The sequence below is a fragment of the Ranitomeya variabilis genome, chromosome 2 (assembly GCF_051348905.1).
Source record: "Ranitomeya variabilis isolate aRanVar5 chromosome 2, aRanVar5.hap1, whole genome shotgun sequence".
NCBI lineage: Eukaryota > Metazoa > Chordata > Amphibia > Anura > Dendrobatidae > Ranitomeya > Ranitomeya variabilis.
Window position 1 is genome coordinate 468,616,980 of NC_135233.1, and position 71,512 is coordinate 468,688,491.

General features: G+C 48.0%; 4 protein-coding genes across 4 annotated transcripts; 2 read left to right on the plus strand and 2 right to left on the minus strand.

Annotated features, from left to right (window-relative positions):
- The first annotated feature begins 13,635 nt into the window (after positions 1-13,635).
- On the plus strand, positions 13,636-36,463 carry TM7SF2 (transmembrane 7 superfamily member 2). The gene is made up of 11 exons (XM_077287676.1): positions 13,636-13,764; positions 15,689-15,778; positions 15,858-16,054; positions 16,299-16,353; positions 22,949-23,143; positions 23,519-23,622; positions 24,796-24,915; positions 25,009-25,177; positions 32,994-33,074; positions 33,897-34,019; positions 34,525-36,463. The coding sequence occupies exons 2-11, from the start codon at positions 15,721-15,723 to the stop codon at positions 34,683-34,685; spliced, it is 1,263 nt and encodes a 420-aa protein (XP_077143791.1). The 5' UTR covers positions 13,636-13,764; positions 15,689-15,720; the 3' UTR covers positions 34,686-36,463.
- Positions 36,464-40,075: 3,612 nt separating this feature from the next.
- ZNHIT2 (zinc finger HIT-type containing 2) lies at positions 40,076-42,385 on the minus strand. Its single transcript, XM_077287677.1, has one exon. It carries the CDS (start codon positions 42,323-42,325, stop codon positions 40,904-40,906), a length of 1,422 nt encoding a protein of 473 aa, XP_077143792.1. The 5' UTR covers positions 42,326-42,385; the 3' UTR covers positions 40,076-40,903.
- A 5,455-nt stretch (positions 42,386-47,840) lies between these two features.
- Positions 47,841-55,360, minus strand: FAU (FAU ubiquitin like and ribosomal protein S30 fusion). The gene is made up of 5 exons (XM_077287679.1): positions 55,237-55,360; positions 52,759-52,841; positions 50,331-50,475; positions 49,690-49,745; positions 47,841-48,002 (listed from the first exon to the last, which is right to left on the minus strand). The coding sequence occupies exons 1-5, from the start codon at positions 55,358-55,360 to the stop codon at positions 47,877-47,879; spliced, it is 534 nt and encodes a 177-aa protein (XP_077143794.1). The 3' UTR covers positions 47,841-47,876.
- MRPL49 (mitochondrial ribosomal protein L49) lies at positions 55,337-59,568 on the plus strand. The gene is made up of 4 exons (XM_077287678.1): positions 55,337-55,513; positions 57,166-57,328; positions 58,260-58,384; positions 59,257-59,568. The coding sequence occupies exons 1-4, from the start codon at positions 55,337-55,339 to the stop codon at positions 59,401-59,403; spliced, it is 612 nt and encodes a 203-aa protein (XP_077143793.1). The 3' UTR covers positions 59,404-59,568.
- The last annotated feature ends 11,944 nt before the right edge of the window (positions 59,569-71,512 follow it).

Below are 71,512 nucleotides of genomic sequence, written 5' to 3' on the forward strand. Positions count from 1 at the left end.
CCAGTGCTGCTTGGCTGCAGGGATTGCGTGACACAATAACGTCACATGATCCCCGGGAGAGACAGTGCCATCACTGCACCGGAAGTGAGCATAAGGCTGTGGTAACACGAGCGTATACAAATCGGTCCCATTCTCATCCAGAAAAGTGGGACATTTTTTTTTCTCTCGTGTCATCCATGTGCTTTCTTTATACAATCTGTTTTTTTACTCATCAGACATTAATCTTTTACAGGACCATTTCCAGTTTCCTGTGCTACAGAACTGTAGCGCATTTGTTAAAATCAGATGCCATACTAAAGGTCCTTATGGCATCCGATTTTTTTTGCACAGTCGCATTACGGAGTGAACTCGTAGCGTGCTGTGATTTTTTCCTTACACCGAATACAGCTGAGAAAAAACCTGCAGGTCTGCGCGGCCTCATAGAATAACATTGGTCCAAGTGCAGCATCCTCCATATACGTCTTGGCCAGTAATGCCACTGTAACATCACACACAAGCATTGCCATTCACTGACTGCAAGCAGAGATCTTTTCTTCTTTTTTTTTTAATTAATAAAACCAGAAACCACATCCAAAACTTGGAATACAGCGTACAAGAACAGCTGAAGAATCGTGCACTACAACATTTCAACAGCAAATTTCTCTCTATATATTTTTGTCCTTAAAGGGATTGTCAACGTTTGGGGCTAAATTTTTTTTTTATTACTGAAATTAACGAATGCATTGTGTTTCAATTTAAAATATTTTACTCCCTTTGACTTCCATAGTCTCTGTTTTGTATTTTGTCTTGCTGGCTGCGGAATGAGTTTACTGAGAATCCATCAGTGAGCTGATTCTGATAATATGATGTGAATTTTTTTTTTTTTTCTTTTTCTGAGCCTTTCTCAGCTGATTTATGATCACAGACACGTAAAAGAAGAATGTGCAGGAGAAAGAAGAGCCTGTGAAAACCAAATGGTGCAAAATTTTGAATGAAACCCAATTACAAAAATGATTTATGGTCCAAAATACATGCATATAAGTAAAAAAAGAAGATAAAAAAATAAATAAATCTATATATATTTTATTTAATTTTATATATATATATATATATATATATATATATATATATATATATATATATATATACTAGATGGTGTCCCGATTCTAACGCATCGAGTATTCTAGAATATGCACGTCCACATAGTATATTGCACAGCTCACGTAGTATATTGCCCAGCCACGTAGTATATTGCCCAGCCACGTAGTATATTGCCCAGCCACGTAGTATATTGCCCAGTTACGTAGCATATTGCCCAGTGACGTAGTATATTGCCCAGCCACGTAGTATATTGCCCAGTTATGTAGTATATTGCCCAGTGACGTAGTATACAGCAAAGAGCCATGTAGTATATTGCCCAGCCACGTAGTATACAGCACAGAGCCACGTAGTATATTGCCCAGTGACGTAGTATACAGCACAGAGCCACGTAGTATATTGGCCAGCCACGTAGTATATTGGCCAGTCATGTAGTATATTGCCCAGCTACGTAGTATATTGCCCAGTCACATATGTCACAGGTTAAAAAATAAACATATACTCACCTTCCGAGGGCCCCTTGTAGTTCTGTCGCCTGTGTGTGGTGCAGGCGGCAGCTTCCGGTCCCAGGGTGTGATGACGTCGCGGTCACATGACCATGAGGTCATGGCAGGTCCTTCTCGCATACCATCCTTGCTACCGGAACCTGTCGCTTGCATGGAGCGGTCACCGGAGCGTCGCGAGGAGCGGGAAAGGCGGCGGAAGGTGAGTATATAATGATTTTTTATTTTTTTTATTATTTTAAACATTAGATGTTTTTACTATTGACGCTGCATAGGCAGCATCAATAGTAAAAACTTGGTCACACAGGGTTAATAGCGGCGGTAATGGAGTGAGTTACCCGCGGCATAGCGCGGTCCGTTACCGCTGGCATTAACCCTGTGTGAGCGCTGACTGCGGGGAGTATGGTGCGGGCGCCGGGCACTGACTGCAGGGGAGTGGGGAGGGACTAATCGGACTGTGGCCGTCGCTGATTGGTCGTGGTAGCCATGACAGGCAGCTAGCGAGACCAATCAGCGACTTGGATTCCATGACAGACAGAGGCCGCGACCAATGAATATCCGTGACAGACAGAAAGAAAGACAGACAGAAGGACAGACAGAAAGACGGAAGTACCCCTTAGACAATTATATAGTAGACTAGACTGTGGCCCGATTCTAACGCATCGGGTATTCTAGAATATGCATGTCCCCGTAGTATATGGACAATGATGATTCCAGAATTCGCGGCAGACTGTGCCCGTCGCTGATTGGTCGAGGCAACCTTTATGACATCATCGTCGCCATGGCAACCATTATGACATCTACGTCGATACTGTGCCCATCGCTGATTGGTCGAGGCGAATTCGCGGCAGACTGTGCCCGTCGCTGATTGGTCGAGGCAACCTTTATGACATCATCGTCGCCATGCTGTGCCCGTCGCTAGATTGTGCATGTCCCCGTAGTATATGGACAATGATGATTCCGACTGTGCCTGTCGCTGATTGGTCGAGGCAACCTTTTTGACATCATCGTCGCCATGGCAACCATTATGACATCTACGTCGATACTGTGCCCGTCGCTGATTGGTCGAGGCCTAGCGGCCTCGACCAATCAGAGACGCGGGATTTCCATTATGACATCATCGTCGCCATACTATGCCTGTTGCTGATTGGTCGAGGCCCAGGCGGCCTCGACCAATCAGAGAATGAATAAACGGGACAGACAGACAGACGGAAAAATCCTTAGACAATTATATATATAGATATATATATATATATATGTACACACCGTATATACATTTAAAGGGCTTGTCACGGGGCTCTTGAGATCTGTGTAATGCATTCACAGATATACACAGTACCATATGTCATACAGAATGCCATAATATTAGAGTTCAGTACTTACCAGTCACCGGAGCGCTGTGTTACGGGAACGAGTGCTTTTCAGATGACTGCAGTCTCCTCCTGTCATTCTCTGCTGCTTCCGTATTTAAGTCCCTGACACGTGAAACTTCTCGATGAGGAAACACTCAGACGACGTCAGACAATGTTTGGTAACAATGAGAAGGGAGTTTTCATGGAGATTCCCGTATTATTCTACATCAAAGAGGACATCCTGACTATACCCTCTATACTACCCCAAATCAGGATGCACACGGTCCATACGCCTTCCTGGTACAAAGCACTGGGGAATGCGTATGTCTTATTATACCAGCTACAAAAGGGCTTTTACCCCCAAACAGAGGCGTAGCTAGGGGTTTTGCTCAGGGGGAGAGAAACATCTGAGTGGGCACCTAACCAGGTAACTCTGATTACAGCTATAGTGGTGCACCCTAATTGTGGGCATAGGGAAACCTCTGCTGATGACCATGGTATTACTGAAAATAAATCTCTGTAAAAAAACACTGCTATTATGGTGCTAGTTACCAGTCCTGTAGAACATATAGGAGATCACAGTACAGTTATAGTGACTTACCGCTGACGTTCTTTCTGATGGAATCGTAACTTTTCCCGTCTTTTCCATCTGTCCCAGACCGACATGTCATCTTCTTCCAGCCAGGAGTCGTCTGCAGAGAATACAACAAAGACACATTTCTCTTCTCACATTTCCTACACCGTCCCCATCTATCCCCAACCTGCACAAACCCTTCATCCTACTGATACCCCAATACTGAGCCGCTGCTGCCGTATGTGTCCTTATTACTGCACCTGCTGCACATAAACAGGGCTCCTCTTACTGCCCCAGATCGCAGGGTGGGTCCATAGATCTCCTATGCACAGTATGAGTGGACCACAGCTGCCCTATACACAGTATGATGGGCCCACTGCTCCCTCAAACACAATATAATGCCCCCCACAGTAACAGACACACTAAGTAATGGCCTCCATACTGTGTAATGGCTCCCACAGTAGCCCCAATACTATAGTATTGGCCCTCACACTTTATATTAGCCTCTATAGTAGTCTTCACGCTGTATGATGGCCCCTAAACTGTAGAATGGCCCTCGTATTAGCTCTCACACTGTATAATGGCCCCACACTGCAAGAGGGCTTCTCACAGTAGTCCCCATATTAGGCCGGCGTCACACTAGAGAGTTTTACGGACATATGATAGGCGCAAAAACAACGCATTGCACACGGACCAATGATTCTCTATGGGTCAGCTCCTATCTGCCGTATATTTCTCAGCCGTATTTTACGGGCTGAGAAAATCGCAGCATGCTGCGTTTGTCAGCGTGTTGCGCAAAAATTCCGCCAATGAAAGTCTATGGGAGCGAGAAAAATACGGATTATACACTGACCATCAGTGTGACTTGCGAGAAATACGCAGCGGTGTTCTATAGAAAAGCCGGTAATTCAGTGCGGTGTACAGTAAAATCACACTGACAGGTTAGAATAGAATAGCTAAGAGGGCTCTAGCTGTTAAAATAAAGGGTTAATTCACGGAAAAAAACTGGCATGGGCTCCCGCGCAATTCTCTCCGCCAGAGTGGGAAAGCCAGTGACTGAGGGCAGATATTAATAGCCTAGTGAGGGACCATGGTTATTGGACCCCCCCTGGCTAAAAACATCTGCCCCCAGCCACCCCAGAAAAGGTGCATCTGTAAGATGCGCCTATTCTGGCACTTAGCCCCTCTCTTCCCACTGCCCTGTAGCGGTGGGATATGGGGTAATAGAGGGTTAATGTCACCTGGCTATTGTAAGGTGACATTAAGCCTGGTTAATAATGGAGAGATGTCAATAAGACACCTATCCATTATTAATCCAATAGTAGTAAATGGTTAATAAAACACACACACACAAATTTATTTTATTGAAATAAAGACACAGGGTGTTGTAATAGTTTATTATACTCTTAATCCAAATGACGACCCTCGTTCTGTAAAAGAAAAAAAACAAAGCAACAATATCCCATACCTTTCCGGCGCTCAGTCACGTCCCACGCTGTAAATCCATCTGAAAGGGTTAAAAAAAATTTACAGCCAGGAGCCTGCTAATGCAGCTGTGCTCCTGACTGTAAAATCTGGGGAATTAATGGAATGCAGGGGAATGTAGCATCGTAGACTTGCGGTGCTGCGCCCCCTGGTGGTATAAACTCATATGAACTCGAGCATGGGAAACTATTCAGAAAAATTCCCACACTAGAGTTCATATGAACGGACCGTATTTCCCTACGCTCAGTGTGACACTGGCCTTAGCCTCCAAGATTTATAATTAGCTGACAAACTGTATAATGGCCCCAACAGTAGTTCTCACGCTGTATAATGGCCCTACAGTATATAGAGGCCCCCTGAAATTTTATTCATATTGAAATAATTTGATTGTGAACTTAATGTAATTCTTGTTGCATACCTCTCTTGAGTGGTGAGTTCTACTTATATTAACATTTAATAATGTCCCCCGAATCCCCCCCATGTACAGTAATAATGTCCCCCGAGTCCTCCATGTACAGTAATGTCCCCCGAGTTCCCCCATGTACAGTAGTAATGGCCCCAGTATCGGTGATGTGAGCATGCGGTCATGTGACTGCAGGTATACAATTTGCAGCCATGTGTCATCTACACTCTTTTGGCTTCTCTCATTTATTTTTTATTGAAAGATGCCAAACGTATCTAGTCGACACATGCAAATAGCAAACATGCGCCTGCATGACCGCCTGATCGCATCTGATCGGACTCATGGCAGCAGGCGCACTGCCCCTTGTCATGATATCGCAGTCTGCAGTCACATATCTTGACTGCAGGCTTCTATCCCAAGCCTGGACTACCCCTTTAAAGGGAGCCTGACAGATGATACAGGCTGCTCAAACCATGTGCAGAGTGTATCAGCACCGGCTGTAGTATCTCACCAGGTGTGTTTGTTTCTCTAAGGGCTCATTTCCACTGGCGAGAGACAAATCGGTCCGTAATCTGGACTGAAAAAAGGGATGTAGCGTATGCGATTGTCATGCGAGTGTAATGCCAGTGCAATGCGATTTTTAATCGCACCATCCGTTTTACATCTGTATGACATCCGTATGCAATCTGTTTTATTTCTCTGCAACTATTTTTCTACAGTCATTTACAGGACCATGGACAGTGTTCTAGGCCACAGAATGGTGATGTATCCGTAAAAAATGGACGGAATACGGATGGTCCGTATTCCTTCCGTTTTTTTTCTCGCACCCATTGACTTGCATTGGCGAGTCTCGTCCGAGACTCGCAGCAAATCGCAGCATGCTGCGATTTTTTTCTCAGTCCGATTTCGGCTGAGAAAAAAATCACAAATGAAAAGACACCTATTGAATAACATTGGTCCGAGTGCAATCCGATTTTTTATCGGATTGCAATCGTCCGTTTTCCACGCCAGTGGAAATGAGCCCTTAAGCTGAGGTGTTTCAGAGAAAAACATACTAATAGCTACTGGGGAGCAAGTGGAGCTGTGCACTAGTCCTACAGACAGGTCCCTGGCGGCTTCTTTCCACCCGTTGACTGTGCGGCGCTGTGCACTACTCCTACAGACAGGTCCTTTTCGGCTTCTTCTCACCCGCTGACAGTGCGGCGCTGTGCACTACTCCTACAGACAGGTCCTTTTCGGCTTCTTTCCGCCCGTTGACTGTGCGGCTCGGTGCACTACTCCTACAGACAGGTCCCTTCCGGCTTCTTCCCACCCGCTGACAGTGCGGCACTGTGCACTACTCCTACAGACAGGTCCCTTCCGGCTTCTTCCCACACGCTGACAGTGCGGCGCGGTGCACTACTCCTACAGACAGGTCCCTTCCGGCTTCTTCCCACCCGCTGACAGTGCGGCACTGTGCACTACTCCTACAGACAGGTCCCTTCCGGCTTCTTTCCACCCGCTGACAGTGCGGCGCTGTGCACTAGACATCCAGACAGGTCCCTGGCGGCGTCTTCCCGCCAGCTGACAGTGACTGACAACTCTGCTGTACACGCAAATAGAAAGACACTTGTCAGTCACTGTCAGCCGGCGGGGAGAAGCCACTGGGGACTTGTCTGTAGGACTAGTGCACAGCGCCGCTCGCTCCCCAGCAGCTATTAGAATGTTTTTCTCTGAAACGCCGCAACTTTAGGGTATGTGCACACTTTCAGTAATCGGCAGTGCTTTGGAAGCAACACATGTTCGCTGTGTCCAAAGCGCTGCCGGCTATTGAACGCAGGTGAAACCGCATGTGTTCACTGAATCGTGCGGAGTCACAGCGTCCAATACCTTGAACTAGCGTCTCCGCAAGATAAATAGACATGCTGCTGGAACGCCCGTCAAGGCCGTGGGGTACTTGCCGGGTCCGGTACTTAAAGAGATGTGTCACGGCGGGGGCGACTCCGTCCGTGGCCCTGGGCGCCCATGCAAAAGGGGATTTGAAATGGGAAATAAAGTTTGTGTTTGTGACGCCACCTGTGGTATTCGGTCAGAGGGGACCGACACTGCTTAACGGGGTCCACTGGGGTGATGTTATGGCAGCAGGAATAGTATGGCTTACCACAGGTGAAGCTGGGGTCCCCAGGGCTCCCGGTGTGGTAGGGACAGATGGTAGATGGTAAAGCAAGAAACAGAGGACACAGGGTTGCAGTCTCTTTAAATTTTTTACTGTAGAATTCAGGCAGCCACAGTCCAGGGTAGCGCATCACGGGTGCAGATGTGGTCCAGCTGGCTTGGAAGCATTTTGGGAATCCCCCTTACCAGGTGGGGTTGGAAGCCTTCCTTCTAGCTGCCTTAGGCCTCACACAAGGTCCTCACGTTTTCTCACTGTCCCCCTTTAGGTAGGACACTATCCCACATGACAGGTAACTCAAGCCTTTTTACAGGATCTCTATCACAACCCGGGCTCTATGCGTTTTTGTGTCTTCAGGTGTTTATAGTGGACAGGTAACTTGCAATCTGCTGTGCTGCCGCTTTCTGGTGTGCGACTTGGAGTACAACACAACCCCAGTCTTCCGGCTACCGGTATCTGCGCTCAGTAGGGAGGTAGCTCAGTCGCAGCTAACTCCCCAGTTCTTCTCCAGCTTTTTGTTCTATCTCTTTCCTTTTTCGGAGCTGCAGCACCCTCGTGGCTGCACGGCCCCTCTCTCAGACTCTCTGCCTCAGACTGTTCCAGTCTGCTGTCTGGCACTCACTGACTCCTCTCACTGACTGACTAACTTTTCCTCCAGGGTAGTCCAGCTGTCCTGCCGGTTTCTGCTGTGCCTCCTAGAGTCTGACACAACCTCTGTCTTCCGGCTACCGGAATCTGCTCTCTGTAGGGAGGTAGCCCAGTTGCAGCTATTCTCCCCAGTTGTCACTCTCCTGTGCTTCACTCTCCTGCACGCTCACTACAAATCTGTTCTTCCTTTTGTATTCTCTCAATCCTGGAGCTGGAGCACCTCTGGCTTCACGGCCTCTCACACGTCTCTCTCCCTCAGACTGCTCCAATCTGCTGTCTGGCACTAACTATCTCACTTCTTACCCTCCAGACCAGAATATATATATAGGGGAGCCACCCACTAGCTGGATCAGAGCTCCCCCTTCTGGCCTGGAGTGTGAACATGTTGCATGCTTGCAGGGCCGGACTGGGACTAAAATTCAGCCCTGGCATTTGAAGTTACACAGGCCCACTTGTCACATGGTGACTGTATAATATCTTTGTACACTTGTAGGCAGGGCCGGTTTTAGGCAAAGTGGGGCCCTAGGCAAAGTTTAAAATGGGGCCCCAAATGCTAACATATTCCACATCACACAGAAGCCTTTCTGTTGTATTTACGTGCGCTGAGTTCAGGCCGCTGAGGCTACGTTCACATTAGCGTTAAGCTAATGTGCGTCGGGTTTGCGTCGGCGACGCAGCAGCGACGCATGCGTCATGCGCCCCTATACTTAACATGGGGGACGCATGCGTTTTTTTTGTTGCGTTGTGCGACACATGCGTCTTTTTTGCCGCAAGCGTCGGACCAAGAAAACGCAACAAGTTGCATTTTTCTTGCGTCCGATTTTCGGCAAAAACCGACGCATGCGTCGCAAAACGCAGCGTTTTTGCGTGCGTTTTGACGCGTTTTTGCGTGCGTTGTGCGTTGCGTCGCCGACGCAACGGCGCACAACGCTAGTGTGAACGTAGCCTGAATGAGTTTGATCGACAATACGGAAGTTGTTCAACGCTTGTTTCCCGGCCTCTTTCCACCAGCTGAGGAATAATGATGGGACAGAACGATCACTAATAGATCACTAACAGATCACCATACAGTATCATGTTTTCAGCAGCACATCTACAGTTTACACTGGCAATGTGCTGCTGACAACAAGGCTTTTTGTTCCAGCAAAAACAATCTGAATATGCAGCATTTTACTTGTTTAGTAAAATACACCCCATAGTCCTCCATATATTATAATGTGCTCCATAGTCCTCCATATAGTATAATACACTCCCTATAGTCCTCCATATATTAAAATACACTGCTCAGTCCTCAACATAGTATAATACACTCCTCATAGTCCTCCATATAGCATAATACACTCCTCATAGTGCTCCATATAGTATAATGCACCGCCACAGTCATCCATGTAGTACAATTCACTTCCCATAGTATAATGCACCCCATAGTTCTTCATATAGTATAACGTATTCCCCATAGTCCTCGATACAGTATCATGCAGCCCACATATAGTATAATGCAGCCACCCCAGAGTATAATACACCAACCACAGAGTATAATGCAGCCACCCCAGAGTATGTAACCCCCATAGAATATAATACAGCCCACCTCCCCATAATATATAATGTAGCCCCCCATAGAATATAATGCAGCCCCCCATAGTATAGAATATAATATACTCCCCATAGTATATAGCAAAGCCCGCATATTATATAGCACAAACCGCATAGTATACAGCACAGCCTGCATACTATAGCACAGCCCGTGTAGTAGATAACACAGCCCACAGAGCAGTATTCAGCACAGACCACACAGTAGTATACAGCACAGACCACACAGTAGTATACAGCACAGCCCACGTAGAAGTATACAGCACAGTCCACACAGTAGTATACAGCACAGCCCACAGAGTAATATATACAGCACAGCCCACAAAGTAATATATACAGCACAGCCCACAAAGTAATATATACAGCACAGCCCACAGAGTAATATATACAGCACAGCCCACAGAGTACTATATACAGCACAGCCCACAGAGTACTATATACAGCACAGCCCCCAGAGTACTATATACAGCACAGCCCACAGAGTACTATATACAGCACAGCCCACAGAGTACTATATATAGCACAGCCCACAGAGCAATATATACAGCACAGCCCACAGAGCAATATATACAGCACAGCCCACAGAGTACTATATACAGCACAGCCCACAGAGTACTATATACAGCACAGCCCACAGAGTACTATATATAGCACAGCCCACAGAGTACTACATACAGCACAGCCCACAGTGTACTATATATAGCACATAGCACACAGTAGTATACAGCACAGAACACAGCCCACAGAGAACTATATACAGCCCACAGTAGTATACAGCACAGAGCACAGCCCACAGAGAACTATATACAGCCCACAGTGGTATACAGCACAGAGCACAGCCCAGAGAACTATATACAGCCCACAGTAGTATACAGCACAGAGCACAGCCCACAGAGAACTATATACAGCCCACAGTGGTATACAGCACAGAGCACAGCCCACAGAGAACTATATACAGCCCACAGTAGTATACAGCACAGAGCACAGCCCACAGAGAACTATATACAGCCCACAGTAGTATACAGCACAGAGCACAGCCCACAGAGAACTATATACAGCCCACAGTAGTATACAGCACAGAGCACAGCCCACAGAGAACTATATACAGCCCACAGTAGTATACAGCACAGCCCACAGAGAACTATATACAGCCCACAGTAGTATACAGCACAGAGCACAGCCCACAGAGAACTATATACAGCCCACAGTAGTATACAGCACAGAGCACAGCCTACAGAGAACTATATACAGCCCACAGTAGTATACAGCACAGCCCACAGAGAACTATATACAGCCCACAGTAGTATACAGCACAGAGCACAGCCCACAGAGAACTATATACAGCCCACAGTAGTATACAGCACAGAGCACAGCCCACAGAGAACTATATACAGCCCACAGTAGTATACAGCACAGAGCACAGCCACAGAGTACTATATATAGCACAGTAGTATACAGCACAGAGCAGAGCCCACAGAGAACTATATACAGCCCACAGCAGTATACAGCACAGAGCACAGCCCACATCTCTTCTCTTCCTCCACCCCCTCCCCTCACCTCCTCCGAGAATGGCCCCACAGTCCAGAAAAAAAAAAACTCTCCTCACCTCTCCTCTTGCCAGCGTTGCTTCCGCCTTCCTGCTCCTGTCTCTGTCTCAGGAGCTGCAGTCTGCCCGGGACACAGCAGGTGCGCGATGATATGACGTCATCGTGCACCCGCAGTGTCAGAGGCAGAGCGGGGAATGATGGGAGAGGAGCGTCTGTAGACGCTCTCTCCTCCATCATTGAATTCAACTGTACCGGCGTCTATACGCCGGTATAGTTGAATGCGATGGCGGGGGGAGACGGATCGAGCGGCCCACTACTGGCACCGGCCCTTCTGGCATTTGCCAGAAGTGCCCGATGGCCAGTCCGGCCCTGCATGCTTGTTTTTACCTGATAAAGAAGATCCTTCCTTGCTTCCAAGCGTGACATCACTCTCCCTGTGAGGAAAGCAATGCCACTGTGACAACCATGAACCTGGGGTGTCACACTGCGGTCTGGAGAGACGTGATGCATATCCGAATCTACAGGTAATCCGTGGGCATCTCTGGACGCTTAGTGGACTTGGGATTTCTTGAAATCTCGTCCATTATGTTGTAACATCTGCACGCTGCACAAGTACGCAGCGTCCAACCCGCAGTGTTTAGTGACCGTGTGCACCTCCTATCCTCACAGAGACAAACATGCCCGGCTGAACACTATAGCTGGTGCTGATACATGCTGTACAAACCATGAGCGGCCTGTATCACCTGTCAGGAGAGCTTTAATAACTTTATAACCAGATGAGGTCAGACAGGCCCAGGCAGTGTCTGAGGTAAATCAGCGGTGAGCACTAGGACCCAGGGGAGGTCCAGCGTGCATGAACCAGAGCACACAGAAGAGGAGCTGACTTCAGCACTGACAGAGGAGCCTGTCAGAAACTTATCAGCTCAGCTCTCCTCCCAGGTTAGACTGCACTGAGGACTCTGTCACTGTGCTAGCCGGCAGCGTCTCAGGAAGAGAGGGGAGGAGGCAATTTGCTGTACTCTCCCTCAGTGCTGCCTGATGACTGAAATGGCCATGGATCCAGGTGGGCCCCTTCATGGGACGGGGCCCGGAACGACGGCCCCCCTCTGTGCCCCCAAAGTACCTATGCTAAAATATGTTTATGAAGCTGTTGAATTTGAGTGGGCAGACACACGATCGGTCTGTACATCACGGTCCGTGTTTCACAGACATCTGAATTCAGCCTAAAATTAAAGGGAGCCTCCTATCTGATTATTGGTGCCCAAACAATGGCTCGAATTGCAATCTGATTGCACAATTGGTCAGATATATTTTCTCTGAAACAGTCTGGCATGTCAGATTAGAAGATCCGGCCGGGGACCATAAGTGAGGACTTACTAGTCCGGCATCGCCTTAGCCGGAGCTTCCCAGCGCTGCTGCAGGAGATTGAAAGATCCCTCTATATGTACACACACACACACAGGAGAGGCCTTAAGCCTCACAGTAGCAGAGTGGAACTAGCTGTGCCGCTAGGCTGAGAGCAGAATGTGTTTACTACCTGTATACTCAGGCGGTGTGCAGCTGCCTGAGCCATTCTTAAAAGGCCTAGGATCTTGACATCAGAGGTGTGTGTTGGGTTACCATGGTCATCCAACACACAATAGCGAAGAGATAAAATAAAATTCATTGTCAGCAGCACATTATCCGGTGTAACCAGATGTGCTGCCGACAACACCACGCAGTGTATGGGGACCGTACTGACCTGGTCCCATCGTCCTGTGTACACAGGCCAGTAAGAGAGCGCCAATTGTGTATAGACTATTGGGGATAAGAGGCCAGATTCAGCCCGAACCAAGCGTAAATGTGAGGGGTCCGGTCAGGAAAGACGGTAATGGACGGTGTGTGGAAGCCCTTTGGTCTCTGTTCACATCTGCTCAAGTCTCCATTGGCTTTTCTGCACTTTTGACAACACATCACACATTTATTGGGGAACAATTTGGCATCACATCTCCAAGGTGCTTTCACTAGGAATCATAAGTTGTGATCAACAAATATGGAAGTCCTGATTCTGACCAACCCTCACCGATCATAGAGATCAGGACTAATCATGAGAAAGAAGCCAGTTTTAGGTTTACTGTGCCTTTAAGAACAGAACCTGCACGCGGACACTGTACTAGAACGTTTACAAATTGTTATCTTTTGGTAACACAGTCCCCGCCCATAGGAGGAGCGGCTAGTTGACATGGCAACTGCTGCAGCCAATCCCTTTCAGAGCTCAAGCGTGGCTCCAGTGTTAGCTGCATCCGATTGGTTGAGGAGAGGCGAGTGCTTGTCAATCCTGCTTTCCTATTGGTCTGTGCTCCTAGTGACACTATAGGAAGAGGAGCATGGGGAGACCATGGGAATTAAAGGGACAGTGACCTGACATTAGGAGTCACAGGGCTAAAGCTGCAGGTACGTGCTTGTGTGGATGTCTGCAAGTGAGCTGTGTGCAGGGGGGTGTACTGCAGGCCTCCTGCGGACAAATGTGAGCTACAACTTTAGGTGGAGACTACCGAGTGTACAGCAGTGAAGATTCCTCATGTTAACCCTTCCTGTTCAATCCTGCGCTGTAGAGAACAGTAGGGAATGTCACGTTCACCATGCAGGATAGACAGGATTTTAAGATCCAAAAATCAGCGGCGGAATCCCGGATCAAAGAACAATCTGCTGCAGAATGTGTCCACAGGGAATCAGTCCTTAGGGATCTGCCGCCTGCCCATCCCCCGACTGTGGGAGCAGTAAGGTTTATTGTGGATTCTCCCCACTGACTGACACAAATAAAGGGCCCCTGTGCAAGAATAGAATGTGGGCCCTCTGCAGCCCAAGAGCTCATCCTAATGCAGAAGTCCACCTGTTTTGGGGTCTGAAAAGGGCCCCTGACCTCCCAGACCCCTGTGTGCGGCTGCACAGGTAGCACCAATGATATGTCCACCCGTGATTCTTCCCATTAACGTAAAACCCAAAATGCCGCTATGTGCCCAGCTGCCAGCAACGCATCACAAGCTGCAGGAATCACGTGTCATCACTGGAGGCCGAGGCTGGCACTACCACTAGAGCGGCACAGGGGAGGGCCCACTATGTACCATAAATCTGTATTTTTTTTTTTTTTACCTGCTGTTCTCCTGGATCCAGTGTTACTCTTCGTTTGTTCCTGAGATGCGGCCCCTTATTCCCTGTATATAAATGTAGTCTTTTTTTTTCCAAGGGGGTGTGGTGCTAATGAAAACACAGAGAAGAGTTGCAGAAAACGCCCACTTAGCTAACAAGTCTAAATATATATATATATATATATATATATATATATATATATATATATATATATATATATATATATCAAAGAGAGCATCATGGCTCAGGAACGAAGCAGAAAAACATAGTCGGATTCAGGAGGACAGCGGCATTTACCGGTCATGCTTATGGCAAACGATAAGGACATTATAATTATTAATTTTTTTTTTCAAGATCACCCATTTAAATCCACACCAAAGTTAGAACCACATTCTGTGGATTTTCTGGCAGACTTCCCTGCGGATTATAGGTCAGATTAGCTGTGGAATTATCTGCAGCAAATCTGATCCATGTGGACATATCCTGACATTACCAGAGATCAGAACCCGACTGCTGGGACCCCGACCAATCTTAGGAATGGGCCTCTGGATCTGGGGAACCAGAGCAAAGTCTGGAATGGAGCAGAAGTGTTCGTGTTTACCTCCTTTTCATTCATTGTCTATGGGACTGCTGGAAAGAGTGGCATGCTATTCTCTGATTTTTCCATCAGTCCCATAGATAATTACTGGGAATGAGGTCTAAACACGACCAATACAGCTTCATTTAAGACATGGGTACCTGGGATCCAGAGGCCTTTCTTGTGTGGTCCCAGTGGTCAGACCAGTCATTTCTCCACTACCATAGCGGATGAGGATAACTTATTATCTTGGGAATAACATAGACTTTCTACAGACATGATATGGTGGGAGAGGGCTGTGGGATCCATGGATTAGTTTGGAGGTTTCCTTGTGCGGTTCTACAGAACGTTAAGACTTGGGTTGTGGACTCTGCCCCCCCTGCTATGTGAATGACCCAGCCATGGCCTCCAGCCCCCTCGCTGCACATACGTGACGAGCACCAAGGTCCTTGTACCTGTACAGTCCATACTGCGGATCAAAGTCCCTTCTGATGGTGATGTGATACGGAAAATGAAAACAATACCGATACCATCTCCAGTCACGTATATCCCAATCCCAGGACCTAATTATGCTCCTTCTTCTACCATGTTGAAGAAATAAAATAAAAATTAATAAATACATTTTTATATTATAATTTTTTTCTATTGTAGTGAATAAGAACATTCCCGTAGGAATAAGAAGGATGGCGGACAAGATAAAAACTCCACGTACAAAGGAACTTGAGTTTGGGGGATCCATCGGTAAGCGTGTCTGGCTTTACGTTGGGGGGCTTGCACCGCGTTATTATACCCATACGTATAGATGTTTTTTCCTTTGTAGGGGCCTTACTGCTATTGTTCGTCTTGCCTGGAACGGTCCTGTACCTCCTTCTCACATGTAACACAGACGATGCCAGTGTGCTCCAGGTGCCCGGGCCCCTTCCCCCGCTGCCGGCCTTGTGGAACCCATTTGCCCTGACGCTGCTGCTGGGCTGGATCGCGCTGCAGGCGCTGCTGTATATGTTACCTATGGGAACAGTATGTCCGTTTTCGATTTTTTTTTTTGCATATAGTATCCCCTCTAATGATCCCCACCAGCCGCAGACCCCTGCTATCTCTGTAGTGTAGCCATAAATCCGCGCTCCGCCGAATCTGTCACCAGTCACAGTCATTGTGCTCTTACTTAAGACACTGCGCCGAGTGTTGTCTGCACTCATCCCTTTAAATTTATCATATAATTTCTAATCCTGTAATATATAACACAGAAGTCCTTTTATTTCAGACGGCTGAAGGAATCCCTCTGAGAAACAACACTCGTCTGAAATACAAAATAAATGGTGAGTTAAAAAATGGGGGTGGTGTTGTCTAATATCAGATGGCATCTTCAGACACGTTGTGCAGGAGATCTGGAGCAATAACATTACAGATAGTGTACTCTTCTGACTCTAAAAGGCACCCCAGGTTTAGATGAAGAAAATGGGAAAAGTCGTAGTTACTCACCGATAACGGTGTTTCTCAGTCGCCCATGACAGAACTACCAGAGAGATGGAGTCCGCCCTTCAGGGACAGGAAACCTACAGGATAAAAGGGCGGTACCTCTCCCCTGCATCAGTTTGGTTTACAGAGCATCGGAGGTCCTCCAGGTTAGTCACAACAACAAAAAAATATACAATTTTATCATATTGCTTAACAAGTAAACACCGTGTCTATATGGAAAACCACTTCACACAAAATAGTGTGCTCACTGCACACGTGATGAGGGGGAGAATAAGCAGGTGCTGTCATGGGCTCTGAGAAACACCGTTATCGGTGAGTAACTACGACTTTCTCAGTCGCCCATGACAGCACTACCAGAGAGAATTTTCAGAGATATTGCTTAGGGAGGGACCACAGCCTGCAGAACCCTTCTTCCGAAGGTCAGGTCAGATGAAGAGGCTAGGTCTAAGCGGTAGTGTCTGAAAAAGGTTGAAGGTGATGACCAGGTGGCCGCCTTACAAATTTGATCTAATGGTACCTCCGACCTTTCGGCCCAGGAGGTCGCCATAGCCCTCGTAGAGTGGGCCTTCAGTCCCTGTGGCACGGCGTTCCCGGTGGAGGAGTACGCCAAGGCTATTGCGTCTGTCACCCATCGAGCAATAGTGCCTTTAGAAGCTTTGAGTCCTTTTCTGGGCCCCTGGAAGCAGATAAAAAGAGACCCTTCCTTCCTATGCTGCTGGGTGATTTTAAGGTATTGGGCTAGACACCTTCTCACATCTAGTGTGTGGAATTTTTCTTCTTTCTAGGGTCTGGACAAAAAGAAGGAAGTATTATTTCCTGAGATCTATGGAATGAGGATGCAACTTTTGGCAAATAGGCAGGGTCTGTTTTTAGTATAACTATCATCCAGGATTTGTGTAAATGGATGGTTTGCGGATAGGGCTTGGAGGTCACTTATTCTACGGGCCGAAGTCAGGGCTATTAGGAGGGCCGTTTTAAGTGAAAGAATCTTAAGAGGGAGTGATTCTAATGGCTCGAACGGGGATTCTGTTAGGGCTGACCATACTAAGTTCAAGTCCCAAGATGGTAACCTCCATATAGTTACGGGTTTAGACATTGCAGCTGCTCTGACGAACCGTACTACCCAAGGGTTGGCGGCTATGTTTTTACAGTATAGGGCTCCCAGAGCTGCTATTTGTACCTTTAATGTACTTACTGAAAGGCCTAGGTCTAATCCTTTTTGTAAAAATTCTAGTATTTCAGTAATTGGGACCCCGTCCTGTAATCTTACCCCCGAGGATGATAGAAATTTTTTCCAGGTTTTACCGTAAATTTTTGTAGTTACTGGTTTTCTACTTTTCATTAGAGTGGACACTAGTTTGTCAGAAAACCCTCTTTCCCTCAATAGTGACCTCTCAAATACCATGCTGTCAGATGTAAATTCTCTGACTGAGGGTGGAACACCGGTCCCTGAGATAAGAGGTCCGGAAGATCCGGAAGGACCCAGGGATCGGTGATTGATAGCATCCTCAGCCATGAGAACCAGGCTCTCCTGGGCCAGAAGCGGGCTATTAGGATGAGTCTGGATCTGTCCTGCCTGACCTTCCGCAGGACTGCTGGAATGAGAATGGTGGGGGGAAACGCATATGCCAGTGTTTGTGTCCAGGGAATTGTGAATGCATCCACAGCCTGAGGGTTCCCCCCGGAGTCCAGGGAGCAGAAGGCTTCCGCCTTCCTGTTGTGAGAGTTGGCAAAGAGGTCTATCACGGGGACTCCCCATAGATCTGTGATTTTGTTGAAAATCCCCTGATTTAGAGACCACTCTCCCTGCCTTAATTGGGTACGACTTAAGAAGTCCGCTTTCTGGTTTTCTACTCCCTTTATGTGTAGGGCCGATAGGGAAAGAAAATTGTTTTGAACCAGGCTGAAAATTTCGGAGGTGGTCCTCATTAATGTTTGGGATCTGGTTCCCCCCTGGTGGTTTAGGTAAGCTACCACTACTCTGTTGTCCGAGAATACTCGGACATGATGTCCTTGTAGCTCGTCTAGAAAGTACAGTAAGGCATGCTTTACCGCTCTCAATTCTTTTTGATTTGAGGAAGACACTAGCTCCTGATTTGTCCATAACCCCTGAGCGATTCTGTTGTCCCCACCCTGTGGGACTTGCGTCTGTAGTGACAATCTGAGATGTCTCTATCGCCCAAGGAACTCCCTTTGACAAGTTGCTGGGATTTAACCACCAGGCTAGGGAACGAATAGTAGGCAAATCTAGTGTCATGCGACCTTTTAACCGCCCTCCCAGTAGTTTCTGGTTTTTTAAGACATCCCACTGGAGGGGTCTTGTGTGGAGCTGCGCCCACTGAACTGCTGGAAGGCAAGCAGAGAGGGACCCCAGTAGTGACATCGCCTTCCTTAGGGTCATGGTAGGGTTCGCACGTGCTTCTGACATTAAGTGAATTATTTTTTGTTTTTTCTCGTGTGGAAGGAGACACATCTGAGAATTTGAGTCTAAGATGAGACCCAAGAATTCTTGAACCCTGGCTGGTTCCAGCTTCGACTTCTGGAGGTTCACTAGCCACCCCAATTTTTTCAAAATGTCTATGACTCTGTCGCGTTGCTGGCAGCAGAGTTCGGCCGAATTGCTCATGATCAAAAAGTCGTCTAGATATGGAATAATCAAGACATTTTCTTCCCTCAGATGCGCCATCATCTCTGCTATCAGCTTGGTGAAGACGCGAGGGGCAATTGATATACCAAATGGGAGAGCCTTGTATTGGTATTCCTTTGTCTGTCCTTTCATGACTACCGCTAGTCTGAGGAATTGCTGAGAAGTCTTGTGGATGGGAACGTGATAATATGCATCGCTGAGATCTAGAACTATCATAAAACAGTTTGGAAACAGGTTTTTTATTGTTGACTTTATTGACTCCATTTTGAACCTCTGATTTTTTACATAGGTATTCAACTTCCGTAAGTTTATTATGGTTCGGAAGGTTCCGTCTGGTTTGGGCACCAGAAACAATGGAGAATAAAATCCCTTTCCCCTCTCCAGAGGGGGGACTTCTTGGATGACAGATTTGTTTAGTAGTTTTATGATTTCTAGCTCCAGGGCTTCTTGCTGTAGGGGAGACGACCTCAACGGTGTTACCACATAGTTCCTTGGGGGTAAGGATAGAAAGTTTATGTGAAGCCCTTCTCGTATTAGATTTAGAATCCAAGGGCTGGATGAAATTTTCTCCCAGGCCGGGAGGAATTGAGATAATCTCCCTCCCACCCTGGGAGAGATGTCACTTGGAGGGTTTTTTTTTATCGCGAGGGGAGTTACCAAAAAGGAACCCTCTATCTTTCCTTCTCCCGTCGTCCCATCGGTTTTGATCTCTTGGTGGTCTCCTTTTAAAAAATTTCCTGTTCCGAAAGGGCCGCTTATTATATGTTGGGGCGAGGACAGGAAAACCTTTCTTTTTATCACCCGCTTTTTGCAGGATATCGTCCAGGGTTTCTCCGAAGAGGAATTTACCCTCACACGGAATGAAACAAAGTTTCTGTTTAGTTTGCAAGTCCCCTGGCCAGGTTTTCAGCCACAAGGTTCTACGTGCTGCATTTGAAAGGGCTGCGGATTTGGATGTTAGTTTAATCGAGTCAGCCGAAGAATCCGCCAGGAACGCCGTAGCTCCTCTAATCATAGGGATAGACTCGAAGATCTTATTTCTCGGGACCCCATCTCTGAGCTGTTTTTCTAGGTTATCAACCCAGATCATTAGAGACCGTGACGTGCAAGCTGCCGCTATGGTAGGCCTTAGGCATCCTCCTGCTGACTCCCAGGCCCCTTTGAGAAAGGTATCTGCCCTCTTATCGAGAGGGTCTTTCAGGGTTCCCATGTCCTCACACGGTAAGGCAAACTTTTTTGAGGCTTTAGCCACCGCAACATCTAGTTTGGGGGCTTTATCCCATGTAGCAGAAGCCTCATCTTCAAAGGGGTATTTCCTTTTAATAGAGGGGACAGATGCGTTTTTCCTTTCCGGTTTCTCCCACTCCTTTTTAATTAATGCCTGTATGTTCTTGTTAAGGGGGAATACTTTACGCTTCCTTTGAGATAGTCCCCCAAACATAATGTCCTGGACAGTTTTGTCAGGACGGGGGTCCAGAACCCCCATTGTAGATCTTATCGCCTTAACAAGGCCATCGACCTCCTCTAGGGGGAAACAATGACGACCTCCACTCTCGAAATCCGAAGAGGAGGATGAGGAGTCATGCGTATCTGAGCTCTTACTCCCGGAATAGGAAGGGTCAGAATCCGCAGGGGAAATAGGTTGTTTTTTAGTAGTTTTCCCACTTTTAAAGGAGTTAAACGCAGTCTCAACTTCCGATTTAATTACGGACCGTAATTCGGAGGCAAAGTTTGGGGTCTCCTCACAGAGGACTCGTTCTATACAAGATCCACATAGCTTTTTATCCCACGTCTGTGACAAAGCTGTTTCACATAGGGGGCAGGTTCTATGCTTCATCTTCCCCGTTCTCTTCCTTGCCTAGGATAGATAGAGAAGGGGAACCCTAATTACAAAAAGGTGAACTTTCACGAAGATCACTCACCAATCTGACGCAGCCACAGGTACCGGTTCTGGAGGAGGGGGTCGCCTGAGAAGCATCCGTGGGAGGCAGCTGATTAACCACACTGGAGCTTTTACTGCGCTAAGTGGAACGGCTATCAGACCGAGAACTTCGATTGCCCGCAGAAATCCGTTTTTCCTGGACGTCCGATTTCTGCCGACGGCGCTGTTGTTGCTGCTGCTGCGGCGGTGGCAGCGGCGGATGGAGCTGCTGGTCGCTGTCCTCCATGGTATTACCGTGGAACAGCCTGCAGCCAGGAGCCTCCGTCGCCTTCTCCATATAAGCGCTATTAACCCCCTTCACCTGTGGCTGCCGAAAGAGGAAGCGTCCATTTTTTTTTTTTTCTTCTTTTTCCTCTTACTGCGCATGCCCGCAGCCAGCAACCCGGAAATGGAGTATTCCGGTTCCGGGGCAGCGCCATCTTGGTGCAGTCACTCACAGCGGCGCCCCCGAACCGGAAGTTCCATTACTACTTCCGGTGCGGCGCCATCTTGGATTTCGGCGTTTTCACGGCAGCATGAAGCCCCAGGCTCCCATCAGAGCGGCGGCTGCGCTTCCCCCCACACACACTACCGGACTCCTCAGTCGGAGCTGTGGCGGCTTCGGATACCGGACCAGCCGTGGCAGGGGCGTCCCCGCAGCCAGAAGTCGGACTGGCCGGCCCCGGTCCTCGTCGGTCGGTTCTTCATGCAGGTACCGTCCAAGGAGGTTCCCCGTCAGGGACAGGAAACCAAACTGATGCAGGGGAGAGGTACCGCCCTTTTATCCTGTAGGTTTCCTGTCCCTGAAGGGCGGATCCCCTCTCTCTGGTAGTGCTGTCATGGGCGACTGAGAAAACAGATTTCCTATTAGTTACAACTTATAGTAATTCACTTTGCTACAAACACAGCTCTGCCTCAAACACTCACCCACAACTCTGCTACAAACAGTTGCCCACAGCTCTGCTACAAATACGCACAGCACTGCTACAAACAGAGTCCGCTACAAACACACAGACAGTCTGCCACATGCATGTGCACACATGCAGTTCAGCTACAGCATTGAACTGATAGGTCCTGCAGCTAGTTGAGACTGCGATAACTGTGCAGCTAGCAGAGATGTGCAGCGCCTGTTAGTTTTCTGTCCTGCGCTGCACCGATCAGATAGATAAGTGTCTGGCAGGAGGAGGAGATCTGCTCTGTGGTATGGCTCTTTCAGTGATCGTGAAGAACATGGTGTCGGGATCTTCTCGATCATAGGAAGCTGCCTCCAAATTATATATACACACACATGCACTTTTTAGCAAGATTTTTTTTCTTGCTAAAAAGTGTGTCTATAGTAAATAACTATGGTAGTAATCAGTTTAAAGAAGATCTGCAGCCACCCCTAATGTGTGTACTAGTAATGAATTTTATTCCTTTGGAATGTCAGTTCTGAAACCTTGTTTTATTCATAATTGCATTGTCCCTCTGTCATTGTGCCCGAATAGTTGGGTGTCACCAGTTGGGGCTATATCCGTACAATATAACAGTCCAATTAGTGGTGGCAGGGCCAGGCTATGTATGGGACACCAGTCTTGGACCAAAGGAATGGTGATGCCTAGTTATCAATGTATTTATAAATATTCAGGAGGAATAACAAAGGAACATCACAGAGTTATGTGAAAAGATGTTTGTTAGGGGAATGCATGTATCTTCCTAATGGTGACCTGTGCGGAGAGTGACTGCTCCTCATTAATAATTTGAGTTGTTCTCAGCGTCATCGTTTACAGAAATGTTTTTTTTTTCAGATTTGTTCACTATTTATAAGTTTTAAGATGAGACAATGTTTATATCTAATTTATTTTGTCTGATCTTTTTCCATCTACAGCTTTTTCTGCCTTCCTTGTGAGCGCCCTGCTGGCCGGGGTGGCAGTGATGCTGCAGTTACCCCTCTCTTACGTTTACGACCACTTCTTGCAGTTTGCTGTGGCCTCAGCCATCATATCTTTGGCTCTCAGTATCTTTCTTTACATCAAGTCGCTGGCAGCACCGGAGTCTGCACTGGCACCAGGTGGTAATTCAGGTAATCTTGCATAAACCCCAAAAGACGTGGAGAACACATATCATGTGAGCGCTGCAGCCGATCTCTGTTCCTTTTTGGATGGAATGTGAAGGCTGCAGGCGATTAGTTGATCTGCAGCTGCTGATTGGCTGCAGCAGTCACCTGAAGTCCCTCTCTGGATGTTAATTGCTCTGGTCTGGGAGGTGAGCGTCATTTTTATTATTTCTTACTCCACCCATTACATTTTATAGTAGAGGACAACCCCTTTTAAATGCTTTTTTTAAAATCTTCTTACCCCAGGGACTTTATTTTCCTGGGCACGAACTAAAATAATGAAAAAAAAACAAAACCTATCCTGAATTATTTTAATCCTCATGTTGGTATTTTTTATTAAAGGAAATCCCCTCTATGACTTTTTCATCGGGCACGAGCTGAACCCCCGTATTGGCTCCTTCGACCTGAAGTATTTCTGTGAACTTCGCCCGGGACTCATGGGTTGGGTGAGAATTTTTGGTTCTAGGAAACGTGTTAAGGACTAACAGTTCTATAGATAAGGTATATTGTAAATGGAAACATTCAGAGGGTATGGCCACAAGATGGGCAACGACAGGTTAACAGCTGGGACCCACCACATCTCCAAGTAAAGGGGAAGCAAGAGAGGGACGTCACGTAGTCAGAGAGCAACAAAGTCCTGGAAAAAGTGTATGGGGGACAAATGCCAATCAATTGGGGTACATTAAATGATCTGGGATACCTGCAGGTCTTGAGAGCCCAACAGGTGAGGGGCCAAAGATTGAGTAGTTAATGGTAAAAAGAGTAGGCTCCAAAAAAGGAGATGGGGGATGTAGTCCTGGGGAACCTTTTAATCAGCTTGGAGGGAAAGTTTTGAAGCCCATAGTTAAACGAAAGAAAAAAAAAAACGGGCAGGTAATCGCTCACTGCCCAGCGTAGGTCATTGACTGCTCACTTGGCGAATCAGCTGCTCAACAGGGCATCTCTTCTTCTTCCAGTCTGCTCTGTAGACGTGGTGTGACTGCTGATGTCATGCTGATTGTCAGCTGACTCCCCGCAGGTAGGCAGCAGGGAGCAGACTGTTAATTAGCATGGTGTCGGCAGTCACGCCACATCAACAGAGCAGAGCGGAAGAGAAGCCGCTGCTATGTCAACATGACATCAGCAAAAGCTGCAGAATCGCCGGCAGGAGCGGTGTGTGACTTCTCTGTGCCAGGAGAGATTTGCACTGGGCACAACGGACAGGTAGGTAGCACCTCACTGCCTGTTAGATTTTAGGCCCGTAGAAAGAGTCTTGAACAAACCTTTATGTATTTAAAGTTAGGGGGGTTTAGAGCCAAGCATTGCGGGGTCCAGCAGAAGATGTCCCTTCTTGTGTTCTAACATCTGTGCTCATTCATTAAGGTAATAAAGTAAGTAATTTGGGCAACCAGACCAGTGCCTCATTGCTTCGGGGCCTCCGCAGTTACATGGGCTGCCTCTATGTTACATAAGTCCTTGCTGTTAACTCCTGGCACCTACATGTGTGATGTTCAGTATAGTGGGGCCATTCGTCTTCTCGCTGGGCTACCATTTTGTTTTTCACCACTTTTCCCCAAATCCTAGGGGATCTTCTAATATCTCCTTCCTTTGCCGCTCTGACATTACTCATTCCCTTCCAGTGTGTGTTAAACCTGTGCTTCCTGATGAAGGACATCGAGCTCCGTGGCTCCGCTTCCCTCTCCATTATTTTGGTCTTTGGTTTCCAGGCTCTGTATGTCATGGATGCCCTATGGCACGAGGTACGCACAGATGTCTGTCTGGGTTATATAGAAGAGCGCAGACCGCTCCTGATTTACCCATGACATTTTGTCCACTTTTTTTTTTGTCAATAGGAGGCGATCCTCACAACGATGGACATTGTGCATGACGGGTTTGGTTTCATGCTGGCATTTGGGGACTTGTGCTGGGTCCCCTTCACTTACTCACTGCAGGCGTACTTCTTAGTCCGTCACCCTCAGGATCTGAGCGCTGCGGCTGCCGTTGGCATTGTCCTTCTCAACGGTAGGATCACTTTTCTTCATGTTCTTCATTCTTAAATGTACGATGGAAATATCCAATGGACCCGATATGTCAGCACAAACGAGTCCACAGTTACGTTGATGGCTGCGTGTTGGAAATTGTGGTTAGATGTGGTGTTTGTCTGCAGTCACTGGAATCAGTGGCTGCTGTGAAGTTTAGAGATCTGTAATATTTAACCCAAAAATGAGCATCAACCGCTCTCATCTGTTCCCAATCCAATGGAGGGAATGGTCTAACATCTTTAGGGATCAAACAGGTAGTCTCTGCATGTGTAGCGGCTGTCGAACAGGCGCTAGACCTACAGCCGCGAGGACTCGAACATAAAAAATAAAATTAAAAAAATAAATAAATAAATATATATATATACTAGATGGCAGCCCGATTCTAAAGAATCGGGAGTCTAGAATCCATATATACTTTATTTATTCAAATGTAAGAATAATACAATTAATAAATAATAGTAAGAAAGAACAAAAAATGGCTGCACTCACCAGCTCTTGACAATTCTTGACAGTACGGCACGTTTCTGATTGGTCGCTCGCGGCAGGCGGCAACCAATCAGAAAAGTGCCGCGCACCACGAGGGCATATATCTTTGTCCACCCTGAGCGGGTGTAGGACGCTGGTGACGTCACTTATCTCCGGACATTATCTCCGGACAAAGCCACGGAAGTTGGCACAAATTGCCGGAAGTAGTATTCTAGGCAATTATATATTAGATTTTAATGTTATCAGTGTTTACCTTTGAACGTTTATATTGTATTGTCCTGTCACCAGCCATGTGTACGATTATCGGCCGAAAGCCTCTCTGGAACCAATAATCACCCCATGTAAAGGTATCTTTATAAGTTAAAGATTCAGAATACTATGACTTTTATCATATCCTGAACAGTCAAGTTTTTTATGAACCGTTAAGGTTTTCTGGTTGAAGTAAAAAAAACTCTGAGTGTTTACAGTTTGAAACCATAAAATGTTGAAAAATTATGTCATTCTTGAGTATATCACTCAATGGTGCTCATAAACGTGTCAAATTTGATCTATAATATACTTTAATATACGTTACTTTAATCTTTAATATACTTAAGAACAGGGCCCCAGACATCACACAGGGGGTCTGAAACACCGCACAGTGGTCCAAAATATCGCTGTGCTCTGCCTGGGGCCCCATATGCTGCCTGGGGCCCCTGTGCTCTGCCTGGGGCCCCATATGCTGCCTGGGGCCCCTGTGCTCTGCCTGGGGCCACTGTGCTCTGCCTGGGGCCCCATATGCTGCCTGGGGCCCCATATGCTGCCTGTGGCCCCTGTGCTCTGCCTGGGGCCCCATAGGCTGCCTGGGGCCCCTGTGCTCTACCTGGGACCACTGTGCTCTGCCTGGGGCCCCATATGCTGCCTGGGGCCACTGTGCTCTGCCTGGGGCCCAATAGGCTGCCTGGGGCCCCTGTGCTCTGCCTGGGACCACTGTGCTCTGCCTGGGGCCCCATATGCTGCCTGGGGCCCCTGTGCTCTGCCTGGGGCCCCATATGCTGCCTGGGGCCCCTGTGCTCTGCCTGGGGCCACTGTGCTCTGCCTGGGGCCCCATAGGCTGCCTGGGGCCCCTGTGCTCTGCCTGGGACCACTGTGCTCTGCCTGGGGCCCCATATGCTGCCTGGAGCCACTGTGCTCTGCCTGGGGCCCCATATGCTGCCTGGGGCCCCTGTGCTCTGCCTGGGTGTAGGACACTGGTGACGTCACTTATCTCCGGACATTAGCTCCGGACATTAGCTCCGGACATTAGCTCCGGACAAAGCCACGGAAGTTGGCACAAATTGCAGGAAGTAGTATTCTAGGCGATTATATATTAGATGGGCATTTCCTGAAGGAAATACATGGTGCTTGAACAGCGCTACCAGCTTTACAGCAGCACTTTTCACACACGGGACTGGGGGGCGCGCTTACTTTTGCACCCGGGGCCGGGGGCGCGCTTACTTTTGCACCCGGGGGCGCACTTATTTTTGCACCCGGAGGCGCACTTACTTTTGCACCCGGGGGCGCACTTACTTTTGCACCCGGGGGCGCACTTACTTTTGCACCCGGGGGCGCACTTACTTTTGCACCCGGGGGCGCACTTACTTTTGGGGCCGCACTTACTTTTGGTGGGCGGGGCTCCTCGGCCTCCGATTTGGTTGGTGGGGCCCCTCGTCCTCCGATTTGGTGGGCGGGGACCCTCGGCCTCCGATTTGGTGGGCGGGGACCCTCGGCCTCCGATTTGGTGGGCGGGGACCCTCGGCCTCCGATTTGGTGGGCGGGGACCCTCGGCCTCCGATTTGGTGGGCGGGGACCCTCGGCCTCCGATTTGGTGGGCGGGGACCCACGGCCTCCGATTTGGTGGGCGGGGACCCTCGGCCTCCGATTTGGTGGGCGGGGACCCTCGGCCTCCGATTTGGTGGGCGGGGACCCTCGGCCTCCGATTTGGTGGGCGGGGACTCTCGGCCTCCGATTTGGTGGGCGGGGACCCTCGGCCTCCGATTTGGTGGGCGGGGACCCTCGGCCTCCGATTTGGTGGGCGGGGACCCTCGGCCTCCGATTTGGTGGGCGGGGACCCTCGGCCTCCGATGTGGTGGTCGGGGCCCCTCGGCCTCCGCTTTGGTGGGCGGGGCCGGGCCCCTCGGCCTCCGCTTTGGTGGGCGGGGCCGCTCGGCCTTCGATTTGGTGGGCGGGGCTCCTCGGCCTCCGATTTGGTTGGCGGGGCCCCTCGGCCTCCGATTTGGTGTGTGCTCTGCCTGGGGCCACTGTGCTCTGCCTGGGGCCCCATATGCTGCCTGGGGCCCCTAGGCTCTGCCTGGGGCCCCATATGCTGCCTGGGGCCCCTGTGCTCTGCCTGGGGCCCCATGTTCTGCCTGGGGACACTGTGCTCTGCCTGGGGCCACTGTGCTCTGCCTGGGTGTAGGACACTGGTGACGTCACTTATCTCCGGACATTAGCTCTGGACAATAGCTCCGGACAATAGCTCCGGACAATAGCTCCGGACAAAGCCACGGAAGTTGGCACAAATTGCAGGAAGTAGTATTCTAGGCAATTATATATTAGATTTTGAACTGTGATTTCTCTTATGCTGTAATGTCTATTGCCTGTACAAGTCCCCTCTATAATTTGTAAAGCGCTGCGGAATATGTTGGCGCTATATAAATAAAATTATTATTATTATATGTGTTTGATCCCTAAAGATGTTAGACCGTATATATATATATATATATATATATATATATATATATTTATATACATACATACAATTATATATATTTATATACATATATACATACATACATACATACATACATACATACATACATACATACATACATACATTACAGACTAAAAGTTTGGACATACCTTCCCATTTAAAGATTTTTCTGTGACTGCTTTGCACACTCTTGGCATTCTCTTGATGAGCTTCAAGAGGTAGTCACCGGGAATGGTTTTCACTTCACAGGTGTGCCCTGTCAGGTTTAATAAGTGAGATTTCTTGCCTTATAAATGGGGTTGTCTGGTGGATACACAGCTGATAGTCCTACTGAATAGACTGTTAGAATTTGTATTATGGCAAGAAAAAAGCAGCTAAGTAAAGAAAAAGGAGTGGCCATCATTACTTTAAGAAATGAAGGTCAGTCAGTCTGAAAAATTGGGAAAACGTTGAAAGTGTCCCCAAGTGCAGTGGCAAAAACCATCAAGCGCTACAAAGAAACTGGCTCACATGAGAACCGCAGAGGTGACTCTTGGTCTTTCTTTCCTGCTCAGAAGCAGAGGTGACTCTTGGTCTTCCTTTCCTGGGGCGGTCCTCTTGTGAGCCAGTTTCTTTGTAGCACTTGATGGTTTTTGCCACTGCACTTGGGGACACTTTCAACGTTTTACCAATTTTTCGGAGTGATTGACCTTCATTTCTTAAAGTAATGATGGCCACTCATTTTTCTTTACTTAGCTGCTTTTTTCTTGCCATAATACAAATTCTAACAGTCTATTCAGTAGGACTATCAGCTGTGTATCCTTCAGACTTCTGCACAACACAGCTGATGGTCCCAACACCATTTATAAGGCAAGAAATCCCACTTATTAAACCTGACAGGGCACACCTGTGAAGTGAAAACCATTCCCGGTGACTACCTCTTGAAGCTCATGAAGAGAATGCCAAGAGTGTGCAAAGCAGTCATCAAAGCAAAAGGTGGCTACTTTGAAGAACCTAGAATATAAGACATAATTTCAGGTGTTTCACACTTTTTTGTTAAGTATATAATTCCACATGTGTTAATTCATAGTTTTGATGCCTTCAGTGTGAATGTACAATTTTCATAGTCATGAAAATGCAGAAAAATCTTTAAATGAGAAGGTGTGTCCAAACTTTTGGTCTGTACTGTGTATATATAATATATATATTCTTTTTTTTTTTACAAATTAATTAGAGCCACAAAAACCACTCAAATTATCTAATAAATCAAATGTACAACAAAATTATATAAAATTGAGTATATAGACAAGAAAGAGAGTGCTCTGTGAGAAACGGGTGATTACTCCCCAGACCAAGAGAACAGCCCAACAACCAGACAATGGAACCCCAGAGAGCCACCATACAGGGGATAGATTTTAAAAAATGCCTTTATTGAATTTATACGGCAATATAAGTATATAAAAACAAACAATGGTGCGCATAATAGGACATGGAATCAACCCATATAATAGCTCAAATAACTCAGTGGCAGACCCTCCCATATATATATATATCAGGTTTACTTCAGGATATATATAAAAGTGCAATAAAGGAAAGTGCAACAGTGCAAAAATATACTATTATAAAACACACCTAAAATGATCATAATATGTGCTATACATACATGTATATATAACTGTCAAAAAAGTGCAATGTGCTTATATCAAATCAATCCAATGTAACAACACCCTCCATATGGCAACAACACCGAGGGTCAAAATTAAGGTGCACAGTGCAAGGGAAAAAAATTATAGCAATGATACTAATCCTGAGTATTACCTTGGAAGAGGGGGAAGGGTCGCCACGTCCTATCTGCTGCACCCCTACGCACGTTTCGGACTTTTGTCCTTCATCAGGGGTTGTCCTTCATCCAAGGTAATACTCAGGATTAGTATCATTGCTATAATTTTTTTCCCTTGCACTGTGCACCTTAATTTTGACCCTCGGTGTTGTTGCCATATGGAGGGTGTTGTTACATTGGATTGATTTGATATAAGCACATTGCACTTTTTTGACAGTTATATATACATGTATGTATAGCACATATTATGTGCATTTTAGGTGTGTTTTATAGTAGTATATTTTTGCACTGTTGCACTTTCCTTTATTGCACTTTTATATATATCCTGAAGTAAACCTGATATATATACAGGTCCTTCTCAAAAAATTAGCATATAGTGTTAAATTTCATTATTTACCATAATGTCATGATTACAATTAAACTTTCATATATTATAGATTCATTATCCACCAACTGAAATTTGTCAGGTCTTTTATTGTTTTAATACTGATGATTTTGGCATACAACTCTTGAAAACCCAAAAAACCTGTCTCAATAAATTAGCATATCAAGAAAAGGTTCTCTAAATGACCTATTACCCTAATCTTCTGAATCAACTAATTAACTCTAAACACATGCAAAAGATACCTGAGGCTTTTAAAAACTCCCTGCCTGGTTCATTACTCAAAACCCCCATCATGGGTAAGACTAGCGACCTGACAGATGTCAAGAAGGCCATCATTGACACCCTCAAGCAAGAGGGTAAGACCCAGAAAGAAATTTCTCAACAAATAGGCTGTTCCCAGAGTGCTGTATCAAGGCACCTCAATGGTAAGTCTGTTGGAAGGAAACAATGTGGCAGAAAACGCTGTACAACGAGAAGAGGTGACCGGACCCTGAGGAAGATTGTGGAGAAGGACCGATTCCAGACCTTGGGGAACCTGAGGAAGCAGTGGACTGAGTCTGGCGTGTGCAGGAAATGGGCTACAGGTGCCGCATTCCCCAGGTAAAGCCACTTTTGAACCATAAACAGCGGCAGAAGCGCCTGACCTGGGCTACAGAGAAGCAGCACTGGACTGTTGCTAAGTGGTCCCAAGTACTTTTTTCTGATGAAAGCAAATTTTGCATGTCATTCGGAAATCAAGGTGCCAGAGTCTGGAGGAAGACTGGGGAGAAGGAAATGCCAAAATGCCTGAAGTCCAGTGTCAAGTACCCACAGTCAGTGATGGTGTGGGGTGCCATGTCAGCTGCTGGTGTTGGTCCACTGTGTTTCATCAAGGGCAGGGTCAATGCAGCTAGCTATCAGGAGATTTTGGAGCACTTCATGCTTCCATCGGCTGAAATGCTTTATGGAGATGAAGATTTCATTTTTCAGCACGACCTGGCACCTGCTCACAGTGCCAAAACCACTGGTAAATGGTTTACTGACCATGGTATTACTGTGCTCAATGGCCTGCCAACTCTCCTGACCTGAACCCCATAGAGAATCTGTGGGATATTGTGAAGAGAAAGTTGAGAGACGCAAGACCCAACACTCTGGATGAGCTTAAGGCCGCTATTGAAGCATCCTGGGCCTCCATAACATCTCAGCAGTGTCACAGGCTGATTGCCTCCATGCCACGCCGCATTGAAGCAGTCATTTCTGCCAAAGGATTCCCGACCAAGTATTGAGTGCATAACTGAACATTATTATTTGATGGTTTTTTTGTTTGGTATTAAAAAACACTTTTATTTGATTGGTCGGGTGAAATATGCTAATTTATTGAGACAGGTTTTTTGGGTTATCAGGAGTTGTATGCCAAAATCATCAGTATTAAAACAATAAAAGACCTGACAAATTTCAGTTGGTGGATAATGAATCTATAATATATGAAAGTTTAATTGTAATCATTACATTATGGTAAATAATGAAATTTAACACTATATGCTAATTTTTTGAGAAGGACCTGTATGGGAGGGTCTGCCACTGAGTTATTTGAGCTATTATATGGGTTGATTCCATGTCCTATTATGCGCACCATTGTTTGTTTTTTATATACTTATATTGCCATATAAATTCAATAAAGGCATTTTTTAAAATCTATCCCCTGTATGGTGTCTCTCTGGGGATCCATTGTCTGGTTGTTGGGCTGTTCTCTTTCTTTTTTTTTTTTACAGAATAATGTGCGCAGTCCAATGCTGTTCTCTTTGCTGCTGCAGCAATGACATCCTGACTCAAGGACATGTGACCGCTGCAGACAGTCACTAGATTTTAAGATTGTTGTTAAAAAAAAATAAAATAAATGAAACCTGTATATGCAGGTAGCACACTGAATAGAAGCCTATGAATTTACTTTGTAATATTTAGCGTGACTTATTTTGTATAGAAATGGACTTGCAGCCTGTGTTATAGTGCAGAGCTGGATTCAGCGTCCCGCAGACTTCAGAGCAGAAATCCCCCCAGCCTTCATCATTGGTCTATTGCCTGTACAGAGCGGACTCTGGGAGGAATCGTCCTAACATCAGACATTGACCAGTAATGTTATATCAGGAGCACTAAGTCCGGACTATAATACAGGGTGTAAGTCCTGATATCAGCAGCACACGATAAGTAATGCCGCACTTATAGATAGTCGGACGAGCTGTGTCACTGTGTTCAAAGGTGAACTTACAGGAACAAGTATTACATTTGTGTCTAAAATTTCATGGTTTTACTTTTTTTTTTTTCTAAACACTTTATTTATATACAAAATCTGTTTTATACATTTTATAATTGATATGAAATTTCTTCCATTTTGGCAGCTGTCGGTTACATCATTTTCCGAGGGTCTAACTCGCAGAAAAATGCTTTCCGAAGAAATCCATCCGACCCAAGTGTGGCTGGTAAGAGAACATGCTCTAAGGCGATGTTCACACTGACTTTTTCAAGTAGGTTTGTTTTTTTTTTGAGCAGGTCATCCTCCCATAAGTGCTTTAATAATGTTATTTTATTAGGAAATACACTTTTCTGTTCATTTGGGGAGTTATTTTTGAAAAACGCCTGGTGGGAGGGAAGGAGGGAGGGAGAAAGTTAATGTCACTTCTCTGATGTGGACACTGAAGGAATCCTCTCCATACTAGGCAAAAAACACTTCAGGGAAGAAGAAAAATAAAAGAAACGTCCAAAATTCTTCAAAACCACTTCCGTAAACGAAAAACCAATCCAAACCCCCCTACAAAAGGAGCGTTTCTTAGTTTATTTCCACTTGAAAAACTTGTGGTTTTGAAGGCATCAAAAACCTCTGTGTGAGCATAGTCTTGCCTCTTACCAGGAAACATCCCAAGCTGACATAACGTGACCACTGCAGCCGATCAGCATCCACTAAGGAGCTGCAGTTCTCAAACGTCCCTGTCTGAGGTGTGAGAACTGCAGCCCATCATGATTGACCATGTGAGCGCTGCAGCCAATCATTGTCCAACGAGCCCAGTTCATTGGTGTGAAACTTGCATTGACCATAACATCGAAAGAAATGCCATAACATGAACAGACGGGGGTCCTTGAGGGACCTATTTACTGTTCAGTTCCCAAACTGCTTAACCAGCGATGTTACTTTTTCATTCCAGGGATACGCAGGGGGTCCCAGCAGTCGGACCCCCACCAATCACTTACTGTCTTGGGATAATTGTCTTGCATTGTTCAATTCTCACATCTTCCATCAATCGTAGGGCTGGAGACCATTCCGACAGCAACAGGAAAGCGTCTTCTTGTATCTGGATGGTGGGGTCTTGTTCGTCACCCAAATTACCTTGGAGACTTAATTATGGCTCTGGCTTGGTCACTACCATGTGGTAAGTCACAGCGGTGTGGAAAGGAGAACATCACATAATATGCACAAAGTTTCTTGGGGGCTTTGGTTTAGTAATCGGGGGGTTCCAGCAGTGGAGCCTATTCTGTACAGGTGATTAATGGTCACCTTCCATATGGCCCTATGGTCACCCACATGATACTGATTCCAGCTGTGCCTATTTTAACCATATGCAGCATTTTTCATAACATATCCCATCCTGAGCCTAGGAGTCCTCTAAGTGATGTGCTGCAGAGTCCTCCGTATTCATGAGCTGATGGTTGTCCTGGCCACCTGATGCAGATTGACAGATTTCTCGCCACCATAATCGGGGTCCCTGTCACTACTCCATGCTGTACCTGGTGACCGATTTCCATTTTAAAGAAATGTAGGATTCCGTAAAATGCTGACGCGACCGTCACAAACGCACTTTCCTGGCCGTTGTATGCGTGTGACCAGCGTTCACCATGGGCTGGGGCAGCACCAATCTATGTCGTTCTCTCCCACAGGTCTTGGCCACATTTTACCCTATTTCTACGTTATTTATTTCACTGTTCTTCTGATTCACCGAGAGGCAAGAGATGAGCACCAGTGCTTGAAGAAGTACGGACTGGCCTGGCAGGAATACTGCAGACGCGTTCCTTACAGGATATTTCCGTACATCTACTAATTCCTCCATCCGTCAACTAGTATTTCAGCTCCAGTGTGACAAAGGCCAGAAAAAAAAAGCCCGGACCGCTGCTCGCTGACCTGTACAGTATTGTGGGCAAGAGTTATTATGGAAAACTAAATATGGGAAAAAAATTACTTAGGGTACGTGTCCACGTTCAGGATGGCCGGCGGTATCGCCGGAGCGGCGCTAAGCCCCGCCCCCTTTCTGGGACGCAATGATGCCGGATGTGTTAACTGTACACATCCGGGATCATCGCACCCTCGCATAGCGCCCTGTGATATTACTTGCGGCGACGCAGCGTCGCCGCAGGTAGCACGGACATGCTGCGATCTGAAAAGACGCGCAGCATGTCCGGAGTCGCAGGGAAGTCGGATGCGTGTTTCCACGCATAGTGGACACGGGATTTCATAAAATCCCCTCCACTATGCTGGAACATCTGGACGCTGCGTGTTTGACGCTGCAGCTCGGCGCAGCGTCAAACACGCAGCGTTAACTGACCGTGGACACGCACCCTTAGACAGGTTTTCTGGTTTCAGAACCCTCTTGTTTCACGGCTGCAGTTTAAAAAAAATAAATAAATAAAATAAAAAAAAATGCACTACTCACTCTCCCCGGGTCCAACGCTGAATCTCTGCCACTGCTCCTGGTGTCTGTGATTGTCTGCAGTGCTGACGTTATGTTGACAGCGCTGTAGCTAATCAATGACCTCAGTGACTCGAACTGACAGCATCAGCACCGATTGACTATAGTGCTGACAGCACTGCAGACAATCACAGACATCAGGAGCATCAGAGTCTTCGTTAGACCGGGGGAGGGGGAGTAAACATTAGTTTCTATTTTTAAAATGAACTGCAACCGGGAACAGACTGTGAAGCAGACTGTTGGCACAAATATGCCATCGGATGACTAACAGAACAACAGTGTTGGGGGAGGGGTTGTCCATCCAATTATTTTTTAAATTAAAAAGTACTATAAAATACTCACCTTGCCAATTGAGCACTGCCCGTGTCTTCCGTCAGTCGCTATACTTCATATTCAGTCAAGGAAATGCGGCAGTAACGTCCACACGGATGGAACAAGAAGTACAGAGACCAGGAAAGGACTCGGGAGCGTTGGAACTGGAGTTAGTGTCATTATTAGAACCCAACATGGTGATTTTCTACAAGTTCTACCAGCATCAACCCCAAGCAACCAACCATGTTAGGGTTTTACATACCCTACTCAGCTTTATAATTTTCTTTTAAAATGAGAAAATAAGTGACCACTCGTGCAGTAGCTTTAATGCTGCAGTAATCCGGTGTAATGGTACGTTCACATTTGCGTTGTGCGCCGCAGCGTCGGCGCCGCAACGCACAACGCAAACAAAAACGCATGCACAACGCTGCGTTTTGCGCCGCATGCGTCCTTTTTTTCATTGGTTTTTGACGCAGCAAAAATGCAACTTGCTGCGTCCTCTGTGCCCAGACGCGGGCGCCGCAGGGACGCATGTGGCGCAAAACGCAAGTGCGACGCATGTCCATGCGCCCCCATGTGAAATATAGGGGCGCATGACGCATGCGGCGACCGACGCTGCGGCGCACACCGCAAATGTGAACGTAGGGTTATATGGTTGTCCTGGCCATGAATAAACCTATGGTGTGCGTGTAACATGCTGAATCCGGACAGTGTGCTTCACGCTTTCGGTGAACGTTACAGGAGCGCTCAAGGGCAATTTGCAGACTTGTGATCACATACCGACCGCTCTCTATTCAGCTTCAGTCAGTGGTCAGAATTAAGGCTACTTTCACACTAGCGTCGGGAACAACCCGTCGCTGTGCGTCGGGCCGACGTTCCCGACGCTAGCGTGGTCTCCGCCGCACAACGGGGGCAGCGGATGCATTTTTCCCACGCATCCGCTGCCCCATTGTGAGGTGCGGGGAAGTGCGGGGAGGTGGGGGCGGAGTTCCGGCCGCGCATGCGCGGTTGGAAAAAGCGGACCGTCGGGAGCAAAAAACGTTACATGTAACGTTTTTTTCTCCCGACGGTCCGCTACCACACGCCCAAGCGTCGCAAAACGGACGCGACGTTTGGCAATGCATCGCAAATGCGTCGCTAATGTTAGTCTATGACGGAAAAACGTATCCAGCAAGAACTTTTGCTGGATGCGTATTTTCGGCAAAACTACGCATTTGCGACGTATTGCAGTTAACGCTAGTATGAAAGTAGCCTAAGAGACGTGGGGGAAAAAAAAAATGAGCATGTGATTACGTATGCACTTCACATGAGCGGTCACTTGACTTTCACCTGAAGTGTGAAACAGAGCAAAATCCTAACAGTGTGAACATTACACATGGAGCAGATTCAGCATGTTACACGCCATCCCTAGTTGTACACAGAGCCAGGACAACCAATTTAAAGGGAATCGCTCACGAGGTTTTTGCCACCTAATCAGAGAGCAGCATACTGTAGGGGCAGAGACCCGGATTCCAGCCATGTGTCACTTACTGGGCTACTTGCTGTAGGTTTTTATAAAATCACTTTTATCAGCAGGAGATTATCAGTAGAGTACTAGTAAACCTGCTGCCAGGTAGTCCTCCATATTCATTAGCTCTGTACAACCACACCCCCACCACTGATTGGCAGCTTTCTGTATCTGTACAGAGAAAGCTGCCAATCAGTGGTGTGGGCGGGGCTATACAGGGGTCAGCATTCAAGAGAACTGCTAGATTATCCTAAGCCATGTGACTAGGCTCGTTAAGGGTCAACATTGACTGTTAGGATTGCTACTTCCAATAGGTGGCACTAGAGTTCTAGTTCTCTTCCACTCTGAAGAGAAAATATGCCTAGATCTGCAACAGACATTATCAAAATTGCAGAAAGCAGCCTAGTAAGTGACACATCGCTGGAATTGTGGTCTCCGCCCCTACATCATGCTCGTCTCAAATGGAATAGCAATAACTTGCTGACAGATTCCCTTTATAGGGTTATTCCTATCGCTGACTTTCATGGCTGAGATTTGGATATCTGCTTCTGCGCTACATTGTTGGCACATCCACCATAGAAATAAATGGGAGTTACCCAGACAGTGTAAAGCAGCTGCGCTCCACAGTTCTCAGAACTCTTAGATGCAGTTATCCACATCTCAGCCATGACAGTCAGCGATAGCAATAACTTTTTAATACAGGTCTGATCAGGAGACGCATATGTGGAACCAAGAATATAATTATATCAGGACATACTAGGAAAACCTGCCCCACCTTTCTTGATCTGCCCTGTTCTGATCTGTTCCCGGTATCTGAACTAAATATTTGGTTCCTACACAAATCTGGGGGCCTAAAACTTGGGTGATATGCGATTGTTGATCTAACCTATAAAACCTTTTATTGGTGAGCAATTTGTATTAAAAAAAAAAAATTAAAGTCAAGTTTTTTTTAACAAACTGTGTCCATTTTTTTTTTAAATTATCATAACTGCTGCTGTGATTCACATGTCAAAACCGTAATCACCATGTTGCATCCTGTGGGGAATTCATCAGTCAAGAATCCCTTGGTATTGTAGTACATGATGCTTCATTCATCCCTTCCTAAGAATATTGTGAGGGCTCGGTAAATCTTGCCAAAAAGGAGTCCACCTACGTCCGTCTTGTAAGTCAGCCCCATCCTGCAGTACATCACCTCTCTCTCTCTCTCTATATATATATATATATTGATTTCTGTTTAGTAAGGGCTGAATGCTGCAGATTCAACGCAAAAATATTCATAATTTTCTTGCCTGAATTCTGGCGTAAATGCTTTACAAAGTTGCAAAAATGGAGGTGCAACCTGGAGTTGTGCCTGAATTTTGTGACTTTTGGCATCTTCACAACACTTTCTCCCAGTTCTGCTGAAATGGTCAGAGGTGGAACCGGGGCACGCGATCTAATTGATAACGAGGTGTAGCATTCACTATGCCACAAATCTCACGCCAATACCTGTCTGGAGTGAGGCTTCTGGCATAGTGTAGAGGTGCGCACCACTATTCACTGATCTTCATTTTGTATTGAGTCGGCTTGACATGAAAGGTGGTTCTAATGAACCTGACATGGATCACTAAGGAACCCTCCATCAGATCAGTCACTGCAAAAAGATTGGATTATGCAGCCATAATAAAGATACTAATTAGTGATGAGCGAGTGTACTCGTTTCTCAGGTTTTCCCGAGCACGCTTGGGTGGTCTCCGAGTATTTGTGACTGCTCGGAGATTTAGTTTTCATCACTGCAGCTGAATGATTTGCGGCTACTAGACAGCTTGATTACATGTGGGGATTCCCTAACAACCAGGCAACACCCACATGTACTCAGGCTGGTTCGTAGCGGTAAATCATTCAGCCGCTGAGATGGAAACTAAATCTCCGAGCACTAACAAATACTCGGAGACCACCCAAGCGTGCTCGGGAAAACCTGAGCAAGGAGTACACTTGCTCATCAGTAGTACTAATACTTTCCGCCATTATTGGCGTCTTAAATTGGCATTCGATCAAGTCATTGTCACACATACTGAGGCAGAAGAGCCGATGATACAGAGGTCAGGATATTAGACATATGGTTGGGCAGCGATTGTGGCCACATTTAAGCCTACTAAATGATGAGTTGATATCTTGTCTTATGTTAATACTTTGGAAATATATATAAAGGCTCATAAATCCACCCATTGCTTTCACATTCAGTAGTTAAAATTCTAAACAATAGAAAATACAACCCATTCTACTCCATAAAGGTGTTGGCAATACATTATATTTTTCAATAGTATCATTTAATTTACTTTATAAACAGCAATGGCAATGAAAAAGACGGATTAATGGGTTGTCTCAATAGGGTAAAAGATGCCTTCTTGAGGAGTAAAACAATCACAGTGCCAGTGTATAAGGACTGCCTTAGATATTGTAAAGTGGGGCTTTATTCATGTCTCTGCTATTTACATAAGTCTGTACTGTTAATGCGGTCGTCCGAAATCCAGCTTAATTTTCATTCTAAATCTTGATCTATGTAATGTCACAATATAAACTATTTTCTAATATACTTGAATTACAGATTCCCTCCCTACAATGATTTTTATTTTTTACAGTTTTTTTTAAATGATGCTTTGTTTGAGAATCCCAGTGCATGCTGGGATATTCAAGTGAAGCATCATCAGGGGGCCGATGCTGCGGTCACTGCCATAGCCTCTGTCCCTTCCCTGAAACAAAGTGTCATCAGTGATGCTCATTTTGGTGGCTGGGCTATTCCCTGCGCGATGTGCACAATGACAGTGCTCTCTCTTCGGCTAAGATTAGCAGTAACGAGCCAGTGGCAGAGAGCACTGTCAGTGTGTGTTATAGGACTACTCGGCAGGCAGAGACCAGCGCTGATGGATTTGGATTCTGAAATGAAGCATCACTAAAAAGGAAGTTGTAAAAAACAGAAAAGCAGTAATGTAGTTAAGGAACGGCAGGAAGTAGGTATGTTCGGAAACAGTTTAGATTATGGCATTAAATAAATAGGGATTTAGGATGAAAATTAAGTTTGACTTTAAACCACCCCCTTAATGGAACAGGATTGCAAAAATAAAGAATGTGACCGATTGACTCTAGTGTTCAGCGTTTTAAAGGACAAAATAGAGCAGGATCCTGCACTTTTATGCCTGATACTTTTGCTGCGGATTCTAAATGGAGCCTGCGCTGCAAGTGTGAACAGAGGCTTAGAGGAGTTGAACGGCAATATCGGACTCGGCGCATGCACAGGAGCGCTGCTTTTTCTAGACGAAATAAGGAAAACTGTACAACACAATGGAATTAACACTATAAATGTACGAGTCATGGAAATACATGTATCCACCATCAACTCGGCATGTACCACTTAATTCTGTAATATGATTGCCTTTTTATTGATAAACAGATATTTTATGTAATAAATACATTCTTGTGAAATGCCAATTCCAGATCCCTTACACTATACCCAGTGTATCTGCTCATCTGCAATCACATACAGTACAGGTCTGAATATTCAGCATTCTGGTGCCCGTCCTACAGATACAATGGCAGTGTTTACAGCCGGACACTGGGAGCTCGGAGAATTTCTGAATCTGATAAAACTCAAAAGTGCTATCAATATAAAAAAGATGGCAATGTCTGATAAGTCATTATGGCCGCCATGGACCCAATACCCATTAGCACAGCAGGGTCCCTGCCACCAGGACATATAACGGGTCTGCTTAATCTTTCAGTTAACCTCCTGGATGAGCTTCTTCTGGGCAGGTGGTCTTATTCCGCCCCAGACCCTCTGAAGTCCTGTTGATATCTCTGCCATTTCCTTCAAGTCTTTAAGATGCTGTTCAAACTCCATCATGACCTCAGCAGACAATATGGCCAAACAGTCTCCGTTCTCGTTCACCCACGCCGCCAGAAACAAGCATTTTTTCTTGGCTATAAAGGCTCTCTTCTTTGCGTCCTTTTCTCCAGTCACAACTTTACGGATTTTCCCCAGTAAATGGCACAAGTGGGAGAGAGCAGCCAGGGAATACCTTGTACCGCCATCACCCAGAAGGATTTTAGCGGTAGCCTCCATGGCCAAAACTGCTGCACCTTCATCCCCGCCCAACATAGGGTCAGAGGCGGCTCGTAGGCCGCTCTTCAAAGCATGGGCGGCAGAGTTGTACACTGCGGTGGTGCTGAGAGCGCTGGAGACAGACAGCAGGGTCCCTATAAAGCCCGACATCATCTCGTCATCGCTCAGGTCACCGTTATGTCGGAAGAGGGAGAAAGAGTAGCCGTAAATGACATTGACCAACGTGAAGCGGACCAACGGGGAGGGGCTACGAGTAAGCGAGCGGAGGGGCGGGATACGATCTAGGAGAGGCGGGACCCCCGATGTTATGGACCCCTCATCTGGCCTGGGGTCCCCTCCATCTTTCTTCTGCTCCTCCTGTGGGATGGTCTCGCGGTGCCCACGTTCCGCAGTCTGCTTAATAGGGTCCCGAGATGCCATCTTCTGGGCATCTGCAGCCTCAGGAGGGTTTGGGACCTGATCAGGGACTGAGGCGACATCTTGGCTGGTTTCTGGACAGTTAGTCGGTGGTGATTCGCTGCTGGTCGGACGACACAACACTTTGGTGCCACCTTCTTGCCTGCGGGTTGGCAGTGGGGCCCCTTGGCAGCGCCCGGGCACAGGTCCGGTCTGTGGGAGCTCCAGGATCTTGTCTCCCTGAGATCGGAGCGGCTGGCTGTCCCACCACGGCCTCCACTCAGGGACCAGGACCCCAATGTGACCGCTCTGTAACAAGCCGAGGAAATGCTCCTTCTCCTGGCGGGAGAGGCTGCCCCACAGGCCGCTATCCTCCGCACCGCCGCCGCCATCCTCCTCCTCCTCCTCCTCCTCCCCGCGCTCCCTCAGCTTCAGCAGCATCTCCTCTACCCGCCTCCGCCCGACAGCCCCGGCCTCCTCCTCCCGCAGGGCCCGCAGCACGGCCTCCTTATAGAAGAGCTCGGAGCAGGCGGAGTGCCGGCCTCCCCTGTAACAAGCCAGGCTGCAGTACGGAGCATTACACCGGGGGCACGTGTACTTCCCGGGAGCGGACAGGCAGAGGGCGCACACGGCGGGAGAACTGCGGCCTGCTAACTCCATGTGGCCTTCGGGCGACGCCATTAGTGACTGACAGCGTTACCGTGGTGACGATCCCAGCATCTACCAATCAGAGCGCAGGATAACGTCCCGTGACCCAGGAAGAGGCAGTCGCTGGTGGCCACGTGACTAAGCGCCGCACAGACTTGACCCCTCACGTGACTAACAGCAGATGTCAGTCACTGCCGCGTGTGGCCAGTGAGGTTCTTAACGGGGGAAAGGGGTTATTAAAGGGATCAGTTACGATAGGACAAGGGGTTATTAAAGGGATCCGTCACGATGAGGCAAGGGGTTATTAAAGGGATCCGTCACCAGGGGATTTGTTGGCCCATCTGAGAGCAGCATGAGCACCTTCAGGATGAGCTAGTACTGAGGCTGTGCCCGGCCTCTCCCCAGCATCAGTGCCTGACCTCACAAATGCTCCTCCGGATGAAGGGGCAAAAATTCCCACAGACGCCTCCAAATCTTGTAGAAAGTCTCCCAGAAGAGCCAGGAGCTGTTACACCACCTGGGCAATACTAAGGAGCCCCTGAACTCATGACTAGGTGGTGGCTCTTGAGGACTGGAGATGGGGGAACACTGCTCTATTCCCTTCTTTGAGAATTCTATAGCTGAGCAGGTGTGCTCAAAAAATCTGTTCAAGTCCCCGTGACTGCTTGTTTCATGACTGTTCGGGAAAGTATAGCATCAGATCAGATCATTAGGATTAGTATCGACATAAGCTCACTAGAAAAACTAATACCATAAAAGAATTTACGTTTATTATCCACAGTATTCAAAAACCAAACATTGACACTAAAGACTTTAAAAACACCAAGCGACTCAAAGAAGATGTAGACCTGTTACCTAACCAGACAATTGTGCAGGGAAGGGTGGGAACGTATACAGATATTTTAACCCTAGTTACCCCTTCTTGTACCCTACCTGCCAGTGGAGGTTCGCACCCTCTTGAGTGCAATATGGCGCCCCTCCCTCCTCGGCAGCTGACAATGCTGGCCCTAGGAGTCCCTCACTAATTGGTGATTTACCTTAAACCAAAAAACCTTACAAATATAAACCCTAAACACCTGGTACATACACACCAGTCGAAAACACTCGGGTTATAAAATAGGGCCCATGGCAATATATATATACACGCATATATACACACACCACCAACATAAATCACTACCGGGTATACATCACCAATCTTTAATGGTCTGACACATCAGGCAGTCCTATTCTGATAATTATTTCTCATCCTCCTTGGTCCCTGCCTACCAGCGGAGGTTGGCACCCTCTTGGGCGCAATATGGCGCCCCCCTCCTCAGCAGCTAACCCTGGTAGCCCTAATGAATCCCTTATTGGTTTACTAGCGCAGGGACATTACCAGGGATGGTGACTAAGAAACGGCCAAAAGTGGGTGAATTTCACAAACCCCTCATTTCAGTCAGACCATATTATAAGAAAGAGTGCGGTGCAACACATTCAAAGATGCCTTAGGCTTCACACTAGCGTTGTTGGCTGTAAGTCGCAATGTGTCGTTTAGGAGAAAAAAAAAAAAAAAGCATCCTGCAAAGTTGTCTGCAGGATGCGTTTTTTCCCCCCATAGACTAACATTAGCGACGCATTGCGATGTATGGCCACACATCGCCTCCGTCGTGCAACGGTTGAGTCGTGTTTTGGCGGACCGTCGGCACAAAAAGTTACATGTAACGTTTTTTTTGCGTCGTGTCCATCATTTTCGACCGCGCATGCGCAGCCGAAACTCCGCCCCCTCCTCCCCGGACCTTACAAATGGGGCAGCGGAAGCGTCGTAAGACTGCATCCACTGCCCACGTTGGGCATTTTTTTCACAACGCGCGTCGGGCCAACGCATAGCGACGGCCCTGTGCCGACGCTAGTGTGAAAGCAGGGAAATAGAGGTTTCTAGCAAGATATTGATATAAACCTCAACAAGGCACATACAAAATATGTAAATATTACAACATGTCCTCTACAGATGAAATATCCCGGAATCATTCAGAAATGCTTAATAAAGGTTTTTAGCAAAAGTTAATATAAACCCCAAGGCGGCACATAAAAGATATGTAGATATTGCAACATGTCATATACAGAAGAAATATCCCGGAATTATAAAAAACTAACACTTATTGCAAGATCTTAGCCATGGTGATTCCTACACCTGCAACCAGGCGCTGCATTCATCGCTGATGTAATTTATACACATGGAATTTCACATATGCCTCCTGAGGAACTATATCGTGGGAGGGAAACGCGTCGAGGCGAGGCTAATGTTATCAGGATATGAATACAGATAAGTCTACCAGTATTTACTGGACTTTATCACTGTATATGTGGACCTATATTTTTTCTGGGCATGGTGCAATAAGTGTTTATTTTTTTATAATTACGGGATATTGCAACATGTCCTACACAAAAGAAATATCCTGTAATTATAAAAAATAAACACTTATTGCACCATGCCCAGAAAAATGCAGCGCCAGGTTGCAGGTGTAGGAATCACCATGGCTAAGATCTTGTAAGATCTTGCAATATGTGTTTATTTTTTATAATTCCGGGATATTTCTTTTGTGTATGACATGTTGCAATATCTACATATCTTTTAGGTGCCGCCTTGGGGTTTATATTAACATTTTAGTAAAAACCTTTATTAGGCTATGTTCACACGTTCAGGATTTCCATCCTTTTTTTTTCCTGACTGAAACTGCAGGTCTCTGCAGAAAACGCAGGTGCGTTTTTGGTGCGTTTTTTGGTGCGTTTTTTAGTGCGTTTTTTGATGCAGTTTTGTCTGCAGATTGTCTGTGTTTGACAGAAATAAAGTTTACTGCAGTGGGGGGGGGGAAAAAAAAAAAAATGATGTAATTTCCTTGTCCAACCCTTTTCTTCTTCCATCCTCCATTTTGGAACTTAACACACGTATTTAAGTGCCACGTGCCACGTATTTAAGTGCCACGTATTTAAGTGCCACGTATAAGTGCCACGTGCCACGTATTTAAGTGCCACGTGCCACGTATTTAAGTGCCACGTGCCACGTATTTAAGTGCCACGTATTTAAGTGCCACGTATAAGTGCCACGTATTTAAGTGCCACGTATTTAAGTACCACGTATTTAAGTGCCACGTGCCACGTATTTAAGTGCCACGTATAAGTGCCATGTGCCACGTATCACGTATAAGTGACACGTATCACGTATTTAAGTGCCACGTATCACGTACAAGTGCCACGTGCCACGTATTTAAGTGCCACGTATCCCGTATTTAAGTGCCACGTCTTTCATTTGCACGTATTTTTCCTATTGTAAGGTGGCATTAATCCCGGTTAATAATGGAGAGGCGTTAATAAGACGCCTATCCATTATTAATCCTATTAAAGGGTTAAATGGCGGAAAAAATTGGCGTGGGCTCCCGCGCAATTTTCTCCGCCAGAATGGTAAAGCCAGTGACTGAGGGCAGATATTAATAGCCAGAAGAGGGTCCATGGTTATTGGCCCCCCCTGGCTACAAACATCTGCCCCCAGCCACCCCAGAAAAGGCACATCTGGAAGATGCGCCTATTCTGGCACTTGGCCACTCTCTTCCCACTCCCGTGTAGCGGTGGGATATGGGGTAATGAGGGGTTAATGCCACCTTGCTATTGTAAGGTGGCATTAAGCCCGGTTAATAATGGAGAGGCGTCAATAAGACGCCTATCCATTATTAATCCAATGAAAGGGTTAAAAAAAAAAACACAAACACTAGAAAAAAAATATTTTAATGAAATAAAGACACCCACTTTTTGACCATATTTTATTGTACGCTCAATCCGTCCTGAAGACCCTCGACCTGAAAAAGACGCAAAATAAAAAAACAAATTCATACTCCCTGGCCCTGTCCGCAGAAATCCATCGAGGGTCCCACGAAGATCTTCCATGGAGAACAGACACATCCAGAGATATGTCTGCTCTCCACGGCTGCAGCAACACACTGACAGGAGCCATAGTTCCTGTCGGTGTGTCACTGCGCATGCGCGAGCGAGTTAACCGGCGGTCATTGACCCCGGCTCTCTCGCTTAACGGCAGTGCTGCGTGGGAAAGTTCAACGCAGCTGTACTGCCGTTAACCGAGACGCCGGAGTCATTGAACTCCGGAACAGTACGCGATACACTGCTAGGAGCTTCGCTCCTGGCAGTGTATCGCCGGAGAGCAGCCGATCGGCGTGGGACACTCGTTTTATGGATTCTGCGGACAGGGAGTATGGATTTGATTTTTTATTTTGTGATTTTTTCCTGGAGGATCGAGGGCTTCGCCTACAAGTGTGGTGTATGGTGAGTATATACTCTATGTTATGTGTTGTATGTACTGTACTGTGTGTCATGTTTGTGTATTGTGTGTTTGTGTTTGGTGTGAACTTTAGTATTGTGCTAAGTCGCCGGACACAGGGACAACTCTCCCATCCTAAATACCGGATGGGAGTAGTAGTCCGATACGGCGACTTAGCACAATAGAGGCATATCGTCGCATGGGGACGGACACACAGACTTACCAAATCAATCAGACGCCCGACATCGATCCCCATGCGACGGTATGCCTCCATGATGACAGTCTCTTCGTGACACAGTCGGGACCACACACGCCGCCCACGGACTTCCGCCCACGCACTTCCGCCCGCTCCCCCGCACTTCCTGCAGCAGCGGTTCTGCACATCAAACCGCAGTAAAACACGCAGATATATTTTTGATCTGCGTGTTTTACTGCGATTTTGACCTCACAATGGAGGTCTATGGGTGCAGAACCGCTGCGGTTCAGGAAGAAGAATTGACATGCTCCTTCTTTTTTCCGGGAGCTATTCAGCACGGCTTTTTTTTTTAAATTTCCGGACCATGTGCACAGTGTGTCCTGTTTTCCATAGGGTACAGTGTACTGTACCCTGCATGGAAAACAGCTGCGGAACCGCAGCGGCAAAACCGCCGCGGTTCCGCGGTAAAAAACGCACTGTGTGAACATGGCCTTAAGCATTTCTGAATGATTCCGGGATGTGTCATCTGTAGAGGACATGTTGTAATATTTACATATTTTGTATGTACCTTGTTGAGGTTTATATCAATATCTTGCTAGAAACCTTGCCTGTGCATGCCCAGGCGTTGCATGGAGGTCATACAGGCACGTGGAAGCCATACACACACTACTGAGCATCAGGTCATCGTCTTGCATTATTTGCACTGTAGTTGGATCAGCCTGTAATTTTATTTTCCACTTTGATTTTGAGTATCATTCCAAATTCAGACCTTCATGGGATATTTTAATTGACATTGATCATTATTTTTCTCAACGCATTCCACTATGTAATGAGTAAAGATTTTCAACCAGAATTTTTTATTCAGTGATTCCTAAGATGTGGTGTTTTAGTGTTCCCTTTTATTTTGTCGAGTAGCGTGTACCAAGTTTTAACTAAATGGCTGCTTTTTAATTCCCCCCTCCCCAACTTAATATTTTTAAAATAGTGATCTCTGTTACAGAAAATCTTTATATTTCACCCACAGATGACTCCACACAGGACAATGAAGTTCTATATTTTTATTAACTCTCTAAGACAAATTAAGAGTTGGCATTTGGTCCCTTCTTCTTGCCAAAAGTGGGCACCACATTGACAAAACGCCTGTTGTACTGCATGCGCCTTTTTGCCCTGCCAGTCTTCTTTTTTTTCTTCTCCTGCTTGGCCACCTGCAATTAAACACAATTGTAATCACACCGTTTGTTGTAAAGAAAACAGACAAATACATACGCAGGTTTGTGTTCCCGACAGTGCAGGATGCACGCCTGCCTTTTGGATCTTGTATATCACAGCATGGACTACTATTCAGATACTTAGGGTCTGAATTATCAAACACGTAAAAGCTTTGAAAAGTTACAAAATTTAGGCACGATGTTGAGCTACGGCTAAATTTTGAGAATTTCGGTTTCAGCACCAGTTTCTTTCACCTTACCCAAAATGGGCTGAGTGGGGCAGGACAAGGTGCAGTGGTAGGTTAAGACAAGCTGTCTAATTCCCTATGCCAGAAATCTCCCTCAAGTCTCTGACTCTGTAGTGAAGTATCTGGAGTACCGTGTTTCCCCGAAAGTAAGACTGTGTCCTACATTCTTTTACCACTCAAAAGTCCCACTATGTCTTACTTTCCGGGTATGTCTTATATTGGAAAATATAAGACAGCCTCCGTTCCTAAGAATGAGCGCGTGAAGGGCCTTCGATGACGTCGCGGCTTCTGATTCGTCGCGTGACCGCTCACGCGACCAATTACAAGCCGCAACGTCATCGCAGGTCCCTCACGCGCAAGTGTGGTGTCTGTACAGTATTATATGAAGACGCTGGAGGGTGAGTATAAGAATGGGGGCACAGGGCTTATATTGAAAGCACCACTCCAGCACTGCAAAATAACACTGGAGTGCTGCTTTAAATCCCATGGGAGAACTATAACTCCCAGCATGTCCTGCAGATCCTATGACATGCTGGGAGTTATAGTTCACCAAAGGAGTGGCAGAGTGCTTTATTGTGTTTTGTAAAGACCATCCTCTTAATTGTGGCAGCCACACTGTGGTGAGGTAAAAGCTGGAGCATCCCATGCTGCACACACAGAGCCCTCCCTCTTGTTGCCTTTCCACAGCACAGGTTATGAGAAAGCTGTAGATTCTAGTGGGGAGCCTGAAGGACCTGTGATGTCAGGAAGAGGGAGGGCTCTGAGCTGCCATGTGACGCTCCAGCCCGCCCACTCCTGACATCATCACAGGTCCTGTATGTGCACAACACTCGGCGTCCAAGCATGGCAGGCAGGTATACAGCGATCTTCTGGCCCCTGCTGCTGCCTCCTCCTGCCCGGACACAAATCTCCCTTGCTGCTGCAGGAATCAGCAGCTGAGGAAGCCATGCATGTCCCTGCTTAAGTGCAGCATTCATTTGCTGCTCCCGGCTCACCACTCAGCTGATCGGTGGGCGGGGAGCCGCTAATGAATATTCACTGCACTTAATCATCGGGACCATGTGGTTTCCCAGCTCTGATTCCAGTAATGCAGCAAAAGGTACCGGTACTATAGCTTATATTTTTCCAACGTACAGTTTACAATGTCTTACTTTCGGGGGTGCGTCTTACATTAGCCGACCCCGCTAAAACCCCCACTAAGTCTTACTATCGGGGGTGTCTTACTATCGGGGAAACACGGTAGCACACAAAGGTGCACACTGCCCGTCAGACGGTCCAGCTTCATAAAGAGGAGTGCACCTCTCTTCATGAATGTGGAGCGTCTGGCTCCAGAGCGCCCCCCTCATCAAGACTGGTGAACAACGCTGGTCTTGATGCATCGGGCCCGTCATTTAGTCCTAGAATAAATGACCGTTGTTGAATCATATTCTACTTACCTTTGGAGTCTGACCTCGGACTTTTCCGGCACGAGCTAGAGAACCATGGACTTTACCTGTTGATAGAAAACAATATGTTTAATACATACATTTTGCACAAAAAGTACATCTAAGAGTAATAAAAAGGGCAGTAACCATATCAATTGAAGTAATTATTAAAGAAGTTGTCCACTAGTTGGACACCACCTCATACTCATTGCTGTACCATAGAAAATTAAAAAAGCTTACTCACCTCACGTGCCATCCTGCCATGTTGGCACTAGTTCTCCTTGGGGATTCTTGTGACACGTGACCAAGATGCCCAATCAGCGCTGGCATCACTGTCCATACCTCCTGTCGAATTGAGCATGAAGAGGATGTCCATGATCAGCTGAAGCCTGGACTTCCTCTTCGGTTTGTCCAAAGGCAGGGAGTGACTCCAGCGATGACTGGGCGCCGGGGTCACGTGTCAACACCACCTGAGAGCCCTGGGACCACAAGTGCTGACAGCTGGAATGGTGCTGGCACAGGAGGAGTGTATAGGTTTTTTAATTTATTGGAGGTCAAACATTTAGATCAAGAAGTTGTCAAAGTATTGGACAGCCCCTGTAAGGTCATTACTTATCAGGAAGTAGGTAAAAATGCAGATGAAAAGCACAAACCTCCCAAAAGACGAACAGCTACATCCAAGGTGCTGAGTTCACATACTCCACTCTGGTCTAGGGTGGCTTCATCGCAGAGGGGAGTGCCAGAAAGGAGAAGAACCTGGTCTTCAGAGGAAATTCCCTCTAGGGAGGAGATTTGAGCCTGAATGGAAAGTAAGGAGGAATGTTCAACTCATTTTAAAATGCAGCCGATTATTAAATACCACAAAAAATGAGCATATTAGATGACGCTGATCAAATTCTGAAGAGAGCAAAACTATAAAGTCTTACGGCGGAGCAAAAAGCAGCAAATGTCATTGTCCCAATTTTTTACAAGGCTGTCTGTTACAGCATAGCTCACTAGGATACAGCATCTGCGTAACTCCTATTAATAACAATGGGAGTCACAATGCAGCTCAGCCGCTCACCACTGACAACGCAGCTCCACTTCTAGGAGATGGACAATTATTCCATTCTCAGCCATTAAAGGCCTTTTAGTATAAATCACCACGGTGCAGATTTCATTGCAGAAACTTTCTGTAACTAAATATCTGTTTTATGGGTACGTGTTCTACCTGTGAACAAAACTCATGTGAAATCTACAGAAACATTAATTCCACTTTAATCTTCATTATCTTGTTAAAATGCAGAAAGCGGAAGAAATCCCCTGTGAATCCATGGAGAGAACATGTGATTCTGGAATCCACAGAAGTTTAGAGCTGGAATTTCAGTTGTACTTTTTTCCAAACTCATCTTTCCCCCCCATCTCGCGTATCCCCCTACCTGGTCTATTATGCTAAACGGCATCACGCTCTCTCCCGCACCTGAAGTCCGCTGCCTCAGGGTAACTCTCGACTGCCCTGTCCTTCAAACCGCACGTCCAAACTCTTGCCACCTCCTGTCGCCTCCAACTCAAAAATATTGCCAGAATCTGTCCCTTCCTCAACCCACAATCTAATAAAATTATTGTGCATGCCCTCATCTCCCGCTTCGATTACTGCAACACCCTCCTCGCTGGCCTCTCCGCTAACTCTCTTGCACCAGTCCGTCCTCAACTCTGCTGCCCGACTAATCCACCTCCTCGCTACTCCCCTGTTTCTCCCCTCTGCAAATCCCTCCACTGGCTCCCAATTCCCCAACGAATCCAGTTCAAACTACTAACACTGATCTACAAGCTATCCATAACCTGTCCCCTCCCCATATCTCTGAACTAATCTCCCACTATCTTCCCTCACGTAATCTTTAATCCTCCCCAAACCTCCTACTCTCTTATCCAAGACTTCTCCCCAATATCCCCATCCTCTGGAATTCCATGCCTCAACACGTCCGATTATCCACCACCCTTGGATCCTTCAGATGGAACCTGAAAACCCATCTCTTCAGGAAAGCCTGCAATAACTATTCTGCCGCCTCACCACCACCACCACCTGAGCTGCCGCACCCCGACCTTCTGTCTCTTAAGGTACCTTCACACTGAGCGACTTAACGATATCGCTAGCGATCCGTGACGTTACAGCGTCCTGGATAGCGATATCGTTGTGTTTGACACGCAGCAGCGATTTGGATCCTGCTGTGACATCGTTGGTCGGAGCTAGAAGGCCAGCACCTTATTTCGTCGCTGGATCTCCTGCAGACATCGCTGAATCGGCGTGTGTGACGCGGATTCAGCGATGTCTTCACGGGTAACCAAGGTAAACATTGGGTTACTAAGCGCAGGGCCGCACTTAGTAACCCGATGTTTACCCTGGTTACCATTGTAAATGTAAAAAAAACAAAAAACAAACACTACATACTTACATTCCGGTGTCTGTCCCCTCGCCGTCAGCTTCCCGCACTGACTGTGAGCGCCGGCCGGCCGTAAAGCACAGTGGTGACGTCACCGCTGTGCTTTACGGCCGGCCGGCGCTGAGACAGTGCAGGGAAGCTGAGGCCGGGGGACAGACACCGGAATGTAAGTATGTAGTGTTTTTTTTTTTCACATTTACACTGGTAACCAGGGTAAACATCGGGTTACTAAGCGCGGCCCTGCGCTTAGTAACCCGATGTTTACCCTGGTTACCAGGGGACTTCGGCATCGTTGGAGAGCTGTCTGTGTGACAGCTCTCCAGCGACCACACAGCGATGAAACAGCGACGCTGCAGCGATCGGCATCGTTGCCTATATCGCTGCAGCGTCGCTTAATGTGACGGTACCTTTATCCATTATCTAATAGAATGCAAGTCCGCAAGGACAGGGTCCTCTCCCCTCTGTTCCAGTCTGTTATTGTAAATTTGTTTACTGTAAACGATATTCATAACCCTGTATGTAACCCCTTTTCTCATGTACCGCACCATGGAATTAATGGTGCTATATAAATAAATTATAATAAGTGATTCCAGCCCAATGGTGAATAGATCATTATTAGACCTGACTGGTGTGGCCTTTTATTTTACCCCAAAGCTCTCACCTTAATCTGGGAAACAGTCTCCTGCCCAGACACCTCAAGGGTGTGCAGATTCTGCGCTCTGACAAAAAGCTGCATGGTGTCAGCTGCAATGAGAGAGAAAAAAATACAATATCAAAGCTATAAAGCAGTGAGAAATCACAGTATTAGAAGCCTATACAGTGTATTAAGAGGAAACACATACACCCCCCCCCCACACACACACAGCCCATGGGAGAGCCAGCTCGCTTACCCCCTTCCTACAGCAAGCGGGAGAAATGGCCCTCCACCTGCCTCTTTCACAGCAAGCGGGTCTTAGCTGGCCCCCCATAGCCTTGCAATAGTCGAGTCCCGTGGACCACTGTTATCCATGCACACTCCACAATGTTGTAGGTACAGAGAGATCCAGGTGGTTTCCTTTTGGCAACTACTCGTACAGAAAAGTCAACGTAGGGCCTTGATCACACCATAGAAATATCATGTGCCCTGGATTGGCCCGCTAACCCCCCCACAGCCTGTGGGTGACGAGGCCCGCTAACCCCACCACAGAGCGTAGGTGACGAGGCCGCTAACCCCACCACAGAGCGTAGGTGACGAGGCCCGCTAACCCCACCACAGAGCGTAGGTGACGAGGCCGCTAACCCCACCACAGAGCGTAGGTGACGAGGCCCGCTAACCCCACCACAGAGCGTAGGTGACGAGGCCGCTAACCCCACCACAGCCCATGGGTGACGAGGCCCGCTAACCCCACCACAGCCCATGGGTGACGAGGCCCGCTAACCCCACCACAGCCCATGGGTGACGAGGCCCGCTAACCCCACCACAGCCCATGGGTGACGAGGCCCGCTAACCCCACCACAGCCCGTGGGTGACGAGGCCCGCTAACCCCACTACAGAGCGTAGGTGACGAGGCCCGCTAACCCCACCACAGAGCGTAGGTGACGAGGCCGCTAACCCCACCACAGAGCGTAGGTGACGAGGCCGCTAACCCCACCACAGAGCGTAGGTGACGAGGCCCGCTAACCCCACCACAGAGCGTAGGTGACGAGGCCCGCTAACCCCACCACAGAGCGTAGGTGACGAGGCCCGCTAACCCCACCACAGCCCATGGGTGACGAGGCCCGCTAACCTCACCACAGCCCGTGGGTGACGAGGCCCGCTAACCCCACCACAGCCCGTGGGTGACGAGGCCCGCTAACCCCACCACAGCCCGTGGGTGACGAGGCCCGCTAACCCCACCACAGGCCGTGGGTGACGAGGCCCGCTAACCCCACCACAGCCCGTGGATGACGAGGCCCGCTAACCCCACCACAGCCCGTGGATGACGAGGCCCGCTAACCCCACCACAGCCCGTGGGTGACGAGGCCCGCTAACCCCACCACAGCCCGTGGGTGACGAGGCCCGCTAACCCCACCACAGCCCGTGGGTGACGAGGCCCGCTAACCCCACCACAGCCCGTGGGTGACGAGGCCCGCTAACCCCACCACAGCCCGTGGGTGACGAGGCCCGCTAACCCCACCACAGAGCGTAGGTGACGAGGCCGCTAACCCCACCACAGCCCATGGGTGACGAGGCCGCTAACCCCACCACAGCCCATGGGTGACGAGGCCCACTAACCCCACCACAGCCCGTGGGTGACGAGGCCCGCTAACCCCACCACAGGCCGTGGGTGACGAGGCCCGCTAACCCCACCACAGCCCGTGGGTGACGAGGCCCACTAACCCCACCACAGCCCGTGGGTGACGAGGCCCGCTAACCCCACCACAGGCCATGGGTGACGAGGCCCGCTAACCCCACCACAGCCCATGGGTGACGAGGCCCACTAACCCCACCACAGCCCGTGGGTGACGAGGCCCGCTAACCCCACCACAGCCCGTGGGTGACGAGGCCCACTAACCCCACCACAGAGCGTAGGTGACGAGGCCGCTAACCCCACCACAGCCCATGGGTGACGAGGCCGCTAACCCCACCACAGCCCATGGGTGACGAGGCCCACTAACCCCACCACAGCCCGTGGGTGACGAGGCCCGCTAACCCCACCACAGCCCGTGGGTGACGAGGCCCACTAACCCCACCACAGAGCGTAGGTGACGAGGCCGCTAACCCCACCACAGCCCATGGGTGACGAGGCCGCTAACCCCACCACAGCCCATGGGTGACGAGGCCCACTAACCCCACCACAGCCCGTGGGTGACGAGGCCCACGAGTTTCCACGTGCCCACCAGCTTTGATGTCTGGCGGCTGCAGCAGCCCTCGTACACCGGTACATACACTGATACGTGCACACTATACACAGCCCCGACCCGCTGTACACATCGCCCCGCACCTCACTCCACGCCGGCGGGCGGCAGCGCGCACATGTGCCCGGGCATACAGACGATAACCCCACAGCACCGTACTCTCCGGAGCCGCCATGCACCCTCCCGCCCGCACACATCATACACCGGCAGCACCGAGCCTCCGGCCCAGAAACCCGGCCGCCACCAGCCCCAAGTTTCTCACCGGCCGCTCCGCGTCTCGCAAAATGGAGGAAAGGAAAGAGGAGGGAGGAAGTAGCGCGCACGTATTTTAAACCAAAGCGTGAACGCGCACGAGACGCGTGATGACGCAGCACGTTGACAGCCATGCTGGCACTCTCATTAGGATCTGTGAGGCCGCCATGTTGGTATACCCACAAAATAGGAAGGAAGCTGCCGGTGGTGACGGTCGAGGAAAGATGGCGGCCCCCATACTGAGAAGGACAACACTGGGAGCACTGAATGCTGTGATCAGGCTGCAGGTACCGCATGGGGACATTGTGTGTACACTACAGGCGGCGGTGGACACAGTGTTACACTAGGATTTGTGCTGAGCAGCCAGCGGCTTGTGTTCTACTGTTCATGCTCTGTCTGGCCATGACAGGACCACTTAAAGGGGTTGTCCATCCCCACTGAAATGTTTGCTATAGGCTTAAACTATTACAAAGTGATTGGGCCGAATCCAGACCGCGCTGTCCAGGCCACATATGGTTCTGTGACACATGGATGGGCTGAATCCGGCCTAATCCTCCCCACACCAATCCTCCGCCAGTCTCTGTGTCCTGACCTCCAGGAATGAGGTTTCCAGCACAAGCTTGAGACCGCTGCAGCCAATCATTGACATCACTGCAGCAGCAGTCACTCAGACCGCCGTAACTGGAGGCCTACAGTCAGGACTGGCGGGGGATCGATAAGTAATACTCAATGTATTTTCTACCATTCAAAGAGTTCACTAATTACAGTCTCAAGACGTCGGACAGGCCGTGTATGAGAGTGGCTGAGTCACACAAAGATTAGGAGTAAAGAGGATCTGTGACAAGATGCCACAATACACATATAACTGAATGGCTCTTAGACCTGATGAGGCTGGTGTGTGTACTTTGAAAATCAATGCCTGAATGGCTCAATAGTATATCATCTTTTCTGAACTTTTAACTCATTCTCTGCCCATATACTCAGAATGGCAGCTCCTCTGTGTGCCTCCACACTGCTGAGCTCTCACACTACTCTGTACAAGCTGCAGCTGTCAGTCATCCATTCGCTTTCTGGCCTTAGGCTACAAGTGTGCAGTGACTCCTTACATCGCGGGAATCTCTGGTTGTGTAACCAGAAGTTTGTGATCTGAATACTCCCCGCCACATTCTGACTAGATATGTCCGGCCTCGCTCAAGACACTTGTATTTAATGAGGCCACGTACGTCTAGTCGGCATGTGACCGCATGTATGCAAATACATACTTGCTGCACCAGAGAATTACAGTACATAGCGACTGCAAAATTGTACCCTAAGGCTGGACAACTTCTGTAAATAAGCTTTTCCGCTAAAAATGTCATCTATTGCTTTCTAAATATTTCTGTTACCAATAACCAATTCCCCCAGTTTCCATCATCGCTTCTCTCCTTTGCGTGGGACAATGCTACTTCCTCCAACATAAGACTGTGAAGCGTTACAAAGGGCAAACTTTGTGGAAGACATATGCAAATTATCCTGAGTGTGCACTGGGGGCGTGTCTGCACTTAGAAGAAGCAGTCCAAGTGCATTGACACACCCCAAATGCACTATAAATGACTTCTACCCTTTATTTTGGATGACTGGCTCTTCGGATCTGTACAAAAAAAAAAAATAATTTTTACTTTCGGACAAACGCCTATATGACCATACCACTAAAGCCAGATTTAAAAATGTGTCAGGTTCCCTTTAAAAAAGAATGGTGCCTAGATCAGAAACGTGTGGCCCCTGACTAGTAACCAGTCTCTCTTCAGAATAATATAACAATGCATCTCACCGCACATGCACACCATCAGTGTGAACAGTAACTTGGGAAACGTTTTTTTTTTCTCCACCCCAATGGTGAAAATAAAACAAAGAACTTCTCTTTTTATATACTTTTTTTACCTTTTATTTTTCTTTCCAGCGGCCATGTAGTGGATCAGCTAACAGCGCAGGCTCTCAGTATCCAGGCATAGTAGAATCCCACGAAGAGTTTCACTTTGTGGAGCGTCTCATACCCCCGACACAAGTGCCCAGTCCACCAAAGCATACAGGACCTGCTCCGTCAGGATGGATCCCCCCTAAAGGTTTGGAAACAGCAGTTGCTACAGAAATGAGCGCAGATTGATGTTATATCATATTGACTAGGCAGCCGTTTCTCTCCTGCAATAGTTTTTCCTTGTATCAAAGCATCTGCATTTAAAGGGATTGCATAAGACTGGTAAAATAATGTCTACGGGTTTTTCTGGAATCTGTGGCACTGCAGTTTTTTCTTATCAGTTCTTTTCTCACCCTCCCCAGGTCCACTTCTGCTGCTGGTGTCTGTTGTCCGCAGCACTGTCTCTGGGTAGAAGGCACTAGCTGATGAGTTCATTGATTGGCTGCAGTGCTGTCAACATAATGTCAGCGCTGCAGACAATACCAGACACTGGGAGTAGCAGCAGAGACTCAGCGCTGGACCAGGGGAGGATGAGTAAAGAATACTTTGCTTTTGTTTTTAAAACATAATAAGCCAGGGGAGATAGATTTTCACCTGTCACATGAAATCACAATAACGCATCCAATGCTGCAAAGAAGCAGGAGGAAAGATCATACGAGCCGCAACGACCAGGATAGGAGAGAACTCACACTCTGGCCGTTTAATAGCACCTCAGCGGTTAAGGGAGCCATCTGCTTTTTTTTTTACATTTAGATGAACTGTAAAATAGTGCAAAAATGAAATGCCTGCAAAAAGAACAAGCCCCTATTAAACTTCGGAAGAAAAAAAAAGCCTCTTGGAAGGCATGATGGGGGGGGGGGGGGGGGGGGAATAGATGCTTAATGGGCAAAACAGGCTGTGACAGTAAGGGGTTAAAGAAGTTGTCCCACTCCAAAATTCTACAAATAAGGCTGATAGTTGTTTTTCAAAACTTCACGGACCACCTGATTTTCCTGGGGTCCCTGCGCTACTTCTTTGACAGTCATTGTCCCCACCGATGTGGCGACGGCTCCAGTGCTAACGTCTTCTTTTCTCACTAGACACACTGCCGGATCTTCCTTATGTTGTGAGACGCTCCCGGATGCACAATATCCCAGTGTACACGGACATTACTCATGGTAATCGACACATGACCATCATCCGGAAGATTGAAGGTGACCTCTGGGTGAGTGACGCTGTCTGAACTCGTGGCCCCTTCTTTCTGGTTAGAAATCTTCACTTATTATTGCATTTATTGGGGCTATCTATGCCAAGTAACTGCACGAAATGGTGCTAAACCCCGATGAGCTCTGGAGACCAGCACCGGTCAATGAAATCATTGGCTCCTGTTTCATTTAGAAGGGTAAGACCCAAGGCAGGATTCACACGTACTTTTTTTGCCATGATTGTGGCATCTTTAACTTGCCAAGAGAAGGCACGGAGAGCATAATACTTGTGACTCCATTTTTTTGGTTCTAAAATTTGGAACCTCGTAATAACTCCTAAGATATTTTAATGCTTCCTTGATGGATGGGTCCACCTGTATTGGTGGACGAAAATGCGTCAGAGATAGAAGGGACACTAGTGAGGTCAGGACTACACTGGGGGACTGTCCATGTAAAGGACTGGAGGCTGGTACGGGGCATGACAGGGTAGCTCACAGCCAGGTATTACGCTCCCCGTGCCTACTCTTGGACTTTGGATGGCTCCTCTGGGACACCAAAAGGGTGAGACCCTGTACCATTTTACTAATGTGCACTGGTTTTATTGAGCATTTGTATTCACTTTTGGATTTTTAGCACTTGTTGTGGTTAGTGTGTCTTTATATGTTCCCTGGTTTTACAAGAAATATATTAAAAGTTGATTTTCTCACCCTACTATTATCTATCCTTGCAGCACTTTTTTTTTTTTTAAAGTTATTTAGTAGTGGCCAATTTCTATACGAAGGAAGAAACCTAGAACTTTTGATATCATCCTAAGTATTTTTCAGTTCCAGTAGTCGCCATCGGGTTTTATTTGTGCTTGAATGTCCATAAATCTTGACTATTTCATCTAAAGGCTCTGGAAGCAGAAGTACGGGAATTTCTGACAAACTTAACAGGAAGGACACCGGCGACTCAAGTTAATGAGATCAACAAGTCAATCCGGATTAAAGGCTATTTTGATAAGGAATTACAGAGCTGGCTGGTGGAGAAGGGCTTCTGACACTATTGGAATCGCCGGTCATAATGGAATGAAAAGAGACTTTGATCTCCATTTTTTCACTAGTAAAGACTGTCCAACTCTTATTTTGCAAATATTGAGGAAAAAAAGTATTGTGATCTGTGGAATACTCATTCATAAACCTATTAAAAATTTTTTTTTTGTAAATGTCATCTTTGTGTGTACTAAGGGGTAGCACTATTATAGTTTTAAGAGAAATTACTGCTACAGTGCAGGTAAGAGCTTTTACAGAAATTAAGGATAAAGAACACACGATTTTGTAGGCTTGTTAAGTCACCAGATGGAGGCCACAAGTCCTGATAAGTGTCAGTTATTAAACTGTATTGGAAAGTGTAGATCGTGTGCTTTCCTATATAGAGGGACAGTGCAAAAATCATTGGTGATGAGCGAATGTGCTTGGATAAGGTGTTATCTGAGCATGCTCGCGTGCCAAGAGTGTATTCGGTGTGCTCAAATAATATGTTTGGGTCGTCCCATGTCTCGTGACTGTTCAACAGCCGTAACACATGCAAGGACAGCCTAACAAACAGGTAATGCATACATGGGTTGTCAAACAGTCACGAGACATGCAGTGGCGGGGACTTGAATGTATTATTTGAGCACGCCGAAGACACTATTAGCACCCGGGCATGCTCAGATAACACCTTATCTCAGCACGTTCACTCATCACTAATAATCATGCAGTATTTTCTGATGTGCCTCTTAATAAACCTGGTGCACTTCAACATGAAACATCAAAATTATAATGAGTCAATATGGAGTTAAAGCACCACTCCAGCATTTTATATTTTTTAAATTGCAGCGCTGGAGTGGTGCTTTTAATTTAAGGTCCCTGACTCTACTCTCATGCGTTCCTGCTGCGGTCTTCACCTTCTGCCGTTCCTGCAAGTTTGTGACCTGCCGCATCTCTCTCCAGCGGGTGCTGGGCAATTCGAAAGTCACAGCTCAATGCAAGTCTATGGGAACCAGAATGAAGATTGCATAGACATGAATTTCCTCAGGTCACTCTTCAACAGTTTGTCACCTACTGGATTGCTTCAGTTTTTGCTGCAGCGAGCCAGAGGTAACTTTTCAGTGCAAGTCAATGAGAGCCTCGTTCTGGCTCTCAAATTACACTAAGAACTTGTGACCGTTACCTGTGACTTCCGGTCAGTGAGTTGTAGCCACAAGATGGCGGCGCGAGACCTGAGCGGCTCTGGGAGGAGCTGAAGATGGCGGCTGGTGAGAAAATTAAGGTCAGGGAACTTAATAGTAGTTGATGAAATAAAAAAAAAGCGCTGGAGTGGTGCTTCTAATCGTAAGTTGCCTGCCCCCGGACTTATATTTACTGTCACCTATCTCCGCTCTTCCGGTACGTTGCAAGCTGTTTACTAGAACAAGCCAAAGGTTACTTTTCAATGTAAGTCTATAGGAGCCTCGTTCTCTCTCATTGACTTACATTGAGAATTTGTGACTGTTACTTCTGACTTCCGCTCATGCAGAAGTCGCAATCAGAAAATGGTGCTGCGGCGCCGATAAAAGGTGAAGACGACGGCAGGTAAAGTATAACACTATGCTGACTTAATTTTATTAGAAGCACCACTCCAGTGATGGGAAAAAAATAATGCTGGAGTGGTGCTTTAGGATTTTCTGGGATGGGAGAAATGGTGGCTGAAGCATCAGCAGCTGATTTTGTAGCAGCCGAAAAGATTTTGGGCCTTTAATCTGCCACTGATGATCAATTACTGCAAGCGGTCCTAATTATATTGTTGGGTGCGTTTCTGTGAGGTCGGCTTTATATATCCACATCTCATAGCCAGTGTATTTCTGCACAGTTCATTGGTCTGATGCAGACCAGCAGCATCATAGAAATATGTGAGGTCATTAACTCGGGCAAGGAGATGGACCATAGACTGCAGACATAAGCAGCAAGACTTGTAGGATAGCAGTCATTCCACTCCCCAGCTAAAATGAGCATATAATGCTGAACAGATGCCCCATGGAGCGACCGATCACTGCTGCATTACACCATAAGAAAGTAAACACCCACCAACTGGCAGAAAGCTCATCAGTTTTAGCTTAGTGTCAGTAGGAGGTGGACACAGGGCTGCCTTGTTTCTAACTTTGGGTTTTTGTTGTGTTTTGTTAATGATTTCTATTTTTAAGATACAGCTTGTGATCTGGGCAACGGAGTGTAATTGATCACTCTGCTCTCCCCCCTAGAGTCCTTGGGCACAGTGTGGGATTGCATCACTACTGTACCCTCTCGTATCTACCAGGCAGGACCCCATGCCTCCTAACACTTCAAGCGTGTTTAGGGCATCCGCAAACCGAAGATGCGGACTGGTCCTTACCCCTACACCGCCCGCCCTCCAGAGCCAGTCGTGCAGGGTAGGAAGACAGAATTGTTACCCGACTTCCATCGAAGACGTTCAGTGGGCCAGAGGTCTACATGGAAGTCCGTCTTCCAGCACCAGTTTTGCAAAGAGGGATGCGGGATCTTCAGGACAGGTATTCCATGTGGCAGTGCAGGGGGCTTCTTAATTTAAAAAAAAAAAAAAAAATATAAATATATATATATATATATATATATATATATATATATATATATATATATATATATATATATATATATTTCTCTATCGCCTCTCATTGGGGGACACCGGAATCATGGGTGTATGCTGCTGCCACTAGGAGGCTGACACTATGCACGAAAAAAGTTAGCTCCTCCTCTGCAGTGTACACCCCACCGACTGGCATTATGCACTTCAGTTTAGCTTAGTGTCAGTAGGAGGTGGACACGGGTCTTTCATTAGACCCTTATCTACCTCAATGTGCGTTTTTCTTTCAGGTTTTCTTCATGAGGGATACAGGGTGAACAGTCACACCTGTAATCCCACAATACGGACTATGAGTACGGCGTGTACTGCCACCCCGTATCCTCATAGATCCGACAGCAGGACCAAGATCCTGGCACACAAGTGTGCTCAGAAGTCCGGTCCTAGCTCCGTCCCCCACCAGAGCCTGTCGGTTGGAGGAGACGAGGACGTCCATCACCAGCTCCACGGACGTCTAATACCTTTCACGTTTTAAGGTTAGTACCGGACGGTGTGGGATGTTTAGGTGAGTATCCTTTTCCCTCCCTATTAGTCTCTCCTTGGGGGGTCTCTGCGGATTCTCTGCTACAAGAGCGGGGAAACATGGGCGCTTCCACACTACCTTTCCTGCGGCCGCATCTTTACTCTGTGCGGCGCCTTACAGGCAGCCCCACTACTGTTACTGCGGACGCATTTTCTGGCACAGACCTCCGCAGTAGCCTGGGCGACAGTCTGATTCATTTGCGCGGCGGCCCTGGTGACCGGCTGCGCTGCTTCCTCCACGGAGGCCGCACTATTACAGGCAGTCGCACTGTCTTGCCTGCGGCAGCATCCTTACTCTGTGCGGCGCGGCCCCCCTTCAGGCAGCCGCGCCATTTTCCCTGGCGGCTGTACCTTTCGGAGCTGTCTCGCGGTCCTCTCCAGCGGCTGCCGGCTTCTAATATAGGCCCAGGCTTCGGACGGGGCCTACTTCCGGCGCCGCGACTCCGCCACTTTCGGTTTGCACGGGCGGGCTTTTCTCCCGCCCAACAACCTTCTCCCCGCATTCTCCGCCCACCAGCGCCATCTTGGTGCTCCTGGGCGCACACCAGACTCCGCCCTCCCCACTTCGCTGGCGCCACACATCGCCGCTCCACCACCTTGCAGAGCGTGCAATCTGGCGTTTTTTCCTGCGGTTCCTCTTGTATTGCGGCAGGAGCCCTTATCGCCTTCCTGTCTATAGACTTCCCTGGAGGTCCACCCGCAAGCCGGACAACTTCCTCCACCTGGATTCAGTTTTCGTCTGCCGTGAGTAGCTCTGCACTGCAGACTGACACTCCCCTCTGCCCCCCTGTCCCCTAACCCTCTGGCATTTTCTTCAGAGACCTTTTCAAAATGTCTACCTCTAAAGGGGGCCGCTCTCGTCATCCTCCTTCTTCCTCTTCTGCCTTAGTCAAGTACTTTGCATGTTCGTCTTGTAACTGCAAACTTCCCTCAGGTTACTCCTCTCCACTCTGTCAGGCCTGCAGCAACCCGATTGTTCCCACCGCCCAGGATCCCCCGGCTGCTCAGCTTGAGAGCGATACCCCCACCCCAGGCTGGGTTTCCTCTGTCACAATCGGTGGCGGATCTAACACGGGTGTCTCAAACTCTGGTGTCAGTGCTGGACCGATTACCCCTGCAGACTCCCGCAGTAGCCAGCGGGTCGCAGGAAGCTCCGTCCGAGCCCTCCATTGCAAGCCGCAAAAGGTCCAGACAGGAATGCCGGTCTGAGTCCTCTTCTCGCTCCATCTCACCACATGGTCCTTCTCTGCAGTCGACTTCCCCCCGGTCCTCCTCCCGAGTCAGGCGAGGCATTCTCAGATGCGCCTTCGGAGGATGTTTCGGAGCTGGATTCGAACCAAATCGCTACCATGAGAGATATGGTTCAGAATCTCATTGGAGCGATAAATCAAACCTGTGGCATCAAGGAGTCCTCTACGGAACCCGCAGATCAGGCGGTTTCATTTAGACGGGCTAAACCACCTTCCAAGTTTTTCGCTCCTCACCCGGAATTCAAGGAGATTATGACCAGAGAAAGAGAGAAACCGACCAGATGCTTTCAGAGAGGAAAGCGACTTGGCGTTTTATATCCCTTTTCTCCGGAGCTCACCGCTAATTGGACTGCTTCTCCTTCAGTGGATCCTCCAGTTTCCAGACTGTCCACCAACACGGTCCTTCCACTGTCCGGCGGAGCATCTCTGAAGGATTCTAATGATAGAGTCATAGAATCTTTGGCGAAGTCAGCCTTTGAAGCGGCCTCAGTTAGTCTTTGCCCGGCCTTTGCTTCCACTTGGGTTTCAAAATCCATATCCAAATGGGCCAAACAACTCCGTCGGGGCATTTTGGACGGGGCTCCACCCGGACAGCTGGCAGAACTTGCCAACCAGATTTCTCACGCGGGTGAATATCTGGTCTCCGCCTCCCTGGATGCCGCGTCTTGCGCGGCTCAGGCATCCAGCAACGCGGTTGCCATCCGCCGGACCGTTTGGCTTAAGGCCTGGCAGACAGATTTGTCTTCTAAAAAGTCTTTTACCAGCCTGCCTTTTCAGGGGTCTCGTCTCTTTGTTTCTAAGCTGGACCAAATCATTAAGGACGCCACCAGGGGCACAAGTTCTCTTCTTCCCCAGGCCAAACCTCGTCAACCTCCTCCTAGACGTGAATTTCGGTCTTTTCGTCACTTCGTGGCGTCAAACTCTTTCCCAGCAGCAACAGAGGCCACGGGCACGTCAGGAGAAGACAGTATCCTTTAGGCCCACTCCTTCCTGGCATCCTCGCTACGCCCAGGGTAGATTCTCCAGGTCCAGGACTGGAAGATCCACCTCGGCATGACTCTCGGCAAGACCCCAGCCCACCTCTCACGCTGGGCGGCCATCTCCTCTTCTTCAGGAACGTCTGGATCTCCTCAGTAGAGGACGCATGGGTCAGGGAAGTTGTATCCTCGGGATACAAGATAGAGTTCGTTTCACGACCCCGGGATCGTTTCTTCGAATCCCGACCTCCAAGAGACCCCGCTCTAGTTCCGGGTTTCTTCGCAGCCATCGCTTCTCTCCTCAAAGCCAGGGTAATCGTTCCCATCCCAGAAAAAGAACGGTTCACAGGTTTATATTCAAATCTTTTTGTGGTACCGAAAAAAGACGGCAAGGTTCGTCCCATTCTGGATCTCAAATTACTGAACAAGAGAGTTCGTCTGAAGCACTTCAGGATGGAATCCCTTCGTTCAGTAATTGCTTCCATGGAGGCTTAGGAATGTCTGTGTTCCATAGATATTCAGGACGCCTACCTCCATGTCCCGATATTCCCGGGACATCACAGATTCCTGCCCTTTGCGGTGCTCCAGGAACATTTTCAGATCATCGCTCTGCCGTTCGGTCTTGCAACCGCCCCAAGAGTTTTCACGAAGATCATGGCGGCGCTGATGGCCATCTTGAGGGTCAGAGGCCTGGTTCTGTTTCCATACCTCGACGACTTCCTCATCAAGGCTCCTTTTCTCAGGCTCATGAAAGCCTGTCCATCGTTCTCGACACCCTAGCCCGTTTCGGGTGGCTGGTCAACCGGAAGAAGTCCTGCCTTATTCCTTCTCAGCGCATCATCTTTCTGGGCATGTTCTTTGACACTCGTCAGACCAAAGTCTTTCTTCCTGAAGACAAGAGATCCATCCTTCATCGGGACATACGCTTGCTCCAGGGTCCTCGGCCTCCCTCCTTCCGATCGGCCATGAAGGTTCTGAGGATGGTAGCAACATTGGAAGCAATTCCCTTCACCCAATTTCATTCGCGACCCCTTCAGCAAGCCATTCTGTATCAGTGGGACAGGTCTGTCTTCTCCCTGGATCGTCCGATTCGACTCTCTCCCCGGGTCAAACGGTCTCTCAACTGGTGGCTGACGTCACCTCATCTCCCAGGGCAGGTCCTTCCTTCCAGTTCACTGGCAAGTGGTGACGACGGACGCCAGCCTGCTCAGCTGGGGTGCGGTATTTCGCCACCTGACTGTTCAGGGTCGTTGGTCGGCGCAGGAGTCATCTCTGCCGATCAATGTCCTCGAGATTCGAGCCATTTTTCTGTCCTTCCATCACTGGGAAAGGATTCTCAAGGGCCTACCAATACGAATCCAGACGGACAACGCCACGGCTGTGGCTTATGTCAACCATCAGGGGGAGACTCGGAGCTCCTTGGCCCTTGCCGAGGTATCTAAGATCCTCCTCTGGGCAGAGGCAACGGTTTCGGTGATATCCGCAGTGCATATCCCTGGCGTGGACAATTGGGCCGCCGACTTCCTCAGCCGCGAGGGTCTCGCGGCAGAATGGTCCTTGCACCAGGAAGTCTTCCATCAGATTTGTCTTCGATGGGGGACTCCGGATGTGGACCTCACGGCGTCTCGTACAAAGAGGAAGGTTCCTCAGTTCGTCTCCAGGTCTCGCGATCCTCTTGCAGTGGGTGTCGACACTCTGGCCATTCCTTGGTGACGGTTCGTGCTGCCCTACCTGTTCCCACCCCTTCCCTTGCTTCCCAAACTGTTGAAAAAGATCAAGGCGGAGGGGGTGACGGTCATTCTGATCGCCCCGGATTGGCCCAGGAGAGCTTGGTTTGCGGAGATCGTCAACCTTCTCGCGGACGCTCCCTGGCGCCTTCCAGACAGGCCCGATCTGCTGTCTCAGGGTCTGATCTGCCACCTGAATTCTCGATCGCTCAGTTTAACGGCGTGGCTGTTGAGACCGCAGTTCTAAGAGCGTCCCGCCTTTCGGACCGGGTGATTCACACCATGATCCAGGCTTGGAAGCCTTCGTCTTCCAGGATCTACTATCGTACCTGGAAGGCTTACTTCTGTTGGTGCGAGTCCAACTGCGTTTCATCTATGTCCTTTTCCCTGCCTTCCATCTTGGCCTTCCTTCAGGCAGGACTGGATTCGGGCCTTGCTCTTAGTTCTCTAAAGGGCCAGGTTTCTGCGCTCTCCATCCTTTTTCAGTAGACTTTATCTTTTCAGCCACAGGTTAGACCTTCCTTCAAGGAGCAGCCCATGCTGTCCCTCCGTATAGGGCCCCGGTGGATTCATGGGATCTAAATCTGGTACTGGACGTTCTGAGGGTTTCCCCCTTTGAGCCTCTCAGGGAGATTTCCCTGTCAGTTCTATTGTGGAAGGTGGCCTTTCTTGTGGCCATCACTTCTATCCGCCGCGTTTCCGAGTTGGCGGCCCTCTCTTGCCGACCTCCGTTCTTGGTCATTCACCAAGACAAGGTGGTCCTCAGGCTTCCGCCTTCCTTCCTTCGAAAGGTGGTTTCCACCTTCCACCTCAACGAGGACATCGTTCTACCTTCCTTTTGTCCAGCTCCGACTCATCCTCTGGAGCGATCGTTGAACAAGCTGGACCTCGTCAGGGCAGTGAGGATCTACCTGGATAGAACGTCCGCTTTCCGGAAGACGGATTCTCTTTTCATCATTCCTGATGGCATGCGTAGAGGCCTACCGGCTTCTAAAGCGACTATTGCTCGCTGGATCAGAACAGCAATTCTGGAGGCTTACCGGGTCAAGAACAGAGTGCCCCCTCTCACTCTACCCGGGCAGTCGGCGCCTCCTGGTCGGTGCACCTCAGGGCTTCCACCCTACAGCTTTGCAAAGCGGCAACCTGGTCTTCCATCCACACGTTCACCAAATTTTACAAGGTCCATACCTACGCTTCGGCGGACGCCAGCCTAGGCAGAAGGATCTTGCAGGTGGCAGTGGTGAGTCCTCTGACCTGATGGAAGTCTGTTTTTCCAACCATAGGGACTGCTTTGGGATGTCCCATGGTTCCTGTGTCCCCCAATGAGAGGCGATAGAGAAAACAGGATTTTTGGTTGATTACCGTAAAATCTGTTTCTCGGAGCCTCCATTGGGGGACTTATGATCCGGTGACTTTGGAGCCACATGAGACTCTCAGGAGAAGTGGAATCTATACTGACCGCAAACCCTGAACTAACACCGCAACTAGAAGTAGCCGTGGGGTGTGCCTAACAATACCCTAGACACCTCGACACAGCCGGAGGACTAAATACCCCTATAGATTGAAATAGGAATCCTAACTTGCCTCAGAGCAGAACCCCAAAGGATAGGCAGCCCTCCACAAATATTGACTGTGAATAGGAGAGGAAAGACACACACAGGCAGAAAACAGATTTCAGCAAAAGAGGCCACTCTAGCTAAACAGGGAAAGATAGGACAGAATACTAAGCAGTCAGTATTAAAACTCTAAAAATATCCACAGCAGAAAATACAAAGAGTTCCACAATCTAACTAAAGACATGGAATGTATATCTGCACTTCCTGAGAATCCAGCAAGACTGAGAAAATACTGATACAATCTAAGCTGGACAAAAAAACACTGAATAGAACTAAATTGTTAAGCACACAGCATGTGTGCCACAAAAACCAGACACTTATCTTTGCAGATTTGCAGCAAGGCAGAAGGAACCAGGCAAGGACAAGACTTCCAAAAACAATGGACACCTGGCAAGGACTAATGAATCCTGCAAGCCTAAATACCCCAGTCAGAACTGCAATCAGCGGATACACCTGACCAGGGCTGCAATCCAGAGACAACTGCATTACCACCTACAACCACCGGAGGGAGCCCAAAAGCAGAATTCACAACAGGGGACACAGCACCCTCCCAATGTTTCTCAGTTTCTGTTGTTTTATGTTCTATGACTGTTCTCACGTTTACAGTTCTCATGTTTGTGGTTATGTTTCAACCTTGTTTTTCTCCTGCTTTCTCACTAACTGAAGTGCATAATGCCAGTCGGTGGGGTTTACACTGCAGAGAAGGAGCTAACTTTTTTGTGCATAGTGTCAGCCTCCTAGCAGCAGCAGCATACACCCATGGTTCCTGTGTCCCCCAATGGAGGCTCCGAGAAACAGATTTTACGGTAAGCAACAAAAAAATCCTTTTATCTTTAATGATCTTAGAAAAATTGCTGCCTTCCAGTCCTATTCCCGTCCCCCTTGGCTGTCCACGGTGCATACCACGCCATCCCTCTCCCCCCTTCGGCTTCCCGTCCAATTTTAGTCCCCGGCTCCGGTCTTAGCCTACTACAGGGCTAGGCCACACCCCTGCACGCTGCCCAATAATGCGCGCCGACGCTCCATCCACTCCCACTGGCCTATGAGCACGGTCCTCTCCCTGGACACAGCAACACTGCACCCTCTCCTTCAGCCCCCATCCTCCCCTGCCACATCAAGCGAGAAATCTGCGCACGCTACAGGCTCCACCCACAATCCAGCGCAATCTTCATGCCGTCTGCAGCTCTCGGACTCCAACCTACTACCCCTGCGGCTCTGCCTATTGGTTTGTTCCCGGCCAGGATCCAGGTCTGTAAAGCTCTGTCACTCTCATCCCTGGCAGATCTCCCCTGGCACAGTCTCTTCCTCTCACTCTCATCTATTTCTAACTCTAGGGAGTCTCACTCCCATCGTAGTACACTTCGCATGTTCCTCCTGTAATAAGAAGTTTCCCTCTGGTCAGACCTCATCCCTCTGCCACAATTGCAAACCATCTATGTCTTTCCAGGAGCCCCCCCCCCCCCCCACTGCTCGCAACGAGAGTGCGCCTCCTCCTGAGTGGGTAACATCTCTATCTCAGTCGGTAGCTGACCTAACCAAGGTATCTCACACTTTAGTCTGTTTTGGAATGGCTTCCTAATCCTGCCCCTGGCAGTGGGTTACAATTACCCCCCTTGGATGCATCAGCTGTTAACCCCTCACATACCCAAAGGGATTCCCTTCGCGGGACTTCCAGAAGTTCCAAAAAGCGCGCCCGCATTAGTTCACTGTTTAGCTCATCATCTCCGTCACCGTCCTCCAGCTCTCCCTCATCTGACGCTCCACAGGCGCTAAAGTCAGACCTACGTTCTGAGTCAGATTCCGATCTGGACTCCACACAGGTCTCCAAACTGTGTGATACGGTGGAGTTTAATTGTCGCCGTTAATAAGACTCCTAACATTAAAGATTCAGAGATCTCTCCCTCTGAACAGACGGTCTCTTTCAGGAATATGAAGCGCCCTCCCCTTGCCTTCGCCAAACACAATGAGTTCAACAGGATCTTCGCGGTGGAATGGCAGCACCCAGACAAGCATTTCCAGAGATGAAAACACATGAGCTGGCAGATCTGGCGGACAAGATCAGCCATGCAGGGAAATACCTTTTGTCTGCGTCCCTCGATGCAGCCACATAATCACCATCTGCAGGGTCCTTTGGCTGAAAGTCTGGAACGTGGACTCTGCTTCAAAGAAGTCCCTCACAGGTCTTCCACTGTTCTTGTCTCTTTGGAGAAGAGCTGGACAAGATAATCTCCAATGCCATGGGAGGAAAGAATGCATCTGTACCCCAACAGAGTTAAACATACGCCCCGTCGCACAGTTACTTTTCGCTTGTTTCAGAGGTTTCCACCACAGACTAATCCCCAACAGCACAAATCCCCAGCATGTCAGCAAAGGAAAAGACCCTCCTTTAAGCCAACCCCGACCTGGCATTTAAATCCTGCTCAACGCTGCTCTCAGGTCAGGCACCAACAGAAACTCCTCAGTAGGGTTGAGCGACTTTTAGTTTTGTAGGATCGAGTAACCCGACCTTCTCAAAAGTCAATGTCGTCCTTCTCCTCCTCCTCATGACGGGTCGTCCCCACCTGGAAAGCCTCTCAGGGTGGGCGGTCATCTCCTTTAGTTTAGGGACGAGTGGCTATCTGTAGTCGATGACTCCCGGGTCAGAGACATCATCTCCTACAGTTGCAAGATAGTTTTCTACTTTCCCTCAATTTTGTTTTTTTCGAATCCCGTCCACCAAAGAATGTCTCTCTCATTCTGGGTTTTTTCAAGGCCGTCGACTCCCTCACGGCCGGCGTCATCGTCTGTTACCACACGAGAGTGCTTCTCAGGTTTTTATTCAAACCTGTTTGTGGTCCCAAAGAAGGATGGCTCATCCTGGAACTCAAATTACTAAATAAATATGTGCATCTGCGTCACTTCAAGATGGAATCCCTTCGTTCTGTAATAGCCTCCATGGAGCCAGAGGAATTTTTCTGCTCGGAGGACATTCAAGACACCTACCTGCACATACCCATGTATCCCCTGCACCAGAGATTCCTTCATTTCGCCATTCAGGGACTTCACTTCCAAGTCACAGCGCTGTCGTTTGGCTTAGCCACCTCCCCCAGTTTTTACGAAAGTAATGGCAACAGCGATGGCCATTCTACGCAGCAGGGGCATCCTCGTTATTCCCTATCTAGACGACATCCTCATCAAGGACGCAACCCCCTCGGCGTGCCAGGAGAGTCTGCAGATCACCCTGGACCCTCTTTCTCGTCTGGGCTGGATTGTCAACACCGCAAAGTCATCTCTGATCCCGGTCCAACGTCTTGTTTTTCTGGGGATGCTCTTCAACACCGCCCAAGCAAAGATTTTCCTACCCAAGGAAAAGTCTCTAGTACTTATGCACGGAGTTTGGTCCCTCAGAGATCCCTCTTCACG

Excerpts from the sequence above, each read along its gene's own strand:
- TM7SF2 (XM_077287676.1), top strand. The coding sequence starts at position 15,721 with ATGGCGGACAAGATAAAAACTCCACGTACAAAGGAACTTGAGTTTGGG. Across the intron at positions 16,055-16,298 it reads ATATGTTACCTATGGGAACA|ACGGCTGAAGGAATCCCTCT; the intron begins GTATGTCCGTTT and ends CTTTTATTTCAG. Across the intron at positions 23,623-24,795 it reads GCCCGGGACTCATGGGTTGG|TGTGTGTTAAACCTGTGCTT; the intron begins GTGAGAATTTTT and ends ATTCCCTTCCAG.
- ZNHIT2 (XM_077287677.1), bottom strand. The coding sequence starts at position 42,325 with ATGGCGTCGCCCGAAGGCCACATGGAGTTAGCAGGCCGCAGTTCTCCC.
- FAU (XM_077287679.1), bottom strand. The coding sequence starts at position 55,360 with ATGGCTGTCAACGTGCTGCGTCATCACGCGTCTCGTGCGCGTTCACGC. Across the intron at positions 50,476-52,758 it reads AGACTGTTTCCCAGATTAAG|GCTCAAATCTCCTCCCTAGA; the intron begins GTGAGAGCTTTG and ends CTTTCCATTCAG. Across the intron at positions 48,003-49,689 it reads TCCGAGGTCAGACTCCAAAG|GTGGCCAAGCAGGAGAAGAA; the intron begins GTAAGTAGAATA and ends GTTTAATTGCAG.
- MRPL49 (XM_077287678.1), top strand. The coding sequence starts at position 55,337 with ATGACGCAGCACGTTGACAGCCATGCTGGCACTCTCATTAGGATCTGT. Across the intron at positions 55,514-57,165 it reads ATGCTGTGATCAGGCTGCAG|CGGCCATGTAGTGGATCAGC; the intron begins GTACCGCATGGG and ends TTTTCTTTCCAG. Across the intron at positions 57,329-58,259 it reads AGGATGGATCCCCCCTAAAG|ACACACTGCCGGATCTTCCT; the intron begins GTTTGGAAACAG and ends TTTTCTCACTAG.